This window comes from Saccostrea cucullata, unplaced genomic scaffold (assembly GCF_032062105.1).
Source record: "Saccostrea cucullata isolate Sc308-1 unplaced genomic scaffold, CSIRO_AGI_Scuc_v1 ctg774, whole genome shotgun sequence".
Classification (NCBI taxonomy): Eukaryota; Metazoa; Mollusca; class Bivalvia; order Ostreida; family Ostreidae; genus Saccostrea; species Saccostrea cuccullata.
In genome coordinates, this window is record NW_026929681.1 from 1 (window position 1) to 70,962 (window position 70,962).

The window sequence follows — 70,962 nt, forward strand, 5'->3', positions numbered from 1 at the left end:
ACTAAGTCTACAGTCTTGACCATATTTGCTACAAATTCCTAGATTGAGCATTGAGTGATCTTTTTCGTGCAAGCACCTACTGCGACACGAACCTCGGTATATAGGGACTCATTGGGAGGACTGGCATCCATGTCCCATATGGGTAATCGAGCCCGTGACGTAAGGATTCACTGCTAACTTTGCGACTCTAAAGCAGATGCTCTAACCACTGCTTCACGCTGAAGACTATATAAATCAGTTTAGTTATTGCAAAAATCCATTTTTATATTACTCGTAACTCCTTTTGTGCATGTAAAAAGGGCCCATCATTTTTTTTTTTTTTTTTTTTGTATTTTATGTTTAATGACGTTTCCGACAGACATTAAGTCGTCTTTTTTTAGAAAAAAGAATAGGGAATTTGATTCATAAAATATATATCGAGAAACATAAAAGAGTAATTAATATGAATCTCGTACTGTTTTAATCCAATTTAAAATAGAGCGTTTCAGAAACAAGGAATGGTTACCGCTTTATTTCAGAGAGAGAGAGAGAGAGAGAGAGATTTAGAATGAAATGCAGGAACGCAACACTCTTTAAAAACAACTGCTTTGATACAAGATACAATGTAAAATGAATTTGTCTTTACTCTCTGGTGCCAATCTAAGCATTCAAGATAAAGGCTTAAATCAATACTTTAAAAAATACTTTTTTTAGTCAGAGGTACAGGTTCACATATGTAATTATCTTATGTTTTTATATTATAAAAGACTGTTGTATTTATAATTTTGGAAAATATTGTATAGTATAAGATGTTTAAAGCCGATCATAATGTGATGGTAGGGCCAGTTCTCCCAGCTCCTGATATTCGTTCTTCTGACTTTCATCCTTCTCATTAGTGGTAATGTCCATGTTAAATGATGCGACCTTAATATCTTTATCTTCTTTATACTTCAGTTTCCTTAGTTTTTCTCTCATTTTCCATCTACATAAATGTAAAAAATATATTATTAAAACAAGTCACATTTTTTTCTACACGAAACTAGGAATATTAAAATGTGAGAGAAGATACAGAGAGGGAGAGATATTTGCTTGCCCTAAATATAAAACACAACTTACCTATAGATACATATATAAGACATTAAAATGGCGATTATTATCAAACAAACACAGAGAGCAGCAAGAACACCATAAAATCTTGACAGACAATCATTATCATCCGTTTTATCTGCAACTGCATGAAGAAAATCATATAAATATCGGATCTATTGATGTTGCAAAATATTTGTTTATTGCAATGCTGTTGTGATAACATTAAGTACTAAACAATTAAAAAGTATTTACCTTGCAAACACAAAGCACCCTGCCATCCGCCAATACATCCTTCATCACAATGTCCAGTCACGTGGTTACAATCGCGTGATGACTTACAGAAAATACTGCATGCCTTCTTGCAATTTTCTCCATAAAAGCCTGTCTTACACTCTGTCATTAAATGCTACAGGCTCATTATATCTTACAAATAAATTTGCTTAACCAAAAATTGTCATTTTGCTTCATTTAAAGTAACGTGTAAAAAGGATAAAGCTTTTAAGGTACTCCAATCTTAATAGCCTTGGATTCAATGAATATGCATACATAAAAGCTGAGTACAGGTGGAAAACCCTGTATATTTAGACATGATCCAATTTATAACTATGAGCATGTAAGAATGGAACGTGTCCTGATTGATGACCTTGACCTTTTGAAGACTTAAATAACTTTTTTTTATCCATAAAAATCAATTTAGAAAGATCTATTGGAAAAAAAAAAGTTTTCTATTTCTAATAATTTAATGCATCTTTCCACCACAGTATTTATTGATACACTTATTTTTAAATCGCTAGTCTCCAAAGAATTCATATTTATGCAAATTCTGTTAATTAACTACTGCTTAGTAAATGACAACTGTGAAACTTTCCCTTCGTAGATTTTTTTATACTGTAAAATGACTTGAATTAATATCAAAGTTTCATATACGTGACGAATATTTGAGGATATAAAATAAAGTCCTATTAGGGGTGGGAACTCTTAAAGTATCAAATTTCTGCGGTTATTCTTATGCCTTATTTTGAATTATTGAAGTTGAATTACTTTCGTTGCATAAAGTTCCCTGATATCCATTCAAACAATTTCCTGGGCAAGAGCCATTTACATGATGACAGTTTGAGTCCCGACAGAATCCGCAATTGTGAAAGCAGTTTTCGCCGTACTTATTGTCCTTACAAACTGAAAAAAAAAACAAACACTTTACTACTTTTTCTTCAATGGATTTCATTAGACATTCTTGTTTACAAATTTATTCAAACAGAAATTGAAGTTCATCGTAACAAATAGAGTCAAAAGAAAAAAATAGTAACATTAAGTTTCAAGCCATTTATTAAACTGTAACAATGAACCTTCTTACATCGAGGTCCTTTCCAGCCAGGTTGGCATCCTCCCTTACATTCTCCTGTTATTCTGTTACATTGATAAGGCACTCCACAGTTTTTATTACAATTCTGCTTACAGTTGATACCAAATTTCCCAGAAGAACAACCTAATATAAATTTCTACAATGCATGTCCTTAGTCGTCTTAAGAGTGTACGTTTGAGAATTATCATGGTTGATTTATATATAATATAATATGAACCAGAAATGCGAATCAATTACTGGTTACCCGTTTTACAAAGTTCTCCCTCATATCCAGCGACACAGCCTTCTAGACACGATCCATTGATGTAGTGACATGGTTTATAATCCAGACATTCCCCACAGGTCTGTCTGCAGTCTTGTCCATAGCTGCTACCATCACATTCTTTTAAAACCATATCAAAATAAATGATATACCATATTTTTAATATTATCTAGAAAAACCTTTGATGCAAATATTCAATAATATGCCATTGCTTTAACATATGGTCAAATCTCTATAATGGTTAAGATATACATGTACGTTTGAAACATTTCGCAAAACTGTGTTCCTTATAAGAAGAAGCTGCGTTTCATTATTGTATCTCTAGCAACGCAACATATCTCTTTAAGTACAACATCTGCTTGCAGACTGTTCCTCTCTATTCCAGAATCCTCTTTAGTTTATCCAGTAGAAGAAGTAAAGTTTCCCCCATTTATGGCTTAAAAAGACCAGGACAGTCACCGGCGTGGCTCAGTGGTTAGAGGTCTGCTCTAGAATCGCGAGGTAAGGAGTTGATCCCTGCGTCTAGGGCTCGAATCCCACTATGGAAGGTAGAGACCGGTCACTCGGATGAGACCGTATAAACTGAGGTCCCGTGTCGCAGTAGGTGCTGGCACGAAAAAGAGTAAAGGACAAAATTTGCAGCTCTCCACCGGCAAATAGTGGCGTCTCCATATGAGTGAAAAATTCTCGAGAAGAATCAATACAATTAAACCAGGACAAATTCCAAATGACATATGTTGTATAAACCAAATGACTGTAAAGAATTGAATAATGTGTTTTAGCTTTTTTTATGGATATAATGATTGTTGATATTGTTTTTTTTTCCTTAAATATTAAAATTAAGAAGATACAAGATATCAATTTATAAAGGTAGACGTATTTCACTGTCGATTTTAGTTTTTTTTTTCTGTCAATATCATTAATGCAACAGGCATGAAACGTTATAATTTCACACTTGAATGCTAAAAAGAGACATACATGCAACGAATGGTTGAGCGAGGAGAAAGAGAGAAAGCGAACAGTAACCATGAGTGAATGATCTGTGAACGATGGAAGCAATTTGGTGAATAAATGACGAACGCTGAACGAAGACCGAATTTAGCGAAAACCTGGGAGCAAATTGAATGGTGAACATACAGTCAACCCAAGATAGGAGTTTATTCGAAATATCTCTAAACTTTCTATTCAATGTTTGCATTCCATTTATTATATTTTCAGTTGTAAAATCACCAATGCATACCTTGGGATATTTTTCGTGCCGATATAAAAATTGTTACATGTTACCATTTAAAGAATAAAACTGTCGTAAGAAAATTATAAAAAATTAGTTTTTTTCTAATGTTCCTACAGTTTACCCGACTTTACAATAAAGCAGCATTTAAATAAATCATCTCTGCCAATGAAATATTCATTTACTTTCTGTACAATAGGTCCTTCCCATCCAGCCTTACACAGTGATGTACATTGTCCAGAGAATCTGTCACAAGAATTACAGTTGCTACACACTCTTGAACAATTCTTCCCATGCTGATTTTTGGGACAAACTATATAAAATAATAAAGATAAAAATTTTTAAAAAACATGAAGTTTAAGATGAAAATGTCTTGTTTTTACAGAAGGAAACGAAGGGCACATCTAGAGTTAAGACTTATGAAATTAAGATCGGATCGTGGATAACAAAATTCAAGTCATAAGATGTATTATATATTAAACGGTTTCTATTTAAAAAAAAAAAAATTCTGAATTAAATTTGTACGAGGCCACACCAATAAATTTTTTGTTCGTCCGACCCCCCTCTCGTATTTAAACAAAGCTATACATGTACAAATGATATTAATTTAAAATCCAGACACCATGGGAATTCTGTGCTGTTTCTATTATATTTCCACTCTATTTATTGTTCTTATAATCTACTCACTCTGCAAATCAGAAAACAAATATAATTCTCCGCTCAAAGTTTTTCAAGCCCCGCCTAAAAATTTTGCCTATAATCAAGTAATAATATTATTATTCAACCGCTTACCCACTCTTACTTTTTTCATCAAATATCCGACGAACAAGAAATTAAATTGGTGTGCTCTGAGGTTGAAAACAAGCAAACATTCTATTTGAAAATGTATTTTTTAATACTAAATTGAAAATAAAATGAATCACGGACTATAAGTACAACTTTTATAGATGAACATGCATGTATACCTATCGTATTTACTTTAAATACACTTCAAACATAATGAAAAATTGGAAGAAAAAAATACAACATATAATAAAAAAACTATATACTTTATTTCTAGATTAATTTCAAATGTAAAAAAACATCTAAGAAAAAAATATTTATAGTTTTACTTTTATAGAGACATAAATCGTATTCCATTTCCGTTATTATCTTTCAAAGGGGAGAGAGAGATATGAGAACACGTTATTTGCTTTCCACGAGAAATTGTCAATTGTTACAAGTTAGCATAGAGAAATGCCAAAAGGCTTGCTGCGAGACTGTGATGTCATTTTACACTAATGCTGATACACTGGAATAGACTGAAAAACACACCAAACCCGTTAAGATATCATGAACCTCTTTAGCTTTTATTAACTTATTTGACTGAAATGAAGTAAATTAGATTATCTAATAGACATTATTTTACACATGAAATTAGATTACAATTTGTTATTTTAATTCACTTAAATTAAACAGAATTCAAAATGCAATATTTCATGACTTATAATTTCACAAGATGTTCTCAAAACAAAGTTGTGTGGTTCATCATACTCATGTATGTGATCAAGTATTGTACGAATGAAATATACTTGAATCTCACAGATGGCCAAGAGAGAAATGATTAACTTCTCCATTGACCGTTTAAGACAGATGTCTGCTTAAATGTATTTAAGGAATTAAGCTTATTCCAACTTTTGTTATAAGATGTTACATAACTTGGGGCAGTTAACACTTTTTTATAAACCACTTTGTGCTTTAATGCGTAAATAAGCTTCATTACTCATGATTTCATTTCAATGTTAAAATGATGCAATTTTTTGCTAATTTTTTCCTTCAAAAATAGATTTTATATGTGGCATATTTTTAAAAGCTTACCTCAAGCGGATTAACAAGTTTTGGAAGTAATTAATTGTGGCGTGGGTAAGTTATGTTATACGAAATGGATAAAAACGTTTAACTATTTAAATGACGTGTTTCAACTGAAAAAAAATATTAACACATGGTGGAAAAAAAGCAGATGGATGGGTTTTGTTACTTGCTACGTCCTATTAATAGCGAAAGACCATGAAGCTAGAGAGTATAATTTTCTGAAAAAAATAATCTAAATTATCTCGCTCTGTTCTAAGACAGGGCTTTTTTGAATTTACCCATTTCACATCTGTCTCCATAAACACCGACGTCACATCCGTTTGCACAGCTTCCATTGACATGGTGACAAGTAACTCCGTCACTACAGTTACCGCATTTCAAAGAGCATGATTCTCCATAAAAAGAGGGACTGCAGGCTGATTTATGATTGTATTCAAATTGAAATTAAGGGGAGAAATAAAATAACAATATTTATCTCTTCTAAAATAAAAAAAAACATTAAATTGATATTATAAATATAATATGATCGTAACTAGAACGCCAGTGCATGATCTACATTTTTAAGTGTAATGTATTATGATAAAATCTAGATCAACAACAAAAACACATTATGAAAAGAAACATGCTTGTAAACATCATTTAAAAAGTATATGGCAGTATGATGAGACCAACGTACCACTGTACATACATGTATCTGTCGAATTTTTCTTTTCAATTCAAAGCATTAGTTTAAATATTATCAATAGAATTAAAAAGTTTTGAGCATGAAAATCACTAAAAGTCTGTAAAAAAATAATAATGATAATAAAAAAATCTTAGAACTAGCAGGAAATCATTTTTTATGGTGCTTTTAAGGTCCAAACATCTTAATTTTTTTTTCATTTATTAAGGCTTAGTTGAAATTTGTGTGTGATTTACCCTTTGTTTACTTACGTTTTGTGCATTGATTTCCTTGATACCCAGGTTTACAGCCCCAGCAATTTCCCGTTATCGTGTTACATGAAATATTTTGACAGTTCTTTGGACATGGAATGGAGCAATTTAATCCATAGTATTCTGTTTTCCTGCAACCTTCAGTATTCAAAACACAAACCATTTTCAAACGAATGCAGTTATCTATTCTATATTTGAGTCCTAGCTGTTATATAAACAAGGTTTGGTAGTGTAATCATGGAAATATTGCATACTTTGGAATACAATTTCAAGATATACAGTCACGAATATTTGCATAGACTTACTGGAAACACCGCTTATATTGCAGTCTTAACAAAGATTCTTTTTATTTTGTATAGATTAATTATCTCTTTTTTTAAATGTTAGTCAACATAAAAATCAATTTTAGTCAGTTGTACATGTGTTTGAATTTGTTTTTGTGTGTGCTATTTCGAAAGAGTACAGGTCTGTGAAATATTTTTTTTTTCTGTTTTATGCATAGATAAGTAATAAACTTTTCAGCATTATTTGTGTTCTTTTAAGAAAGATATAAATTTGAAAAGATTTTATGACATTATAAGTTATTTATCAGACAATAATGCGTATTCTGATTAAGATAAAGGCAAATTAAAAAAAAAAAATCAAGTGTGTTTTTTTCAGATACACAAACTCATAAAAATAAACCTGTAGAATTTAAAAGTCTAATTGCAAATTAAATAAACAAACAAAACATGTTTAATATAGAATTATAGAAACGTACCATACACTTCTACTTCACACAATTCATTGTGAGCAAAAGGAGAGTACTGATCAGAATAACTTGAAGGCTGTGGTCTGTGGTTATAGTATATGACATATTGTCCGTATACAGAACACGTTATGTTGGCGATAGCTGGTATGGTAGCATTGTTGTATATTGTGTCATGAAAACACAAGTGACCATCAAGTATTTTCGTTGTGTTTGAAACATAAACATAAAATCCCAAAAACCTTGCAGTGTAGCCATTCGTCGGACCTAAGAAGAGATTAAAAACTGCTTCTAGTACATTGAGGGCACATGTATATGTAGAAGGCGCATTTAGAAAAAAAATTAAGTTGCTCCATCATCTGATTTTTTACACATGAATTTCATAAGGTTGTATAGATCAGAGCAATTTCTTTAAAGAATTTTTGAATTCCTCGACTTTGATAATGGTGAGTGATATCATTTATATATTCCTTCAAGAGCCACTTTAGGTCTTTTTTGGCCCTGCGAATTTCTGAAAAAAAATCAAAACCTTTCTGTTTTGTTTGAAGATGCAGTTATGATCACTTGGAGTGTTGGTGACTACGTATTTATCAATTATGATGTAACATTCCCTCTAGTAAATTATGACGTATCAAATGCGTAATTTTCTTCATATCCTGTAAATTCCTTTGAAAATTGCCTATAGTTCAAGTTTTTTCCCCAATATTTCATACAGAGCACAACACCTGTGTTCCAATATCTGGATTCTCAGAAAAAAATATAATAGGAAATGAAAGCACCAAGTATCTACTTTATTTTCTTATATGAAAGGGAAAGATGATGATAGTTCATTAATTAATAAGTATAAGTCCAAGGCCATTTTAAGTATAAAGTGAACCCAGCACTTTCATTTATTTTGGCTTGCACATGAAATCATGTTCACTGTTTTTTCTGAGAAAACGTAGCATGGAAATCGGTTTCATTAAATTCCTATTTGTTATCAAGGATTTCTATTAATAAAAAAAGATCAATGCACTGTGAACTGATTTATTAATGTGAATATAAATATTTATCGCCTACGTGTGGATCACACTACCCTTGAGACAAACCTATTCTTTATCTACGGGTAGTGCTTTATCAATAGCACTTCCGGTTTCGCCACTATCCTACGCCGCTTCAAGATTCAAGTTTATCGAAACTTTGATTGTAAAAAAAAAGTTGCTTTATACATGTAAAATAAATGATGAAAAACAAGAATTTTGTTAACAGCAGGAAAAAGACTCCTGTACGTCAAATAAGTGTCAAGTTTAAGGATATACCAAAGGTTTCCAAAGGGTAAAGGTTAATTTGTTTGTTTTACTTTTATTATCAATAATCTGATATAATAAAAATATATATCATTTGAAAGTTTGTGAAACTTGCTATTAAATGAGTCAAGTGTTAATTTTCTTTTTTATCTTAAAAAAAAATATATTTTTATGTGAACATTGGTGCATTTATATTAATTAAATCAATTTTTTTTGTATTCTACCTAGCAAAGTAATTGTTTTGTCTCAAGGTAGATTAAAGAGTTTTATATATAAGAACGATATTTCAGATTTTGATTATTTGTCTAATTTAAAAGTTACAACGATTTGTCCTTGAATGTTAAAAAAATATAAGCTTTAGTCTAGATTTCCTTCGATAATTTTAGAACAAAGAAAGATTTCAGCAATCTGAGATACATTTTTGTGGACACACTTATCTGAGACACAATATAACCAGTTTAAAGGGTAATCAGTCTATAAATAAGGGAACTGAATCCATGGAAATAATACAAACTGTCTACTTTACAATTGAGGACAAAAACCTATCAAAGTCTGTCAAAGCTAGAAATAAACCACACCTTGGACATTCAACTTTGAATACCTGTCAATTAAATTATATTAACTATGCATTTAAAGAATCGGAGGTTCTGTATTTAAATGCTTTGATTAAGTAAAATAGGTTCCATTCTGAAAAAAAATAATCCCTGACAAATGGAAAGAGCTAAGCTCCGCCCCTTATTGTGCAGTAATCAATGACCTGTTAGATCTTCTTTCCTACTGATGAACTCTGTGTGGCTAATAAAGAATTCCCCAAGTGGTAGCAGCGATTTTATTAAGTCTTTGATGAGCGGGCAGTCACAGATCAAATCAAAGACTTCAACAACGGACGGATCTCACGTGATACATGTAGTGTTTATGTTTCATTATTGTGAGATAATTAGAAAACCATTTTATAATCAGCAAAAATGTCCAATGTATTTTAAAGCAGTAATTACCATCCCTTTCTCAGCAAAAAACCCTCAGAATTGACAAAAATCTTCGAAAAAGCCGTTGGTGTAATGCTAAACAAAGTATTTGTATTTGTTAATTTAGGCCTAAGGGTGGATGCTATCCCACTCACCGAACGTTTTTATTTTTACAAAAATGTAGGGGGGTAGCAGATACGTACCAATGAAAAATGGTTTGATAATTTCTAAAATGATTTCTTTCATTTTTTATTTTGTATGTATGTGTAATTAATCTTGAATCCGCATATACATTGTACGTTAGTCTATCACCTTTTCCATCTCCACATTTCAAAGATCATCATCAGGATAAGATTCATGATCCCTCGGTCCTTAAAACGTTCAATCAAAAGGGAGTTTGAAATAAACCACTGATTGTCACACATCTTCTTTAAGCCGCAGGTGCATAAATTTTGTCACATGATATTCTTCCTTTCGCCGTGTCAATTCAACGGTGTGATATCATCAATTTCTGTCTTATCAATTTTAAATAGATTCAAAATCAGTGATTTAGCTTATAGAAAAGATTATCTCAAAGTCCAAGAAAAGTAAACAAAAATTGTATGAGATAAATAGAATATCTTTAATTATGTGATTTGATATTGTCCTTATCCAACTTATCGAAATGGTCTATATATGCTAGGCAAGTCACGAGAATATACTCCCCACAAACCCACTGGATAGAGTAAATATCAAATCACACAATATAGATATCCTCTACTTTATACATAACAATCTGTCTGAAAACACCGTCTTTGTTCAAGTATAATATATGACATTGAAAAACATCAAATTACCCCAGGGTGCATTGTCTGTTCTGTAATATATTCGTATTTCATGAATGCTGTAAATGGATTTCAAGTTAACCCACCAAGTTGAATCATTAAACCCATTTTTTGAAATAACACACTGTCCTCCAAACGCTGAAAGGTCTCCTTTCAGACCGTCAACAGCATTACTGGAGTCGAATGTACCTGCCGGAGCCCCATGGTATTCAAACTCATTCGATTGGTAGGTGGGTTTATTTAGAGCTATGTTTTCTGAAATTTAAAAAAAAAACATTTAAATGGTGCAGGTTCAATACACCTGTAAAATAATAACTTCATACCATATATATTAAAAATGCGATCAAGCGAAATTATCTTAAAATCATTGAAAGAATTATGCACTTTTAATGCGTCATTTGAAATATTTTCGGCTACCATTTTCAAACTTAGAATATCAATATATTGCTCAATTTATCTAAGATTTTCATGTATTCATTTTTATAGCCATTCCTTGAATTTTTTTTAGTAATTCTTATTTCTATATTTAAAGTCAACGTTATTGAAAAGATCTGTATTAATTTTAAACTTTGGGAATTTCAACTGGATCACTTTTCACTTTCAATTGTATTCTAAATGACTTAATCGCATTAAATGAATAATGTTAACATTAGCACATGATTTTTTCTGTGTACAGATACTTCACTAGTACTTTAAATGGAGAAGAGTTGGGAAGTTTCATGGTGTACCAAAATTAATTCTAGTGTTTAGTGATCACAGCTTCATGCAGAGCAAATTCCTAACTTCATCTGTACCTCATCAATATTCACACATTAAAAAAATAACATCAGTTCAAAATCTGCAGGACATAAGAGTGTGGAAAACAAAGTGCCACAAACTTACAGACATACAAGCAGACCGATATACAGACGAGGAAGAAAACATCTTTCCCCTAAGGTTTCACGGAAAGAGGATTAATAACAACTGTTTCCTACCTTTAAGAAATATTCTTTTGACGTGTAGAAACAAATACTGTTGGTAGCTTATTTATTATCAAAATTCAAAAAAGCAGAATATAATGAAATTTATAAAAATTGATGAAAAAATAGCAGAAAATATTATAATTACGTAAGCTTACCAAATCCATGAATTATGTGCAGAGCTGCAAATACTGAACAAAAACATAGCATGGTGTTAGTGAACTGCTTAAAGCTCGCCATTTACATAGATTTTGTCTACGGTGAAAACACGGTGATAGGACAACCTGATTTGAACGCGGAAGTAAAGGTGCAAACGGAAAAATATTATCTCATTCTTTAGTTGCCTACTGATAAAGAGTGTTATTTAAATAACCAGTGTTTGCATTTTGACAAATATATTTGTAGAATAATCAATTGTATTTTTAAGGAGAGCTGATACCAGTAATTTTTTATCAAATGTCTTTCAATTGCAACTTTATGCTAATATAAGTATGTTAAAAAGAAATAACGCTTGCATTGCAATGTTTTATTTGAATATTATGGAAATTAAACTTTGGTAATTAAGGAAATTAAACTTTGGTTTAACCTTTGAGACAAAACACTTGTAACATGGCTTAATGCAACAAAAACGTTAATTTTTTTTTGGTTTTTAAATCACACATGACAGTATATGTGTTAACCTTTTTGTTTGTTTGTGAACAAAAAATAATCTTTTTGTTAGCACTTTTTCTTTATAATCGATTTCCCAAAGCTCTACAACGCTTTGTGTTGTCTATTTATCAAAAACATATACATGCTGATTTCATTCTTGCTATATTCATAAATTGTCAAGTTATCATGAAACATACAAACCATGCTAAATTGTTTTTTTTTTCAACTTAATATGATCTATTTTATATAAATATAACACTTCTCACATTGAAGCAAAATGTATATCAAGTTTATTGCTTTCATTGGCGAAGGCCTTCATAATCTGCTGGTTGTGACAATTCACCAAGCTCTTGATATTTGCTGCCGTCGCCTTCTTCTGTTTCTCCAGAAATAATGGACAAATCGAATACTCCTGCTTCAGTTTGAGTAACGTGTTTACTTCTCTTTTGCTCATATCCGTCCTTGATTCTCCTTATTTGCAGACATAGGCAAAAAAAAGATACACGTCATGATTTTTTATTCACTTGAAAAAAAAAAAACAATTGCCACAGTTATAATATAAAACGATGTATTTTCAAGTCGATTTGAATAAGAATATTTAATTATATCTATCATATCATAAATAAGTAAATATTTCATTTCAATGCTTCTATCTAATCGCAGTTTCCATTTTCATATTTTATAAGAAAAATGAAACAGTAAAATATAAAGACTTAGAACTAAATTATTTTTTTTTCGATGTGAAATTGGATTAAATGAAATTTATTTGTATATTTTCATTCTTTTTGTTCAAGTTGGTTATGAAAATATGTAGTATGGTATTTAGCAGACCTTTTCATACATGTCTAAACAACCAAAACAACGCTAATTGTAAGAGACACACACGAAATTGCAAGAATGCCATAAAATGGTGTTTGGAAATCATGCTTTCTTTGTGCAACTGTAAAAAATGAATCAACAGCTGTATGAGCATTTGTTTGTTCATATTCTTCATGCTTCATACCAATTGTTGTTTCCCAAGCGGTCTGTATTGTCTATTGGGCTGGTCTCAAGGCTGTCTTCCGAGCCCGCTTCCTCGTTGATATCGCCCTCTGGCTCAAATAAATATGGCTGGACATCCCTTTCGAAGTCCTCGAGTGTTGATGACCCAGCAGACAAATCCAGATCGATGCTATCGTCGCTTGAACGCAAGCTTATATTATTTCGTTAAATACTGAGCGCCATTCTGTTCATAGAGTGACGTCACTTCCGCTCTGCCTCGTTTTTGGCTATTTCTATTTTTGCTTGATTGGTTAGTCAGAACAGGTAAAAATAGCTATTTTACATGTACAAGCGGCGTAACTCCGTTAATCGGCCACCGATTTCGATGCAGTTTTTTGCAATCTATTTTTTTATCACGATGAGTATTATATATATTTCAATTAAGTGGCATTGCATATATCCTTTAACATTATTGCCTCAAAACTCTGATTCAAGCCATTGAGCACAAATGTTATCCAAATCCCTGACCGCCGTAAGGCGAGCCATGTTTTTCGCCGAAACAATTTAACCTTTTCATGAAAGTTTAACTAATCGGGATAGTTTACTTTGGGGATAAACAGGAAATTAACAAAAGTTAAAAATCCATAGCCGTTTCATTGCTTTAGTGTTACTTGCTAACATACAATATGGAATTTATAAACAGTACATGCTGAACATGCTCACTCGAATTTTAGGCTATCAGAACACTTTTTTATTTCATTTTAGCTTTCACACCTATTAATTAAAACATTCCAAAGAAAAGGCGCTATGATTTACTCGTGGCGTTTGGCGCAAAATTATGAATAGTGACTAGACTTTCATAATTCTAAGACAAAAGCACTGTTAAACAGGGGTATGTATATATAAGGAAATTTAGCGCGTTGGATTTTTATGCTGGCGACTTGGATTCAATCCCCCTTGTGTGCTTTTTTTGTTTACATTTTAAGCGCGATATTACGGGTTTTTTTCGGAATCGGACGGAAGACCTCTTGTTGCTGACAACGAGATCTCATCTAGTTATTATGTCGCCCCGAACGAAGTCGGGGACGACATATTGAAATTGTACATGTACGCATGTTTTTTTTATCCAGGCTGTTTCTCGGAAATGGCTGGGACAATCTTCCTGAAACTTTCCTCAAAGGACGATCACTGGTTGCAGTTGTGCAGTGAGGTCGTTCAGTTCCAATATGTCTTCCGTTGCCATGGAAACCTGTAAAAAGCGACAAATTTTGTCCGAGAGTGTTCTCTCTGGTGCTTTAAACGTTCGTCATGAAACTTTTCTTACTTCAATGATTAGTATCTGTAGTTGTGCGATTTGCATTTAAAATTTTCAAATAATCGATTATTGCCATGGAAACAAGGTGAAGTTAAAATTCTTTAATTTCGATTTTCTGAATAACTACGCAGGCAATCGTTTTGAAACTTTCAATGTTTATTCCTTTCAAAATGTCAAAGTGATTTCTACTTTTAAAATAATTGTAATGAGTCGCTCACAGTTGCCATAGAAACGAAACAGAAAAAAAGATTAAGATGTACACATGTGTTCTCCAAGGTCTAGGTCAAAGGGTCAAAGTTCGTCGTATCCAATAAAAGTTCTTTTCACAAGGATTACATATTTGAAATACAAAAGCCCTCGCACTCACCGTTCAAACGTTATGGCTAAGGTACTATGTTCAAGACGACCCCCCCCCCCTTTTGAAGCACACAGCCAGGTAGAATACACAGATATAACATTTACAAATACAAGTAACGTTTTAAAAGTTTCATTCATAAAATTCAGTTCCCGTCATGTGATATTTTGCCATCATTCATTCTCCGTCTGTTTTGTCTCTTGAATTTATAATTATTTATTTTATCTATATAAAAAAATAACGATTGTCAGCTGCATTTATTATCATTTCGCGTTTTCTTATATATCTATTACTAAGTCTTGTATATTATTCATTTCAATAGATAGTGCAAGTATAAATTAAAAAAAATGGTACGTCATTTCCATAGATTTTATTCATTCATAAATCCTTGGATCCGCTCCTGCAGGTTCGCGAAGCCTTGATCACCACTGTATACAAAACATTCATCTCGCCGAAAATGTTCATAATTCCGCTAAACTGAGAAAGGTTACACATGCTTTTTCATCTCATAACAAACATCAGCTCTCTGCAATGCAAAAATAATGTTCGAATGAATGGTGGCATGTCAGATTTTTTTTTCAGCAGAACCTCTAAAAATGAAATTGAAAGAAGGAAATTTCAGAGTTCTCACTGGCGTTGTAATACACAAAATAATTCGGCTGATCATCTTCATAAATTACATTTGCGAAGCTTTTATTATAGGAAAGATACTGCCAATTAACAAGTATGAGGCTCAGCTCAGTACATCTGCCAGATTTATTTTATGCAAGTCTGCAAATTTAGGAACCTGTATTTTTTTCTGCACTACTTTCTTCTCCTATCGATTCGAAAAATAATTAGTGGGATGTACCCAAGTAAGATCTTCTGTTTCCTATGGAAAGGACTGAAACAACTCGATGGTTGTTCAAACTTAGCTATTGGACTTCTGTTTTAGTGATTATAAAAATAAAAGTCTTGTCCAGTACGGGGCGACATATGCTATTGCTTGCAATAGCAGATTCTCTAGTTAAGGTCTTCCGACTTTCTTCGGAAGACCTTTTTGTTTTCCTTCTGTTTTTGAGGTCTTCCGTCTTCAGCGGAAGACCTTACTGTTATTCTTAGGTTTCTTTTCCACTATTTTTATTATTAGAGAGGTTAAGCATTTGACCGTGTACGTCTACTTGTACGTGTAAACCTAGAAGGGATTTTACACGTACGCGTAACTATGTCGTGTTCTGTTTAACAAATTGAACGTGTACCGGTACGTGTAAAACTTCATTTCAGCAAGACACTTTACAATCCATTTGTATCAAAAAAATCTATGATTTAAAATAAGAAAGATGCATTGGATGTGTGTAATAAATTCTCAACTTCATAACAAATACCGACTGAAAAATATATATTGCGTAGTTTGAGTTTAAGAAGCTACAAGTTTTCACCTACGTGTACTTGCGAATCTACACGTTGTGTACAACTTGTAGATTTACGCGGTAAGCAAAACTGATGACGTAAATCGCATTAAATTAGGGGATTTCCCTAGCTACACGTACACGTAGACGTACACGGTCATATGCTTAACCTCTCTATTATTAAGGTATTCCGTCTTCAGCGGAAGACCTTACTGTTATTCTTAGGTTTCTTTTCCACTATTTTTAAGGTCTTCCGTTTCCAACGGAAGAACTTATTGTTTTCGTTCGGGTTTTTTTCCCTATTATTATTATTAAGGTCTTCCGTCTTCAGCGGAAGACCTTCTTGTTATTCTAAGGTTTCTTTTTCACTTTTATTATTATTATTATTATTCTTTTTTTTTCTTACCGATTTTGTGCACGAGATTTCTCGGAAACGGCTCAATGGATTTCCATGAAACTTTCAGGACTTATGTAACATTACTTGAACCTTATGCATTTTTTTCCGATTTGATGACGTCACTTCAGGTTCGGAGATATTGTCGATTTTATGGTTTTTGAAGGGTCAGATTGTCCTCGAACGTTCTAAAAAATGGCTATAGATAGAAACGTGAAAATTTCAGGTATGATAGTCCAAAGTCTATAGATATGTAAAATTTATTTCATTTTTAAGCGCTAAGCGCCCATGCGCAAGCGATTTATAGGGTGTCTTCAAATTTTCACGATCTTTTATTCAACGCCCTCTACCGACCACATGTATCATGGCTGCACTCAATACCATAGTTCTTAGTAAACTAACACGAAGTTCAATATATGCTACATACCCAGTTGTTTTGAGAAGACAGCTCGTCTACCCTTAAGATGTTAAAATAAATTCTATTATACAATCATCACATAACTGATGTATGGAACAGCATGCAAAAATTGAATGTGTGTCACGAGATTTTACGATTAGATATAGAACATTCCTTCAGTTAGCATACCGGTATAAACAACATGTTGCGTGATGCAAAGTGTTGGATTACAGGATTTCAAACTTAGCATAAATATTTATAATGTATATTATTTAAGTGGCTGCTATTCTTTTTCAATTTTCGTATCTGTACTTAATATCATCTAGCACTAAGATCTAGGACGCACCCCTGACCCGCCCTCTATAAATAATGATAATTATGTAAACAAATGGGTTCTATAATGCCTTTGCAAGGGCTACTATTGTTGACTTAATTTATCTCCGTGGTGAAATATGGTTCCTTTTAAAGGTGATTATATATAAATCATATATTTTAATGTTGTATATTATGTTCTCAAAATGACGAACTATATTACTCGGAGTGATGCATAACATATCGCCGCTGAGCAGGTTATATAACTCTACTGAGTCGTCTAACAATACCCGACCCTCTGTCTGCTTCTTTAGTGTTGGAGTAGTCATAATAGGTGTTAATTGGTACAGTCATATGTACAGAAATCCTGCGGTAGGGGATAAGGACGGTTCTTATCTCTGAACAATATGGTCCGTATGAATAAGTATACTGGCAAACACTCGTTATGTCCATAATTCGCTTAAGGTCTATGTTATGTCACAAATGTACATGTAATCTCTGTAGTGGTAATTCGAAAAACTAAATGGTCATACATGTTTATATATTGATACAAGAACCGGAAAAAGATTTATGTGCACATATATTTAAATCTCATTAAGCTTAAAATATCAATGAGTATTAAACAATCAAATTGGAATTAAATCTTTCAGAAGCATAATTCCATAAAAAATTATTTATTAAACTAGCTTCTATATCTAATTTGTATCTACATTTTGTAGTTTCATTACATAATTTTTCACGCCCTCTTCTGCATAAGCCTTTATTTCATACAATGTAAATTTTATACAAACGAGGATTTTCATTCTCACACTTGCATTACAGGCGTGTTCCCATTTCGCCTTTACTGTGAAATCCAGGTAAAAAAAGTTAAAAAGTACTAAGGCGAAATGGGAATTTTAGTATTTGTAAATATTACTAGGTTGATCTAAAAATTTAAGTGATAAAAATTTTTAGATTGAATTTAACAGTTAATGGGAATTTATGAATACAGTGAATGAAATGATAAATGTAATACCCAAAAATACTTGATGCTTAATATATATTCAATCTTCATTACATTATTTCACCAGAGAGCTTACTAAGGCGAAATGTGAATGCTAAATTTTATAGCTAAGGCGAGTTGGGAACAAACCGCATTACACAGAGGGCAATCAATTGTAATAATTTCACAGCATCAGATTATCTTTTAGCAGTGCAAACTTGAACGCATTTATACAGAGTCTAAACTTTTTTTTGTAGTTTTTATCTGTAACAAAATATTTTCATTAAAACAAAAATCCATTTCACTGAACGATTGGGTGTTTAAAAACTGAAGCATTTTTTAAAAAGTATTTTCGCAAAAATGAGTTCAAGAAAAATACAAACGAATTTCAATGTGATATTTTTTTCCTAAATAGAAGAGTATGTAATTTTAACATTTTTATTTTAAAAGGAAATATTGTCAATTCTGCTTCAAATATAACGCGTGAAACAGAATGGCTAAGCTTTTTTTTTAATTTCGGTAAAAATAAATTATAATTCATGAGTGAGAGAGTCAGATATGAAGGATCACGGGTACTTGTGGACAGGAATCCCCCTTCATATTGAACACATGATGAATAAGTGTAATAAACATAATTTGTTTTTAAAAAAGTCCAACAAGCCCTGGGGTTGAATATATCGAGGGGGGGGATCAAAATTATAAAGTCTTGGGACTTTTGATACATGATGATAGTATCATGCTGCACGAGGTTCGATTGGTACCATAATTAATGTGAAATATTGAAAAAATATTGTTATCATATTATTTAAGTGTAGCATATTCAAAATAAAATTTAAAAGTTCAATTTTTATACACTATTTATATACCTATAAAGTCTTATAATGATTGTGTGTATATATTACAAGATCCTATGCTAGGAATTTTTATTTTGTAAAACCTTACGTATATAAATTATAACTTTATAAATATTAATGAAGAGGATTAAATATTAAAATATGCTAAAAACACTTCAAACAAAATATAATGCCATTTAAAAAATTGCTAATTCATAATCCTAATATATTTTATCATTTAAAATTGAACAATTAAAAAAATAATAACTCATTTCTCCCTGTACACTTTCAAACACAATAGACAGATCACCCCTGCAGCCGATTATAACAAATAAAGTCGCCGACAGTCAATTTTGAATTTTAGTACGAAAAGTATTCTTCATATTCCTGAGAGTAATATTATACAATGTTCAAAATTTCATTCAAAGGTTTTGTGTTCTCTACTTTACATTCAAGAGAAGGATATCAGCAACATTTTTTTTTGTATTCAAAAATTTACACCCCCAAAAGAAAACAACAACAAAGAAAAGCTAATGCAGAGTATTATACCTTATCTGAAATGAGGTAAAAAATCGGACTGTAATATTGATATAAATTCAATTTTATCGCAGAAACCTGAATCCAAAATGCAACACTTTGTTGTTTTTGTTTTCTTTTTTAGACTATAGTAAAGTAACAAAACTTGCACTCGGTTTTATTTAACGTAGTGTCAAGGCGATCAAGAGGCGGGTTTTGTTGAACCATGCTTAGCGCTTCCCAGTACTTTCAGTACTTTGATTATCTGAAGTGCCGCACGTCGGCGCTCGGTATGGCGCAAAAAAAGTCCTATCGCGAATTTCAAAAATTTTACCACCTTTTCTACGATATCTTTTTACCTGGAAATATTTTGTTAAAACATGTAGAACAAAAGACGTTTAGAATTCCAAGATCTTTCAAATCATATCTAAAAAAAGGGCTGGCCCCTAAAATTAAGGGACTAGAGGGGCAGAAAGTTTTTTCTTTATATCTCAAAACGTATTGAGAATTTGTAATACGTCAAAGAAGCAAATTGTTCAAAATGTCAAGCTCAATATAATGGAGCCATTAGAAAACGTCCGGTGTTGTCACTTCCGGCCAAACCGTAAGTAGTCGAAAAACGCGTATTTTTGCCGTTCTTAACCCGTTTTGGGTAACATATGTCTCTGTGAGCATGAAAATTAATTTTCCGTCCGTCGTTGTCACTTCCGGTCAAACCGGAAGTAGCAAAAAATGGCTTATGTTAGCATTAATCAACATAAATTGAGGTTATTTACATGTATACATTTTTGGGCGTTTTTATTCATTTTTGTAAAAATGAAAGATGCTTCCGGTTACTTCCGGTCAAACAGGACGGAAGACCTACTCGTTGCTTTGCAACGAGCTTTGCTCTAGTTATTATTTTTTTTCTTACCGATTTTTGTGCACGCCAGTTCTCGGAAACGGCTCGATCGATTTTCACGAAACTTTCAGATCTGATAGATATTGGTCTGAAACTTATTGGAAATGTTTTATAAGTACGTCGTCACTTCCGGTCGTGATATATGGACGATTTACTGATTTTAAGAGGGTCAGCTTGTCAGGGCAATCACTAAAGAACGAATGAAGATATTGACTTGAGATATTCAGTGAAGGTAGAGGAGGGATTGGTGAATTGCTTTTTTGAGTCTATATCTTTCCAGCGCATAAGGCGTTGAAGCTCGTCTGAGCTCGTTATAATTATTATTTTTCTGACCATCAAATTTTGTGCACGTGATTTCTCGAAGACTACTGGATGGATTTTTATGAAATTTGCAGAAACAATGTTTTGCTATCTGAAGTTATTATATCCTGGAGATTTTTTGGAAATTCCTTTCTGGTGCCAAGTTACGGACAATTTTCTGATTTTAAATTGACATTTTGTTCGCGGATAATCTAAAGAACGGTAAAAGATAACACTGTGAAACTTTAGGATACAGATCATGATAAGTACTATCCAAGACGCGATCTTTTGTACGTTGTCTCTACTTCCTGTCGTAACGGCATGCAAAAAAAAAAAGTCAAATTTTTTCACTTTTTTGTTTTTCAATATTTTCAAATCATATTTGTATGGTTGATAGAAACATTTCTCATTAGGCTAAATAAATAATTTGTTTGTAAATTGATGAATTCGAACTCGAAATATTAACATTCAAAAGTATGAAGCGAGATTTTAATGGCGGCGGTCTCTGTCAATTCCGACATTTCGCAATAGGGGTTAACAGAGGCAGCCGAGCATTTGCTTGAACGAAAGTAACATAACGAGCAATGAAATGTGTAGGGATACTTGGATTGTCACGTCGTAGGTTCGTTGCAATTCGGTGTCAAACTACATTTATTATCCAAGGTCTACTTACAAGTCTTTTTTAATTGGTTTTGGTTGTTTCTCAAAGTAGAAATAGAAAAGGATTAATGTGCAAATGAAGTACAATATCGATATCTTTTGTTTTGCATCACGGTAACACATAGCTTAAATCATACTTATAATAAATAGTTTTTCAAGAATGTAGTAAGTAAAAAACGTGACCACTGTTTTCTAATGCACACTTGTGTCATATTAAATCAATAGAAAGGACAACTGTTACAATAAGAAAATTTTTTATTTTTAAAGATAACAATTTTTCAAAGACCGTTTAAGTGACCCATATAACCATTTTATTTTCTCAATGCAAGTTATTGATCATAATGGAATCTTATTTCTTGACCCTCTTAGGGCGATGGAGGCTTTTTTTTCTGTGAAACATGCCACCTTTTTCATGAAGGTGTAAGAAATCGGAATATTCAAATTTCGTGATTGAAAATTGAAAAATTACCCATTCATAGCTGTATCACTGCTTTAGTGTTATTTGCCTATATACGATTGATTGATTGATTGTATACTGTTTAACGTCCTCTCCAGAATATTTCACTGATATGGAGACGGCACCATTGCCGGTGAAGGGCTGCAAATTTGGGCCTATGCTCGGCACTCAGGGCCATTGAGCAGGAAGGGATCTTTATCCTGGCACACCCGCTGTGACACGGGGCCTCGGTCTATACCGTCTTATCCGAAGACCATGAACATTCCAAGAGAATTTCGCTGAGATTTACTCGTTGCGTTTGGCGCGAAATTATGAAAAGTGACCCTTCTTTCATAATTCCAAGACAGATTAACTGCTGCAGAATTATATGTACATACAAGTGAAGTAAGAGTAGTTGTTCAAATAGCGTAATCGATAAGCGTAATTGGATTTTCAAGCTAGTGACCCGTTTCAATTACCAGTGTGTCCAAAATATGTTCAATCCATTTTCAGCTCGAGTTTATGGGTTATTTTTCGGAATCGGACGGAAGACCTACTCGTTGCTCGCAACGAGATCGTCTCTTAGTTATTATTATTGTTTTTTTTTTTCTTACCGATTTTGTGCACGCAAGTTCTCCAAAACGGCTCGCACGATTTTCAGGACTGATAGAGCATTAAAAAAATTTGTCCGGCGGCGTCACTTCCGGTCAAACCGGAAGTAGTCGAAAAACGCATTTTTTTGCCGTTCTTGACAAGTTTTTGGGTTACATATGTCTCTGGGAGCATAAAAAGTAATTTTTCGTGCGTTGTCGTCACTTCCGGTCAAACCGGAAGTTGCAAAAAATGGCTAATTTTGAAGATTTTGATGCAAAATTGAAATTATAAAGTCACTGGAGACTACTTAGCTCATTGCTATTTTTCGTTCCGTCACTTCCGGTCAAAACCGGACTGAAGACCTACTCGTTGCTTTGCAACGAGCTTTGCTCTACTTATTATTATTATTGTTGTTTTTTTTCTTACCGATTTTGTGCACGCGAATTCTCAAAAACGGCTCGCTCGATTTTCATGAAACATTCAGAACTGATAGAGCATGAAAAAAAAACTAGAACTGTTTTTTTTTGTTTTGATGACGTCACTTTCGGTTTTGAGATTTCCGCGTTTTAGTGATTTTCAGAGGGTCACTTTGTCCGGCAGTTTTCTGAAAAACCACTCAACACAGAAGCTTGAAATTTTCAGTGATGCTAGAGCAACCTTTGGAGAAGTGAATTTCGTATATCACAGCCACCGGAAGTACGAAGTGCCGACGCTCGCTATGGCCCTAAAATAGTCCTATCAAGAATTTCAAAATTTTTAACACTTTTTCTACGATAACTTTTTACCTAGAAATATTTTGTTAAATCATGTAGAACAAAAAAAGTATAGAATTCGGAGATCTTTCAAATGATACCTCGAAAAAAGGGCTGGCCCCTTAATTCAGGGGCCAAGAGGGCCCGAACATTTTTCCTTTATATCTCCAAAAGTATTTAGAATTTGTAATACGTCCAAGAAGCAAAGTTGTTCAAAATGACAAGCTTAATCTATTGGCGTCGTCAAAATACGTCCGGCGTCGTCACTACCGGTCAAACCGGAAGTAGTCGAAAAACATTTTTTTGCCGTTCTTGAAAGGTTTTTGGGTTACATATGTCTCTGGAAGCATGAAAAGTAATTTTTCTGTGCGTCGTCGTCACTTCCGGTCAAACTGGAAGTTGCAAAGATGGCTTATTTTGAAGGTTTTGATGCAAAATTTAAATTATAAAGTCACTGGAGACTACTTAGCTCATTGCTTTCTTTTGTTCCGTCACTTCCGGTCAAAACGGGACGGAAGACCTACTCGTTGCTTTGCAACGAGCTTTGCTCTAGTTTATTATTATTATTCCACTTTTCATAGTACAGGTCATATCTCAGCTATGCGTGGACGAATTTTAACGATTTTTTCAGGTATGATGCGATTTTTGGGGAAATTTGTATTTTTTAAATGGATTTTTGTCGCAAAAAATTTTCGAGAACGGCAAAAGATATGAAACTGAAACTTGCTGAGGTGATAGAACATCGATTGTAGATATGTTGATCGACCTTCATTTTTCGTCGTTTTGACTTCCGGTCGCAAAGAGAAGTGAATTCAAAAAGTTTTTCAATATTTTTCTTTTGAATTTACAGGGTTTATAGAGCGTCTTCAGAGATATCTATATATGTTTTCATTTTCTTCATGCATGCCTTTATTGCAAAGATATGAACGAACCAAAATTTGTCTTATTGTCGGGGGTTCGAATCCCGCTCGGGGCGTTCCCCAACTTTTTTCTTGTTTTTGTCTTTTTCAGATGCAAATTACTTTTCACTCTTTTATAACATGTTTGGAAGATTTTTCGATTTTTAAAAGCTGTTTTTGGAGATATTTGGTGAAATACCTGGAACAATCACGATCTGTGTTGAGAACCTACTGTAAATGAACGTAAACGAAAAAAAATACTTTATGAAATCTATTCCATGGGATGACACAGCAAAGATTGCAAAAGAGAAGTCGGTCGGAAGACCTGCTTGTTGTCCCAGCAACAAGAACACATCTAGTTAAGGACTTCCGTCTTCAGCGGAAGACCTTATTGTTATTCTTAGGTTTCTTTTTCACTTTTATTATTATTAAGGTCTTCCGTCTTCAGCGGAAGACCTTCTTGTTATTCTTAGGTTTCTTTTCCACTTTTATTATTCTTTTTTTTCTTACCGATTTTGTGCACGCGATTTCTCAAAAACGGCTCGATGGATTTCCATGAAACTTTCAGGACTTATGTTACATTACCTGAACCTTATGCATTTTTTCCCGATTTGATGACGTCACTTCCGGTTTGGAGATATTGCCGATTTTATGATTTTTGAAGGGTCAGTTTGTCCGCAGACTTTCTCAATAATTGCTCAAGATAGAAACATGAAACTTTCAGGTATGATAGACCATAGTCTATAGATATGCATAACGTATTTCATTTTAATCAGAAGGGCCGCACGTCGGCGCTCGCTATGGCCCAAAAGTAGACGTATCACGAATTTCAAAATTTGTAACACTTTTTCGAAGATATCTTTTTACCTAGAAATATTTTGTTAAGATATATAGAGCAAAAGAAGTGCAGTATTTTAAGATCTTTCAAATGATATCTCAAAAAAGGGCTGGCCCCTAAAATAAGGGGCCAAGAGGGGCCGAAACTTTTTTCTTTATATCTCAAAATTTATAAAGAATTTGTAATACGTCAAAGAAGCAAAGTTGTTTAAAAGATCAAGCTCAATCTATTGGCGTCGTCAAAATTCGTCCGGTGACGTCACTACCGGCCAAACCGGAAGTAGGCTGAAAATACGTATTTTTGCCGTTTATGACAAGTTTTGGGGTAACAAATGTCTCTGGGGGCATAAAAATTAATTTTCTGTCCGTCGTCGTCACTTCCGGTCAGACCAGAAGTAGCTAAAAATGGCTTATTCTTGCATTAATTAACATACTTTTAGAGGATTCAAGCTATTTTTGGGCGTTATTCCGCATTTTTGTTATAAATAAAATCTACTTCCGGTCAAATAGGACGACCTACTCGTTGCTTTGCAACAAGCTTTGCTCTAGTTATTATTCTTTTTTTTCTTACCGATATTGTGCACGCGATTTCTCGGAAACGGCCCGATGGATTTCCATGAAACTTTCAGGACTTATGTTACATTACTTGAACCTTATGCATTTTTTTTCGATTTGATGACGTCCCTTCCGGTTTGGAGAGAGTGTCGATTTTGCGATTTTTGAAGGGTCAGGTTGTCCGCGAACGTTCTCAGAAATGGCTATAGATAGAAACGTGAAATTTTCTTAAGTCTGTAGATATGGGAAAATGATTTCATTTTTTGGGAAGTGCCGCACGTCGGTGCTGGCTATGGCCAAAACATTGTTCTTTCGCAAATTTCAAAATTTTTGACACCTTTTCTACGATATCTTTTTACCTGGAAATAATTTGTTAAAACATATAGAACAAAAGAAGTGTAGAATTCCAAGATCTTTCAAATGATATCTCGAAAAAAGGGCTGGCCTCTAAAATTAAGGGCCTAGGGGGGTTGAACGTTTTTCTTTTATATCTCAAAAAGCAATGAGAATTTTTAATACATCAAAGAAGCAAAGTTGTTTATAATGTCAAGTTCAATTTACTGAAGGAGTCAAAATACGTCCGGCGTCGTCACTTTCGGCCAAACCGGAAGTAGTCATAAAACACGTTTTTTTGCCGTTCTCGACAAGTTTTTGCGTCACATATGTCTCTGGGAGCATAGAAAGTATTTTTCCGTCCGTCGTCGTCACTTCCGGTCAAACCGGAAGTAGCAAAAATTGCTTATTTTTATGGTTTTGATACAAAATTGAAATTATAAAGTCACTGGAGACTTCTTATCTCATTGCTTTCTTTTGTTCAGGCACTTCCGGTCAAAACCGGACGGAAGACCTACTCGTTGCTTTGCAACGAGCTCAGGTCTAGTTATTATTATTATTCCACTTTCCATAGCACAGGTCATATCTCCGCTGTGCGTGACTCAATTTGAACGATTTTTTAGGGATGATGCATCATGTTAATATCTCCAGGGTTTTCCTTTACTTTTTCGAAATTTACTTCTGTTCGCATTTTGGGGGGAAATTTGTATTTTTTAAAAGGAATTTCGTCGCAAAAAATTCTCGAGAACAGTAACAGATATAAAACTGAAACATTGAATGTAGATGTGTTGATCGACCTTCATTTTTCGTCGTTCTGACTTCCGGTCGCAAACGGAAGTGAATTATAATAGTCTAAATTTTCAACTTTTTTGTTTTTCACTATTTTTCTTTGGAAATCACAGGGTTTAAAGAGTATCTTTTAAGAACTCTAAATATGTTTTCAACATTCTCATGCGTGCATTTGTTGCACAGATATAATCGATCCAAACCTCGTCTCACTGTCGGGGGTTCAAATCCCGCTGGGGGCGTTGCAAAATTTTTTTCTTTGTTTCTGTCTTTTTTCAGTTGCATATGACTTTTCTTTCTTTTTTATAGTGTATGGAATATTTTGTCGATTTTTAAAAGCTATATTTTGAGATATTTTGTGGAATAACTGTAATAATCACGATCTATGTTGAGAGACTGCTGTCAATGAAAGAAAACGATAAAAAACACATTCTGAAATTTACTTCATGGTCTGACGGAGCAGAGATTTCTAACGAAAAGTCGGGCGGAAGACCTGCTTGTTGCCCTAGCAACAAGAACGCATCTAGTTATTATTATTTTTCTTCTTCCTGGGAAAATATTGTCCTCGAGTGATCTTGTAAACTGTACATCCGACTTAGTTGAAACCTTTTTAGGGTTAGTGGGCATGTTATGTAGAGTTGCCGAACGAAGATCATTTTGCGCGCACGTGCTTGCAAGAGCGAGCACTTGCAACACTTAAAATGACCAATAAAATGTATATTGCCGTAACTTTTCAATTTTTTTCATGAAATGTTTTGAAACTCATAATGTAAGGATATATTAGTAGTATAAACAAGATGACATGGTCTTTATAGCAAGATCTCACGCGCATGCATGTGCGCTTCGCTCGGATTGGGTGAAACTAAAGCCTCAATATCTATTTTGTTTTACGTCACAATCATTTGAAATTTTGAACTTAGTCACATATTATGAAGGTCTACAGCATGATTTATAAGAATGTTTATGAAAGCACGTACATGCACGTGTGCTGGCAAGAGCGAGCACGTGCAACATGTGAAATAACCAATATAATGAATGAAGCCTTAACTTATATATTTCTTGATGGAATGTTTTGAAACTCACAATGTATGGATATATTAGTAGTATCGTCAAGATGGCGGGGTCAAAATAGCAAGATCTGACGCGCATGCACTTGTGCTTCGCTCTGATTGGCTGAAACTAAATTCTCAATATCTTTCTTGTTTTACGTCATAATCCTTTGAAATTTTGAACAGTCATACATTATAAAGATCTACAGCATGAAATATTCTTTTTATAAGAAAAGAATACACAAAAATAGTTATACAGTAACATGTATTTTAAATACATGTAGGTCTGAAAATTATGAACAGTACTGCAAATATGCAGTTAATTAAATTAAATTGATGGTGTGATTTAAAATTTGAAAAGACCAACGGTTTGAAATAGTCCATTACTTTAGAAGGAAAATTCCTTCCTTTACCGTACCTAAACATATTTAAATACATGTTTGCCATTCAGTATAATTACTCCCCCCCCTCCCCGGTGCCTTTTCTCCCGAAATGAAATTCTCTGTGGGTATTCTCATTATATTTAATTCATATTCGATGTGTATTGTAACACACGAAAATCAGTCTTAAAATCAACATCAAACAGTCATTAAACAATAGTTTTTCAGAATACACTTGTGCAAACAGTATAGTATTTTAAATTGGCAGGGAAGATGTTTCAAATTCAATTTAAAACTTAATCCTTTCTAGTATATATTCCCTTTCTTTATTTTTTCTGCAGAAATACAAAAATCAAATCTAGAAATGATAGGGATAAATATTGAAACTTCTTTGAAATACTGACTCTTTGCCTTCGGCATGTGTGGTGAAACGTGATATCCACACCTCTACTGTGTCGAATTATTTTGATTGACATGACAAACACGCTAGTAGGATGTGGACTTCTTGTGAACCGCTTGAACTCGATGATGGAAAATAAAAGCCAAGGATAACTTTCAATGGATTTGTTAATCTAAAATAAAATTGATTACCTTAACTGCTTGGTATACGAGGGCCGTTCAAAAATTACGCGGACTTGCTGCACAGGAAAAATATTTGACGACATAATCGGGCAAAATGTTGCACATAATATAAAAGAATCTTTATTTATATGGTATACAAAATTTTATATCAAAATGTTGTAAATCGGTATCAATTTTGAGTGATTTTTCAGGACATATCATTTAGTCACGGAGCAGCAAAATCTTCGACGTCACAGATATTATAAAAAATATGTGATTGAGCTTTCATTTCCTCAACATTTTCCCAAGGGTACCTGTACAGTTTGAGTCATCTTATCTACTCAACATCGAAACACCATTTTTTGTCAAGCTTTAAATCTATTAAACAAATAAAGAATATTCTTTTATTGTTTTAAAACCAAAAACTGCAGGTATCTATGAGATATAGTGTGATATTGGTGACTCTCAATCACGTTCTTTACAGTCCAGATAAAGTTTTCGTCGATAATCTTCTTCCCGTCCTCCTGTATGGCCATTTTACAGAGGTCTAATGGTATAAAATTCCTATTTACTATTTGTGGACGAATGTCACGAATACCCTAGTTTACTACATGTTTTATTCTGCATATTTTGGATCTATTTTGGCGATATCTCGAGCATTACACATAATTTAACTAAAGTGTGGTGCGCCGTCAATTCACGAGACGTCATTTTCACAGTCATTTTCACGGGGATCGCATCAGAGGAAAATCACAATATTTCTATTAGTACTTCAAATATCACGCCAGAAATCCAAATACATAATAATAGAACAATTTAAAGAAACATTTGGGAAAATTGTCGAAAAATATTGCGAATTATAGAAAATAGAAATAGAAGAGTTAAATTTTGGATTCCGCATGCTTTTGCTTCAAATTTTTTGTCGTGCTCCGTACCTCTAAATCAGCGATATCAATATACCGATAATTTTAGTGTAATATTTTTAAAATACAGAAATTTTGCCCAAAATTTATTGGAATCTTTGAGATACATATTTCTTAGATATTTCTCATATTACTTAGAATCGTCTTGACACGGAAATACAAGTCTGGTTGTTGTTTAAACCGCGTGCAATGTAATTAATTCATTCTATAAGTAGTAGTTTATCCTCAGAAGTCCACATCATTTTATTTGTGAAAAAATAAGCGTATTTACTATATAAATAGATTAATTCTTAATTTATCTACACTCGTTCGATAATAAATACACAAGTTTTACGGCAATTAAAATCGGGTTATAAGAGATCGATTTAAAATATAGATACATTTACGTGTATGTACAGAAAAAAATGTTTTATTTACTCTAATATTTATTTATTGTTTATTTATATTAAAAGACCTGAAATTAAATTCATAGAATAATAGAATAATCTAAATTCAAGGAGAAGATCGGAGGTTTTCCGAATAAATTGTTCATCTTCCGTTCACCGTTCGTTCATCTTCCATTTGCCCTCGCGTTGGCACTCCGTTCGCGTTCTGCGTCACCAAGTTGCACTCAGCTTCGCATATCGTTCACTCTTTGTTTTCTCTGCGTTCGTTCAGCGTTCGTTCAGCGTTCAGGTGGGAAAGTAGAACGTTTCAGGGACTGTATAAAATGTTTTGAGTGGGATGTAAAAAGATAAAGCTAAACCTTCGTATCATCAACATTAATAATATTTACTATTAAACAACACTATTTTTCAATCTTAAATACATAAGACATCTCCAAATTTACTCGTAAAAAAAATTGCATAGAAAACGAAATAATTGAACAAAGAAAGTTTTAAGCAATATAAATATAATTTAAAAATAAGGGTATTAATAATTTCCTTAACATTAAATCGATTCTTCCACTAACAATAAATACGACTGTCAAAACTAGCGTAGAGACAAAAATACTCAGCTATCAGCTACATATAAGTTTTTTTACATCAATTATTGGGAAATTGTATTAATTCTAAGCAACGTTGCTTCTTGAATCTTGTGAAATGGATGTTGTTGTAACGAACATTGATAAGATTCTAGCGCTCCCACGAAGTCCCCACAGATTTGTTGACAGATTCCCAGTATTTGCCAGGATATATCTCTGGGGGGAAAAGGTACATAAATCATGTCATCATAGAGCAGCAGGGTCTGTAGATCCTGTAGAGATTGTTGTGACCTCACTGTGTCACCCAGTCTGTAGTAATTCAGTATAAACAACATGTGTAGCATCACTAGAGGTGGTATTAATAATATATTATTACCATTCTTGTTACTGGTCCTCTGCTCTAGAATAATTTCATCAATGTATATGTAATCAATGTATAACTTAATATCTGTTACTAAAGCATTCCTCATTTTATGACTTAGAGACACCCCCAATGTGTTAAGTGTAAACATATCTACATTTACATGATCACGGTATATAATGTATGGTTTTGTCATTCTGTTTTGTGCTTTCTGTAAGCAATTGAGTAATTGTTCATATCTAGATGTCCTGTAAAAATACATAGCAAGATAAAGTATGTCAGAGGTACAGCCGAATGTACATGATAGTCTTAACAATCCGGAAACGTTGATAGATTTGTAGTAAATCTTATTACGATTTTTATGTTGATATACATCACACAGTTTCAACATGGCAGTGTTTCGTAATATCTCTGATGTCATACATTGTACTGTAGCCTTCTGGATAGGCGCCAACCCTTTACTAATCTCTATTTCAAGGTTCTTCATGAGAGCTGCAAATTCTACAACACTTGAAAGGCTTTGGTTATATCCCCAGAATTCCTTAAATAAACTTATGTCAAGTTCAGTGTTAGTAATGATACTACTCTCGTCAGTGCAGACTCTCAATGCTCTGTATAAAATGGCCCGACTGAGAAACGGTCTTAACGTTTTACTCAATAATAGACCTGATATACCCTTGCAATACAATTCAAACAACTTATCAAACAACAATATTTGTATAGATCCAGTTACTTTAAATCGGAACATGTTGTTCTGGGGAATGAAAAAGTTTGAGCATTCTCCAATAAACACCCAATATAATAATAATTTGAAGCATCTCCAGAAACAATGCAATGAGTTTTCAGGTGTCCAAGTCAAGGACTTGTTAGTCTGGATTACCCAAAATACAGCCGTTTTTGTGAAATATGAACATAGAACGGGCGAACATTCATTTAAATTGACAACCTCTTTAAGAAATATTTTAAACAGACCATAACATAAAAACTGAGTGTGGTTCATTGAATATACAAGTTTTTGTTCCGCCATGGAAAATGACATTCTCCACTCTTGTATGCTGTCAGGTGTGCTGCCGATAGGAACAACATGGAATCCTGATCTTAATATATCTGATATTACTACCTCGGATGGCCAACCATGTTGACGACATCTTTGTACCCATGGTAAAGCTAATGCCGGCCAGTGATGGGATCGGAAACAGTATGCACTGTCCGTTTCTATATTACCCACAAGATATGTGCAACAAGGTCCATGAGAGAAAGAAGAAGAGCTGAAATTAAGGGCTCGTAAGCACTGTAAAAAATTCTCACGGAATAATGTACTAGATATATAAACATCGTTGTCGATCGCTACACAGGAGGATCTAATTTTTTTATTACTTGATGCGTTCATCATATTTAGTCTTACAAATCCTGGTGGTAAATCATCACACTCTATCAGGATCACAGTGTGTTGTTGGTTACGATAGAGACTGATCTGTGAGAGATCACATATCACCTTGTGGTCTAGAGGCCAGAACATACAATCAGCATCTGAACCAAGCAGTCTGAATCCCTCACGTCTACTCCCACTCATCATCTTAACTGCTCCCTGCATGGTGTTTATAGGTTTATCCATTACCTCCAAAGTGTCTGTCACTTCTCTCCTGATCCTCAGTTGTGTAGGACTCCCTACTTTACGACACAGTCCTACATACACAACCTCTGACAGGCGAGGTATATGATCCATTTCTATTTCTATTCTGAAATTATCAGATATAATCTCATAACATGTTCTTCATTTTACGTTTTGTAGATAATTTTATAAAAAAAAAATTCAAAATAAGGTTTCTTACCTATTCAGGGATTATCAGCAAATATTTTTATCACTTGAAATTCTCCGGGCCCAGGATCCTGGAACATCTAAAGCTTAATTTAATTTTTGTTGTCGTACTAAAATGGGACAATTATACTTTAAAAAAAAATGAGTTTGATAATTTATCCAAGCCGCTTATCAAGAGTAAAGAATAATTGACTATTGCATAATCCAGGAATAAGGAAAAGAAGTGCACCGCCACATCGTCGTCACGTGACTGCTATTAATAGCGAATGTTCATTACTAAAAAAGGTAACATGAGTGAATAACACTATACTACTTTACTTAATCATTTGAGGAAATGATATGGTTGAATAACATCAAACATGCTTAAACAAAATAATGCTAGAACCAAACTGTCCGATTGGTAAACAAAAACTATTAATTTTGATATAATATATCTCATGGGTCTTAAAAAGTGAAATTTATACTTTTTAAAGAAATTAAATTTCCGTTGCTCATTCATCTAAGCCGCTGATATAACGTAAAATATTATCAACTATCAATATTTATATACTATTGTATAAACCTAGGAATGAAAATAAGTGCCCCACCACATCGTCACCATGCAACTGCTATTAATACCAATATGTTCACCTTCATTAATAAAAAAAACAAGAGTGAATAACACATCCCGGTGCTTAATAAATCATTTGAGTAAAATGAATAGTTGAATAACACGTATTATGTCTAAAAATATACTGCTAGAACCCAAATGTTAGATTTATTTATTACAAAAAAAAATTCTAAACATTTGCATAAATCTTAACCATTTTTCTTAAAAATTTCATACATATATTACTATAGGGATTTTTTCAAACCATGTTTTGTAATGCAAGAATGGGGTATACATGTTCAAAGGATTGATCTGTAAACTTTATTAAGTCAATCGTGATAAAATATCTGATTTTGTTAACTTTAGAAATAATTCTTAATAATTTTAAAGAAAAACGGCATGCTATCAGTTTATCAAAATAATGGTTTATATGGTTATATGTAACTTTCTTTTTGAATGACATGGGGAGAAATATTTTTTCCTTTTTTTTTTCAGTGAAAAAATTCCCTTTGTTATTAAATACTTTAATTTTCATACGTTTTAATATAATAATGGTATACTTTAATGCTTAGATAAATAAATAAAAGATATGATGATGCATCTCCAAGGTTTATTTGGCTGTTGAATTTTGAGAGATATTACATATACTCTAAGACAGGTTGAATAAAATTAAATATGCAATGGTTGATTAATGAGTTATTCAAGGTATTAAAATTTTAAAAAATATATAGAACATCGACAGGAATTTGCGAAAGTCTGGGTCAATTTTAAGATTTAATAGAAAACGTTGTTTCTCTTGAAGATGTAATTTACTTGTTATTTCTTCCACATTTGCAATCAGTATTAAGTATACGTACTTCTTCCTCCCTCTCTCTCACTCTCTCTCATTCAGTACAAAACCACTTTATTAAAACTCATTCTTTGCAACGATCACCTCTTTCTTCCTTTTAACAAACGTCCGCGAGTGTTCGACACAACCTTTGTAATATCGATGTTTATAATTTTAGCTAAAATCCTTAACGGATAGGGGAAAAAATAACCATAAATAAAATGAGATATCTTCCTGCTTTGGAGACACAATATCCAAAAGGTAGGAAATAAGAGCAATAAAGTTACAGTTATAGAATGTTTTTGTAAATAAAAATCTGATTCAGAGAGGAAACATGAAACAGACACAGACTTGTTCGGAAATAAAAAATAAACTTTCTCATCTATGGATTATATTTTATAGTTCTGACAAAAACGGAAGAAAATCTCATAATAGAAACAAAATGCACACGCTATACGAGTATAAGCTTATTATTTATACATTTTTTTCCTACTTTGGGCAGATTTTTTTAAGCGAGTGATTCTTCTAAACTTCAAAGTTGTTAGGACATTTATATACTCCAGAAAAATATTTGTTCTTAGAAATAATTCATTGTCATATAATGCATTGTAAACATTATATGTCACTGTGTTCCACGGTTGTTCGTTTCAAGAAAACATAACGAAAGCAAAGAAAAATTACACATAATTTTGTTACTCATTTCATTTTATCTCTCGTATTCAGCGTCTTGTATTTGTAGCAAAGCAAACCATTTTATTACTAGTGCTTGTTGGACACTCTAATGGTTAAGATCATCTCATGATAAGTTTAAAAATAGTTTTCATTCAGGAAACATATTCTTAATTCATTATATAGTGTAATATCGTAGGTTGAAATATATGGGGATAATGAACAGTGTTCAAGTTAAAAAAACAGAAAATACTACAAAATTAAACAGTATAGTAATAATACAGCATTAGAATACAGACATTTAGACTTAAATTCTTCATTAATATTGAACTTTACGTGCCACATATCTTAGCAGTATAAATCTACAGGAAAAAGAACTGCAAATCGAAGTACAAGGTGATTTTTCTTAGTTTTTAAACAAAATTCGTTACATATATTAATTTAACCGTTTGTATAAAACCCATGGGGAATGAAAGTTTCTTGGATATAAGCGTATTTTTTTTTAAATAGTGTCTTCACTGAAACAAGCTTATCTGTATTGTTTTTTTTTCTTTTCTCAGCACAAAAAATTGACTACATGAGGAGAATTGTATTGACCGAGCCCATTTTCACTGAGAAAAAGAGCAATATTTTTTTTTTATATTATGGCAATGTCACATGATTCAAAGACTTGAAAGCCATGGATAAAATTTTGAATGCCAGTCAGCTGTTCCAGACAAAACATATTTTTATCTTTAAAAAAGTAAAATACCGGATGAAATTAAGTAGCAATTTCTTTCAAATTTGTTTAATGAAGAAAAAAATGGTATGAGAATACTGATTATACTGACTCTTTGTAACCAATAAATCGATTCTCTCTAGATTAGATCACCTCTGCATGAGTAAGGAAAAGAAAGTATTAATGTTTTAATGATCCCAGTCTATGTATTTCCGTTTAAAGTGTAATTATATTTAAAGAACTCTGCCTTGAACACTTCCGATGTACTTAACATCTATTAGGACTTCGTATCGAAAATAAATTATTTATTATGTTCCCCAAACGAAGTTGGGGAACATATTGTTTATACCCTGTTTCTTCTCATTATTATTATTTTTCTTCTTCCTGGGAAAATTTTGTCCTCGGGTGATCTTGTAAACTACTCATCCGACTTAGGTGAAATCTTTTTTGGGTCAGTAGGCATGTTATGTAGAGTTGCTGAACGAAGGTCATTTTGCACGCTTGTTTTCACATTCAAATATAACAATCAGTAATGACACATCCAGGTGTTACATAAATCATTTATAAAACATTAATAATAAAAATCTTTACATTTGCACAAATCTTAATCATTTTTAAAAAGTGTCATACATATATTACTAGAGGTATATCTTTAAACCAGAGTTGGTATTGCCAAAATGGAGTATACATCTTCAAAGGACCGTTTTGTAAACTTTAAGTAGTCAATCGTGATAATATATATGTGTTTTTGTTAACCCTGGGTATACTTCTTAAGAGCCAGTCCGCGAGAAAACCATGCAAAATTAAAAAAAATCGTCCAAATGGAAGGTTGCAACTTGGGAATTTTTAGTGGCTTAAAATTTTCTACATAAAGGTAGAAGTCAGAATATCCACATAAAAATGTCGAACCCTGCATCTATTTTTAGTAACAGCTTATTTGCATATTTGTCGAAAATCACACAAAATTTAATGAAAAATGTATACAAAATGATCAAGTCAAAAAGTTACCTTTTGTCATCAGTTTTATTTTCAAATTTTGTTTTATTGTCAAAGTCATTGTCCAATTAATACAATTAATGAGGAAAAACTTAAATCAAATAAATTTTTTATTTTTTACACATCTATTTATAGATCCTAAGTAAATGGGTATGATTCTTTAGCCATTTTTAGACGCTCGTTTCTATCAAGACCAAGGTTGAAATTAAATCAAATTAATTGTTACTTTAAGAATGATCTAAGGTCTACTCTGTATTAAAATATTGAGCTTGGGAAATAACATCTACATGCTGTAAATTAACTTTGAAATACCATATTTTGCCACAATTTCACATATTTTAAATAACAGTCTTTTACCATTTTTTTGGATTATTTCTATGATATTTAAAGAAAAAGAGGAGATTTTTATTCTAATATAATTTTTAGAAGAGGAATAACTGATTTGGACTCTTCATATAACTTTCTTTTGCTTATTTTACCCCATTGTTACCAATTTGCTGGAGTTAGATTGTTACCTCCCCTTCTTGGAACTCTTTTGTATTATTGGGTAAAAAGTGACAGGTATGTCAATATTAAAAGAAGAAAGTCATGTATGATCATTTTTTCTTCACCTAGGGAGTTGTTGTGGAGTATTATTGCACTATGAAAGAGGGAAAACTTATTTTCAGATACTTGAATGTAAAAAATAACAATTTACCTTGAATAAACAAATACATGTAACATGCCCATAGGAAGCAATTTCAGTGTGGATGAGGGAGGACAACCTACATTATCAACTAATATGTTGACGGTGCGACCGTTATGGCGAGCGCAGATGTTTATTTTGTTAGAATTTAAATCGGGCTCGTACGTCAAACTGCACGTGACATTTGATGCGTCTAGACCCTGACGTCATATGACGTTGTATGTAAGTTACATTTCCCCCAAAGAACCCTGAACAGAGATGAAAACAAATGAAGAACGTTTCGTTTGCTATTTATCTTCAATATTTATCCTTTAAATCAGGGCATGTATACTTTTAGTAGAACTTTTGCTACTATTCTCACGAGAACGTAGCTTTAACGTGGCTTAAACAAGTGATGCATTTTGGGTCCAAATTACGGCATCAAAAAATTCTATCGAATGAATGTGCAGAAGTCCGAATTTTCTCTTCGCACAGGCGTTGCTTTGAGAGCTCGCAGTGACGAGCGTCGCTTCTTCGCGACGCTCGCTGCGCTCGCTATAAAAAAAAATACCAAGTATTCTATAGAAAGTAATAAAAAATAAAAGTTCATCAGATGTTTTTTTTTTATTTTGGGCATATACATGTAGCAGATATATTTTCTATAGGGTTCTGTCCTCGGGGAATCTACATGTATTTCATGGTAATTAACAGATACAAAATCTTACCTAACAAGTACAATTGATTAGGAATTTAAATCAAATAATAACATATTTTTAATCAAAATATACAATTGATAATTTGTTTAAGGCACCTGGCCCCGTTCAAGTTCAAGATCATTTTATTCACTCAAACCATTTCAGGTACATGAGGACAATGAAGAATATTTACAACATATACATTCAGGTCAGAGGACAAGTATATGATATACATAATCAGAATATGAAAAGGAAAAGAAAAACACATATGAAACATGTAATAAGGAAATAAGTGAGGGATCGAAAAATTATGGAGGAATGACTAACTAAAATCTTATATTTTCAATATAAACGCACATAGTATTCTTAGTGTCTTAGCAACTTGTTTTGTCATCATTTGAGAAAATATAAGAATACAAACAGGTATTTGATTGCATACTCTCAACAAATTCAAAAATAATTTGTTATTTCAATCTACATGTAAATTGTTTAATTTTCATAAATTTGGTGTGTTTTTGAGTTAACTAAACACCGTAATTCCTAGGAATATTTTTAATTTTACATTACATACTTTAAACTACTGTGTTACGTAACATTCATATATTGATAAAGTCAGACTTCACATTAAAAATCATCAGCTCAAAAGGAGATGCCACCAATTTAGGTACCCCACTGATATAGGACCCTCCACGATAAATATTGGCAAAATTATTCGGGGAAGGGTACCCCCCCCCCCCGAAAGTATGAGTCCTTACTGCAGCCAAAACTTTGCTAGTATGCAGTACAAAGTGGTAGAAATTTAAAACTGGCTATAAACATGATAAAAGACTGTTTATAAGGAACTTATACTGCCTCGCCAGCGAGCTAGCTTTTCTGGTGATGCGGTAGAGTCTCCCTCCAGGCAAGCTGAGCAACGGCGAGCCTGTTTAATCCTTAGATGGGTGACCACTTCACGTTACAAAATTGGTGGCAGCGTAGTTACTGGTGTCCTGCTTCAGGAAGTCTTAGAGCTAGGACTTAGTGTCCATGCACAGACCAGAGACGTATGCACAGACTTGGTGTCTGTGGACGGCAGGGGTTGCCGTATCTGAAGTCAGGTTCCGATCTGCTTCAGAAAGCTCTAAGACTAGGACTTTATGTCCAGGTACGGACTTCGTGCCCGGGAACGGCATTGGTTGCCGTAGCTGAAGAGGCCCAAATACTCAGAGAGAACTCATGCTAAGCTCTGGGTCGAAGCTTCCCTGTGCGGGTGAAGTGTAGCGGGCAGTACATAGGGAACTTATACTGTCTCGCTAGTGAGCTAGCTTTTCTGGTGATGCGGTAGAGTCCCCCTCTATTTCAGGCAAGTTAAGCAACGGCGAGCCTGTTTAACCCTTGGATGGGTGACCGCTTCACGTTACAACTGGATTCATATTTATTCAAAGGGGGCTATCAAATTTTGCCAAAATTATTTTCAAAACATTATTAATAAAATTGTTTAAGGCTGTGTAAATTAATATTTGATACTTTTTCTGAATAACCATAATGGTGTTATTAATACATGTACCACTGCAGAAAGAGATAAATTTTTTCTTAATGTTTTTAATTATTTTAGATTAAATCACCTTAAATAAACAAATTTATAAACAATATATATTTCAGAAATTCAATCCCCCATTATTTAAATAAAGTTGATTTATCCATGTTCATAAAATCTCTTATTCACAAAAATTGCAGTCATAGCAGTGACGTAGAAACGATTTTGAAAGGGTGGGGTGGGGGGGGGGGTAAAATTAAACTTACCTGAAAAGAATTTGTCAAGCAAAAAAGATGACAATTTTTTGATTTGGGAGGTGGGATAAGAGTAAACCCCAGTATCTTTCATTTTCTTAACCTCCTTTATGGAGCTTTTTGTATAATATCCCCTGTCAGTATTTTTATAAGATTGTACCAATTTAAAATTGACAGAAAGCAAACAACTAGCTGCAGAACTGTAGCTCTCCGAAAAAAAATATATTAATAGACCGAGGTGCTACAGTGCCACCCATTGAAAAAACTGTATATTTATTGCGCACAAAAAAATGTGGTGTTTCTCGATTTATTTCTCCGTGTTCCAAAATTTTACCAACTGTGTGTTCCTAACATATAGCCCTCCTGGACCTGGAACTGAGAAATTATTTCGGTCTAACGCGCTTTGTACAGATGTAAACCACAGGTGCTTGAGGACAGGACCCCCCACCCCCCTTTGATATAGACCCCTAGGCTTTTTCGAATTTTTTCTCATAAAATATCTTTCATTGCCATATTTGTGATAAGATTTATATCAGCAAATCGAAAAATTACCTAAAACAAACGTTCTATTAAATCTACTCAACATTCTCTATATAAAAATTATATAGAGAGGATAGATATTTTCATAAAATGTAACTTAATTTAAACAAATTTTCTAAATTGATAGGATAGATTGTATCACATTGTATTGTATTGGGAGGGGGGGTCCTGTCCTTCAGCACCTGTGATGTAAACCATGCCGTTAATTAAAAAAGGAGTAGGACTTTATTGAATTATTGCAATTGAGGTAAGAATTTGGAAGAATTAATCTAGAGCCAAGCGCATTTTTTATGCGCAAAAAAAAATACAGGTGACACTGTAGCCCCCCGGTCTATCAATATATATTTTTTTCGGAGAGCTACAGTTCTCCAGCTAGCAAACACTGAAGACTCAAATTTTATATGTTCAAGTCTCAAAATTTATATGAATGATACCGAGTCCGTTTGAATTTAAATACTTGTAATTTCCCGTTTATTGATTGTAAAAAAAACTTACTTACAAAATGTAAGGAACAAATATATTCATATGATTGTTGAAAAATTGCAAGTAAGCCAATACAATTTATTATGTTTTTTTTTTCATTTTAAACAATTGGCAAAATGCTAATCCTTATATTAGGGGTAATTTCTGACAATTCAGTTTTATTTAATTTTTTATTTTAATATTTTTCAATCTTATTTATTATTTCAAAGAAAATTGTTACATGTTTCAACATCTAACAACAATTGTTATAATTTAAAGTACTATAGTTGACTTTGTAACCCATTGAGTATGAGCAATTTTTTCGAAAATTGGCAATTTCTAAATCCCCATATCTCAATTATTTATTATTTCCCAAGCTCAATATTTTGCAAAGATAATAATTAGAGTTATATTTGTACAATAAAATCAAAAAATTTAGTTTCAAAGATTGGTCTTGGAAGAATTTGGGCATTAAATTTGTAATATTTTTGGCAATTCTTGAAAGTTGGCATCATGCCAATTTTTAAGAGTTGTCTGCCCTTTGATATATTGCATATTTGATTCTGATAAATGTCAATTTTGAAAGAACATAGCCATCTGTTACTTAAAAATACCTTAATGGAAATGCAAATTTAATTTTGAGTAAAAAAAATCAAATGTGAATTTTCCCATTTTTCTTGAATTTTTTAAGTGCATTTGCACTTAAATGAGCAAAAAGGAGGTGGCGCTGCCTACGGCTGCCATGTTGAATGATGGGAATTTTTTTGGTCATTTTTAATAACATATTATAAAGTCTAACTACCCACCAAATTTCATTAAGATATGCCGACCTTCGATTTGGACAGTTCTGCATGGTTTTCTCGCGGACTGGCTCTTAATAACTTTAGAGAAAAAAGGCATGTTACCACTTTATCAAATTAATGGGTTTTTTTTTTTTGGTAATATGTTATTTTCCTTTTGAATGGCATGGGTAGAAACATTGTTCAACATCTTTTATTTTTTTAGTGAAAATCTGTAAAATTCTCTTTTCATACGTTTTGCTTTTCATACGTTTTGATATAAATTCTCTGTAATTATCAAAATTGTTTGACCACGCATAGAAAAATATTTTGATTTTTTTTTATAATTATTTTAAATAGCTATGTCATTAATTGTAAAATTTAATGTTGGTTTATGAAATGGACCCTTGATTGCCATAGAAACGGGGCGCAAAATTCTCAATTTCGTTAATTTTGAAAAACGTGTACTTATCAAGAAAAACTGTGTCCAGAAATAAAAAGGGATAACTTTATATGTTTTCATTATTTTAATTTGATACTACAGATTAAATTAATTATATTTGTAGTTTTAATTTAATCTCTCGATAGTAAATGACCATTTTACATCTTATAACATATCAGATATGTGATTGGTTTAGTGGCGTTTTTAGAGGCTTAAAACAAAAAAGGCACACTGATTACAAATTTAGTAATAATTAATTATGAAAGGCTGATATATGATTATATCAAAATATGTAAAATATTGGAGGGAGACTCAAAGATGTAAAATAAATTCAAAGGTAAAGATTACTTTTTTCTACATTTTGAAGCATTATTTGCTTCCTAATTACTTCCCTTGAAATACTCTCTAACGTTTGGAGGTACAATGTGTATTTAGTAAACAGAAATGAACATTCTCATCAAAGTTTTACAGTCTGGAAGAAGAAAAGAAGGCTAGACATCTTACACAATGAAGACAGAAGGTAAATTTATGTATATACGAAGCATTACAAAAATATCAAGATTAACAAATGCATATCTTCTTAATTTTATTTGCCTTACAATACACAGTTATTTTACTGGTAGTAGTCTGTGGTCCTTATCAAATCAAGCGAACTATACCTTTTGGCAGTTTGACTTTCTGACCAATGAATTAATTATTTTTATTAATAAAAATGAATTTGAAGCATATAATCATCACTTGCTGACCCCCCCCCCCGAAATATAAATGTCTATATAGAGATTTGTAGTGAAATCGTGTATAAATAAATGTATTCCCTATGACCTTTCACCCTGACCCCATATCCATCCACCTGTACTGGCCAGCACGCCTACCTCGTCAGTCCTGGTCCTGATTCCTAAGTGTGAACACTACTCTTTACCTGTTTCCGGTTATACCTGTTTGTTTACCATCGATCGGTTACCTGGACTCACCCCCTTTACTATTTATTCATTTACCTTGTTTGCTGTCGCCTGGTAAGGCACCAGCCTCATTTATACTGATGAGTTTTTGCAGAATATCTTTTCTAAACTCCTGAAAAAAATTCCATATGCAAGGGCAAAACCTAGTCAACAATGTTTACAAAATTTTCCTATTTGAATGGATGGATGTTCGCCGTGTTTCTAGTCATCAACATTAGTAATATTTGTGACATCACAATCGGACATATAAGAGAAAACTGTTGAAGGCCATTTTTTAATGTTTAGAAATATTATTTTAAAAAATCGTCCCGATAAAATAAGACATTGTGCAACTGAACTGGATTTTTTAAAAAGAATCGTTGACTCTTATATAAGGAATATAACTGATTAAAAAGAATTCAAAATCGCAGTAGTTTATCCGAGGACTGTATAAACGAGTAAAAGAGAAAGAAAACAGAGACAACCTTCCAAGAACATGCAAATGGCAATAGAATCGATTGCTTCTTTTTGTTTCAAAATAATCGAAGGCAGAATTCTGAAAACAACCCAACAACATTAACAACATGGTTTTTAAAAATATTTTGTTATTGACTGTAAGATGAAGATTAATTGAAAAAAAATATTGTCTTAACCAACTCGGTTCCACGACAATTGGCGTCGCCGGTAGGATAATCCTACTACATGTTTTGCAAATTTGAAAATTTTGTGTAGATAAATTAGTTGTATCGGCGTTAATTTAACATCACTATGACTGCATACTACAAATGCACGACATTTTTGCCTCTGTTAAATTATTCACGGTCATTTTGTGATATTTTAGCGGAAACGTCGTGCTCGTGCTCGGGCGCTCACATAGCGTTGTAGCAGGAGGTCCCAACAAATTTGGCCATGTTTATTTAACTTTCTGTCGTGAAATTTTGTAAATAAAGTTTGTGAATAAGTACACGTGCGTTTAAATTAAACGTTGTGTGCTAATTTTTTTCGCAAGTATACATATTTTCAATAAACGTTGTGTGCATCCGTGCATATTTTTGAGACTTCGAATTTTTGTACACCTGCGTTTTCAGAAAACGTTGTGTGCAAAACTTGTTGAACTGATATTTTTTTGCAATTTTTCAATACTTTCATACACGTGCGTTTCATTAAACGTTATGTGTGATATTTTTTTCATATTTTGCAAGCCTACGTTTTTGTCAAATCCATATTTTTCATTGTCACTCGTGTTTTCAGTATACACGTGAGTGATATCGTCTGCCTTACGTTTTTCATAGATTTGAAAGATATTTTGCATATTTTTATATATATTATCGCTTCAGGCGTTTTCATAAACGTTAATGCGATAATTTTGTTGTTTTGACCCATAGAATTTTTGTTTATGATTTATTCGACATTTTGTTTGCTCGTCACTCGTCTTGTCGGACGCCATTTTTCCCGCTTTTGGCGCCAAGCTGCCAGTGACGTTTTCGCGTAGTACGTAAGCTAACTTCCTTTTTCTCTCTAATTTCCTTAAAAATATTTTGGGGGAAAGTAGGGGGATATAGTGTTTTGTTAGTTTTATGTTCATGTAATTTAATAGAGCTAAGTTCACACAAACCGGTTTACCTGTTTTAGCTATAATATAATACATCAAAGCGCACGTGCTCGCTCTGAATAACAGTGAACTGATTTTGTAGAGTATTAGCTCTGTGCAACGACGTTGAATATCTTTGCAAAAATATAATCAATACATATAACGTCATTGATTGATAATATTCTTTGATTAATTATTTTATCAGGTATTTATTTTATTAACATCAGTGCTTACTGCTACCGCCGTCTGCCATCTGGCGTTTACATTAACGTTGTAAGAGTCAGTGCAGTAATTACGCAAGTTAATTTACTTATTGAGTAATTAATTAAGAGATAGATAAGAGAATTAGCATTTTGGACCAATACCGAATTATCAAATAAAAGCAAAGATAGGGGAAACACTATCAATTCATATAACTACCAGCGATATACAGATAGAGAGAAAAGGATAGAAAGGAAAGAGAAAAAATCTAACTAATTCGCCAGGAACTTTACTGTTGAGTTAAACCAGCTCAGATACAATTATTCATTGTGTTAAAGTTTAATTCATCAGTAAACGAATATAAAGATAGAAAACATTAAAGATAAAAGAAGATAGAGAGAAAAAGATAGAAAGAAATAATGGAATAGCGTATAACGTACAGCAATATACATACATTCTCCGACTGACTGTTTCAGTAGTATCAAACATCGTGATCATTTCCGTAACTTTGAACTACTGAAAACAACACGATGAATCCAGCAATGACACCTTGTGCAGCACCTCCTGGATACTATGGTGGACCATACCTGCCAACTCTTAATCCATACGGGTATCCAACTCCTTGTGTACCAGTCCCTGGGAGCTATCCAGTACCATTTCCTGGATATAGTGGACCATTCCTACAACCATTCATTGGACCACCACAGCCAAATCCAAGCATACTATATGCTTATGGCCCACATCCTGGAAGGTTTCAACCTGGATACATGGTACCACAACAGACATACCCCCAACCATGCATGTATGGAGGACCACCAATGCCACCACCACCGTTGGCACACACACACACACAGGATGGGGAAGCTGTGCAGTGTCCTTCTATGCCAGCCAATGGAATTCCAAACAACCAAGGCCAGGAACTATCACATGGTTCTTCACCATTGAAACCTGGAGACGCCAGCAGCTGTGAAACTGTCCTGCCTGTAGCAGTAAACAATCAACAGCAGCAGCAGCAGCCAACATTTACTGCAGCAGTGTGCCACCAGCAGCAGATGTCCACAGTTCCAAGAAAGAGTCAACCAAGTTTTCCACAAATACAGAGTGGTGATAAATCACCTGCTAGTACTCGGTGGAATACCATGGTGTCGATTGGTGATCTCAATATTCCTGGAACTTCAACAACACCTGACATAGAAGACAAAGATGTTCCTGATGGCAGTCCATCGGAGTTATGGCAACCGAGTAGTGAGTATTCAACTGCTAGTTGCCAAACAACTCCAGACACTAATGATACATCTCATTGCCAACAGCAAACCCTGGACTTGACTGCAGATACACAGCCTCATGGGAGTGATGCTTTGCCTGAGCATAGCAATGGCAAAGTTGTGAATGCTCAGACAATTGACAATTTACAGGAGCCCTCCTACCAATAGCTGGTTACAGAACCTGAGGAAACAGCAACCTCTTTACTACTGGATCCACAACAGAGGGAAATTAGTGAAGGGCTAAATGCTGATTCCATACTATTTGTACCAGCAACAGCTGTGTATGTTACTACCACTGAAAGTGACACCACAGATGGCCCAACCAGGTCTACTTGGAATGCGGGCAACAAGGACATCCCATTAATCAATTACAGAGAATCGCTTGTTTGTGCATTCTATTATGTGGACAATTGGCTGGGCATTCCATCTGGGCTGCCACTTGTGAACAAGTCCTGGGTTGTACCATGGCTCATCACATTGACATTATAGATCATTTCACTACTGAATTAAATATCTCCTTAGATTCCAAAAAAATCCCCTGTTGTCCCCCTGTCAGTCCCTGATATTTTCCTGTCTCTCCCTGTCCAGTCCCTGTCGTCCCCTGTCGTTGTCCCTGCCTTCCCTGTCTACTCCCTGTCGTCCCCTGACATTCTTTGATCTCCCTGTCCAGTCCCTGTCGTCCCCTGTCGTTGTCCCTGCGTTTCCTGTCTACTCCCCGTCGTCCCCTGACATTTATTTTGGCCAAGAAAAGGAGTTAAAAATATTTCTGTTGCCTTTAAGAGTGAAAAATGATATAGTCTTAAAAACTTTAAGTATTTTTTTTTTGTTTTGAAAAACAAAGTATAGACTTAGTAAAAAGCTGACAATTTTTGAATGCCTTAACTAAATCCCCTGCAATTTAGTTTCTAATACTTGTATCAATGTGATTATTTTTTAGTTTGGTAGCATTTCGGGGGAGTGGGGCAGAAAATAGCATCATTATAAAGAAGAAATGAATTACCAATTTATTTCATCTTGTGATGCTAGAGGGTTTATACAATGTACTTTATGAACCTTATATATATATATATATATATATATATATATATATATATATATATATATATATATATATATATATATATATATATATATATATATATATAAACTTTTTCATTTTTTATTTGATCTACTTTGAAACATCTTTGAGCGTAATAACTGTCTTTGTAAAAGAACTAGATTTAAACATTTGGAAATACATTATAAAATCCATGCATGGGATATTTTGTTTTACCAAAAATAAAAAAAATTCATTGAAAGTAATGACATATAAATGCAGTAATAAAATAAATGTCTATTTAATAAATGAAAATAATTAACTAAAATAAAAATATCTTTTATTCATTTATTTTCCTATGTGAATAAATCTACAACTCGACTGAGTTAAGAATGAATGAATAAATAGATAAATAATTAATGAGAATTATATAAATTAATTCATTTTTCTTTTTAATTAATCACTCATTTTTATCCCCCAAAATTTGATCTTTTAGTTTTATTTTATTTATTTTCTGAAATCTACTACAAAGTATTTAATTAGCATATTTAAACGACTTTTTATTACTTAAAGTCCATGAAGGATATGAAAATAATCGTCTCATTATGCACAATATTAATCCGTCAATTAGATTTCTGATATTTTGTTTTGATTTAAAAATCGGTTTTCAAAACCCTAACACGGTTCTGAAACAACATCAAAGCCATTGATGTTTACCAGAAATTAACTCGGGGTACACAGTCATGACACTTATTATCTTTTTCACTGACCGCTATACCTTGTTTATATTGTAGCAGGACGACCGTGTGTAGTTTGCAGCTGTTTGAAATAACATTTTCTCTTTGTATGAGACTTTAATTTTTTTTCAATCAAAACAAAATAAAAGTATCAAAGAAGCTATTGACGGGTAAAGATTGTGCATAATAAGACGATTACTTTGATATCCATCATGGAAGTAAAATAATTAAAAGCAGATTTCATATGCTTCAAAAATACTTTGACACACATTTTTCCGTCAATCGTTTTACATAAAATAAGCCAAAAAATCCCATTTTCGGGTATTTGATTATTTAATTTGTTTGTATTGTCAATTTTAAAAATCAAAAAGATTGCATTTATTATAAATAAATATATGCAGTTAATTAGTTTTTTTTTCTTTTTTGTTTACTAAGTATTTAAAATCAATTATTGTATTGATTTAAAAAAAAATAATTATTTTAAAATGCACCAATACCCCCTGCTGTCTCTCTTTCTCTTTTTTCTTTCTTTTCTTTTTTTTTCTTTTTTTCTATTATTTTTATTTTAACAAATGGTACAATGTCAAACCAGCACTTAACGAATAAAACAGATTGCAGCGAAATAAATTCATAGTAAATAAATAAAAAAAAATAAATATATAATAAAAAAAATATATTAATAAAATATTAATCAATTTATTTTTAATAAATTGAAAAAACAACAAATTAATGAATCATTTATATCTGCAAGAAATTGTGTTTCTTTAGTTTTATTTAATATAAACACTTCTATCCGTAGATGTTCTACAAAGTATTTTATTAGCGTATTAAAACAACTTTTTATTATTTTAAATACATGATAGATATTAAAATAATCGTCTCATTATGCGCATAATTAATCTGTCAATTTGATTTTTGATACTTTGTTTTCATTGAAAAAATCGGTTTTCAAAACCTGAACACGATACTGAAACAATATCAAAGCCATTGATGTTTACCAGTAATTAACTGGAGGTACACAGTCATGACACCTATTGTCTTTTTCACTGACCGCTATACCTTGTTTATGTTGTGTTCAGAGTGGCCGTGTAGAGTTTGCAACTGTTGGAAATAACATTTTCTCTTTGTATGAGAACTTATTTTTTTTTTTAATCAAAACAAAATAAAAGTATCAAAGAAGCTATTTACGGGTAAGGATTGTGCACAATGAGACAATTATTTTGATATCCATCATGGAAGTAAAATAAATAAAAGCAGATTTAATATGCTTAAAAATACTTTGACACATATTTTTCCGTCAATCCTTTTACATAAAATAAGCCAAAAAAAAATCCCATTTCGGGTATTTGATTATTTAATTTGTTTGTATAGTCAATTTAAAAAAAAAAAAAATTGTTTTTATAATAGATAAATACATGCAGTTAATAAGTTTATTTATTTTTTGTTTTTTGTATACTAACTATTTAAAATAAATTATTGTATTGATTTTTAAAAAAATTAATTATCTTAAAATGCACCAATACCCCCTGCTGTGTCTCTCGATTTTTTTTGTTCTTTTTTCTTTCTTTTTTTTTTTACAAATGGTAAAAAGTCAAATCAGTATTTAACAAATTAAACAGATTGCAGCGAAATAAATTCATATTAATTAATAAAATAAAATACATGAATAATGAAAAAAATATTAATAAAATATCTATCTATTTCTTTATTTTTGAAATTGAAAATACTACAAGTTAATGAATCATACAATCTGCAAGAAATTGTGTTTCGTTAGATTTACATTAAAATTATATAAACACTTGCATCCATAGATGTTCTAAAAAGTATTTTATTAGCGTATTAAAACGACTTTTTATTATTTTAAGTCCATGATTTATATCAAAATAATCGGCTTATTATGCACAATCTTAATCTGTCAATTTGATTTTTGATACTTTGTTTTGATTGAAAAATCGGTTTTCAAACCCTAACACGGTTCTGAAACAACATCAAAGCCATTGATGTTTACCAGTAATTAACTCGGGGTACACGGTCATGACACCTTTTATCTTTTTCACTGACCGCTATACCTTGTTTATGTTGTGACAGGACGACCATGTGTAGTTTGCAGCTGTTTGAAATAACATTTTCTCTTTGTATGAGAACTGATTTCTTCAATCAAAACAAAGTAAAAGTATCAAAGAAACTATTGACGGGTAAACATTGTGCATATTGAGACAATTATTTTGATAACCGTCATGGAAGTAAAATAATTAAAAATAGTTTAAATATGCTTCAAAAATACTTTGATACATATTTATTATAAAACAGTTTACATAGAATATGCAAAACAAATCTCATTTTCGGGTATATGATTTAGTTTGTTTGTATCGTCAATTTTAAAAATCAAGACATTGTTTTTAATGATTAAATACATGCAGTTAATAAGTTTATTTTTTTTATTTACTAACTATTCAAAATCAATTATTGTATTGATTTAAAAAAAACTAAAACATTCCAAAATGCGCTAGTACCCCTGCTGTCTTTTTTTTTTTTATTTTTACAAAAGGTAGAAAGTCACTCCATTATCAAATGAAAAAAAACATGAATAGAATAAAACTCTATAGAAATACAATTTCTTGCGGATATAAATGATTGACTAATTTATTGTATTTTCAATTTCAAATATAAATGAATAATTTTTTTAAGCGGTTAGCTTAGCTAACCGCTTTATGGCATGTGTCCAGTTTTTATCGACACCGGAAACTTCCATAAGGCGCTACCTATCGACAACGGAAACTTCAACAAAGCCTCTACCTAGTACCTATAATTTGTTTCTAACACATATAACATATGTTAAATAAAATCTAGACTATCAAAACAGCATAATCTCTCGGTTTTTAATTTTTTTTTTTCTGATTTTGTTTGTCAATGAAATAAATTTAACATTGTTGTATCAAAAAAAAAAAAATGTTTAGGAGCATTTGGTGTTGAGATTAAATTTCCGTGACATCAGCTGATGGCGATCGGGCCGAAATTCAAAGTCAGCATGAAGTTCAGCTGATAACATTATCAACGCGTTAGATTTAAACTTTAGGAAGAAATGTATAGCGAGAAATATCATATTTGAACCCAATACTACACGAAAACCTGTAGGCATATCCGATTTATGTGTTTAATTGAAGCCTAGTCAAACAGGTGGTCAAAATGACGTTGCACACGTTGTGTATTTATATATAGAGGGGGTAGAATGTTTCGATATTTGTCTAATTTAGAGACTTACCGATAAAAATTCAGGTGCCTGTGATTAATTATAAGGCACCCCTATTGAACAATAAATATTCGACCGAATTATGCTACTGGGCACAGGGAGGAGGGGTTAATTACTGGCTAAAGGGGTTGAAGGTTATTACCGACTGCAAAACATCGGAGAATCTGTCGATCGAGTTTTATTTTCCAAAATATTAAGGCATCCCTTTTATTAACTCAAGTAATACTAGTACACGAAGAAAGCCTTTATATAAAAATACTGAATACATCATTCTGTAAGTTGTACAGTTATGGATTACTTCTATAATTTTTCTTCTCCTTTTTTTCTTAATTGAAATTATTTAAAAGATGATAAATGCTTTGTTTCCAGGGATAAATTCTGTACTCAGTCTACTTATTACAAACGATTTTAAACGATCACATTTTTATTTAAAAAAAACATAATGGGAGCCTGAAAATATTAAAATTAATTTTAAAAAAATGGGAAAAAAAATTAATCGGCATTGGATCATTTTCTAGAAATCAGCCGATATAAAATATGCACGAAAAAAGATACATGAAAAATCTAAACAATTAGCACAAATTGAAAATTATATCTAATGAATGATTATTATGTTCCCAAAACGAAGTTGGGGAACATATTGTTTTTACTCTGTTTCTTATTAAGGTCTTCCGTCTCCAACGGAAGACCTTCTTGTTATTCTTCGGTTTCTTTTTCCCTATTATTAAGGTCTTCCGTCTTCAGCGGAAGACCTTCTTGCTATTCTTCGGTTTCTTTTTCACTTTTTTTTCTTACGTATTGATAAGGTCTTCCGTCTTCAGCGGAAGACCTTATTGTTTTTTCTTCGGTTTCTTTTTCACTTTTATTATTATTTTTTTTCTTACCGATTTTGTGCACGCGATTTCTCGAAAACGGCTCAACAAAATCTTATGAAACTTTCAGGACATATGGAACATCACTTGAGCCTTATGCGTTTTTTTTCCGTTTCGATGACCTCACTTCCGGTCTAGAGATATCGTCGATTTTCTGATTTTTTAGGGTCATTTTGTCCACAATTTTCCCGAAAAACGGCTCTAGATAGAAACTTCAAACTTTGAGGCTAGGTATAGCTTTGTCTGGAGAGGAGCATCAGGTATATCAAATTTACCGGAAGTGACGCTCGTCGGCGCTCGATATGGCCCGAAAATAGACCTATCACAAATTTCAAAATTTCTCACACCTTTTCTTCGATATCTTTTTACCTGAAAATATTTTGTGAAAATGATAGAACAAAAAAAGTGCAGAATTTAACGATCTTTCAAATGATATCTCGAAAAAAGGGTTGGCCCCTAAATTTAAGGGCCTAGAGGGGCCAACAGTTTTTTCTTTATATCTCAAAACGTATTGAGAATTTGTAATACGTCAAAGAAGCAAAGCTGTTCAAAATGAAAAGCTTAATCTATTGAAGCCGTCAGAAAACGTCCGGCGTCGTCACTTCCGGCCAAACCGGAAGTAGTCGAAAAACGCGTATTTTTGCCGTTCTTGACAAGTTTCTTGGTAACAAATGTCTCTAGAAGCAAAAAAAAAATTTTTTCGTCCGTTGTCGTCACTTCCGGTCAAACCGGAAGTAGCAAAAAATTGCTTTTTTTTTTTGCATTAATTAACATAGTGTTAAAGGATTCAAACCATTTTTAGGCGTTATTTCTTATTTTTGTTAAAAATTAATGCTACTTCCGGTCAAACAGGATGGAAGACCTACTTGTTGCTTTGCAACGAGCTTTGCTCTACTTATTCTTTTTTTTCTTACCAATTTTGTGCACGCAATTTCTCGGAAACGGCTCGATGGATTTCCATGAAACTTTCAGTACTCATGTAACATTACTTGAACTTGATTCATTTTTTCCGTTTTGATGACGTCACTTCCGGTCCAGAAATATAGGCGATTTTATGATTTTTGAAGGGTCAGGTTGTCTGCGAACGTTCTAAAAACTGGCTTAAGATAGTAACGTGAAATTTTCAGATATGATAGTCCTAAGTCTATAGATGTGCAAAATGAATTTCATTTTTATCGGAAGTGCCGTGCGTCGGCGCTCGCTATGGCCCAAAAATTGTCCTATCGCGAATTTCAAATTTTTTACAACCTTTTCTATGATATGTTTTTACTTTGAAATATTTTGTTATAACATATAGAACAAAAGAAGTGTAGAATTCCAAGATCTTTCGAATGATATCTCGAAAAAAGGGCTGGCCCCTAAAATTAAGGGACTGGAGGGGCCATAAGTTTTTCCTTTATATCTCAAAAAGTATTGAGAATTTGTAATACATCAAAGAAGCAAAGTTGTTCGAATGTCAAGCTTATTCTATGGGCGTCGTCAAAATACGTCCGACGACGTCACTTCCGGCCAAACCGGAAGTAGTTGGAAAACGCGTATTTTGGTCATCCTTGACAAGTTTTTGGGTATCTTATGTAACTAGGAACATAAAAATAAATTTTCTGTCCGTCGTTGTCACTTCCGGTCAAACCGGAAGTAGCAAAAATAGCTTATTTTTGCATTAAATAACATAGATTTTGAGGATTCAACCAATTTTGGGGCGTTATTTCTCATATTCCTTAAAAAATGAAAACTACTTCCCGTCAAACAGGACGGAAGACCTACAGTGCAGGGAAATAATTTTGTTACAGCATCAATGCTGATTTTGGTGCTTCCTATGCTTGCTGATTTTGATGCTTCCTTTGCTTGCTGATTTTGATGCTAGTTATCCTTATCCTGATCCTGGTTTGATCCTTATCCTGATGCTGGTTTGAAACTAGGTCAATGCTAGTAATGCTACCGGAAGTAGGATTATTCTGCCGGAAGTGGATAATTTAAAAACAGCATCGCTATTTTAAGCCATTAAAAATTATTTTTGGTGTAACTTTTATTTGTAATATGTATTTAATGACTTTCCTTTATCTGTTTTCACTTTTTACCGAAAAAAATTGGCGATTTTTAACGAATTTCGTTTTGTCGTATTGCAATCGTAAAGAAACAAAATGGCGACATAGTGGAAGTTGGAAGTAAATCTTCATCTTGCGAAGTTATCGTAACATAGTTATTTGATATTGATTGCAGCTAAAATGCGATGATTTATCCTTTTTGTGATGCGATTTCAGTAGGCGAAATAGCCCTAGTGTGTGCAACGTGTAAGCATGGAAACGTGATGGACAATGAACATGATGAAGTTTATGTCAAATCCAGATGAAAATTTATTGCGTGTCCTGTGAATATTTTAGCGAAAATATTATGCTTTAGCCTAAATGGAAAAGTCGTAATCCAAGGAACCTATAGATCATCAGTACAGTCACTACAACCACTCAGAGGGTATGTAAACAATGTTTTTTTTTTTTTTTTAATAAGATTATATAAAAATGGTAAAGATTATGTGAGAAACAGATTTAGTGTTACAAAAAATCAAAAACTCAAAATTCTGAGCGATTAAGGCATTTAAACATGGTAAACCCATGTGATTTTAAAGGTCAATTTTTTCAATTGAGTAAAAAATAAATGATTTTTTTAAAATTTAGAATCTGCAGATGCAGTATTCTGTAGTTAATCCACAAAGTATCAAGTCAAATTATACATAACTTATTGTTGCAACCACTGCCAAAATGTACAACCTTCTCCCATTCTGACCGTGGTCAAATGAGAAAGAATATTTTGTAGCTCGATCATTAATATATTGTAGCTCATTTAAATACTGACCATTTGCAAATAAAGCAAAGTAAGATATTTTACTTTGATCATGATACCCATGCAGTCGCAGTGTAAGAAACACTGTGAAATGAATGTAAATTGTTCATTTCAATTGGGATGGAAAAAAACCCATGTTCACTTGCAGTGTCATATGACGTCACAGTAAAGATTGAGGCATCAAGATAAAGATTAGGAAACGTTTTGATCAAGCAGCCACGAGCAGGAGAGCTTCACGCTTACAACAGTGTGGTAATGTACATATATAACCTGACCGATTGATAACCAAGTCCACTCAAATCATCAGTCAAATGTACTTCACTCAAACGTAGTACATGTATTTCAACTTTTGAACCAATCTAGAAGTCAACTCTTAAACAATAGTATGCATCAGGTTACGGATTTTATCGTTGCAGTCTTATAGTTAGGCTGTTCCCTATCAAGTACTGTACTGTGTCTAGTTTACGAGTAGAATCTAGATTGTAATTAAGGCTTTAAACAGATATATAATTTTTTCAGAAGGCAGATATGTACAGTATCTATCCTGATATTTGAGCTACAATACAATGTCAATATGTATCAAATATATGAATTGGTCATGTTGATCAGGAAGTCTTTTTTTGTATTGAACAAGATGTGTTTGTGAAACACTGTGCGGCCGGCGGTAACAAAGTTAAAAAAAATGTTTTAGCATATAGGTCACAGTCTAGGTCATAAGGTCATTGATCTCAATGACATTTGAAAGAACTTTATTAGTGGAATATGAATACCGAGTATGAAGTCTCCATCTCCTATGATTCAAAAGTTATGGTAAAAGTTCGAAAGAATATTTTAAGCATGTAGATCACAGTCAAGGTCACAAGGTCATTGAAGTTGGTGTCTTTTGGAAGAACTTTTTAAGTTGAGTACGCATGCCATATATCAAGTCTCTACCTCTCAGAGTTAAAAAGTTATGGTAAATGTTCAAATTGACAATAGACAGATGGAAAAACAGCTGAACAGATAAACAGACAGGGCATAAACAATATACGCCTCAGATCTATCGATCCGGGGGAATTTAAAATTTTAAGAACAAACCATTTCTTCACAATTATTTATGAATAATTTTCATTTGATTTAAAAGAATAAGCTGTATACATGGTATATCCGCTGTAAAACAAAATTATTTTATATACTATAATAAGTGGTGAGAATTATTACTGGTATGTATTTTTATGTAAAAATTTTGATTTTAAAATATGTTTATCGTATATAATTTAACTAACACAAAAAATAAGTATAAACAAAAAAAATGCCTTATTCTAAAGACTTTTTGCGATATTTAAATATTTTTACATACGTATTGATATATGTGTACTTAATCCTCACACAGAATCTTTATTATTGATAAATCATTTCAGCCTCAATGGCTCCTTTTAAATTTTACTGGAGTTAAAAGAGAGTGTTTGAAACTGTGATCATTACTTTGATATCAAATAGCCAAGTTATGTTCAATTTGTAAAGTTACTTATTGTCATTGTGCCCCTATTTCATAGCATAAGTTTTAGTAGTCAGTGACAATTTATTTTCTTTTACCTGTAAAAAAAAATTAATTGCTCTAAATGTGTAATATTAAATAATTTCCTCCTCAAGTTTGTATTTTGTGTATTTGTGTGATGTACACATTACTCACTGTATAAAGTAATAACAACTGTAGTTAAAACTGTATTACATGTATTAGCATTGCTTTTTAATGTTTGGCATTTTTGAAATTAACCTAATTAATTTTTCATATTTTTCAGGCCTATGGCAGAGTAAACAAAGCAGAAATTCCTCCAGGATTAAAGTATGCTGATCTTCTCTATGGACCTAAATCCAGCTGATGAAATTCTATCTGTTAAAATAGTGAAAATTCAAGCCAGGAACTTCTGTTAATCAGACAGTGGCATTAAAACCTTGTGATGATGTGCGCCAAATCCATTGATGGCATACATATATACATTTTAAAGTTATCTCCCACTTAGATCTAAAATGAAATGGACAGAATTTAAAGTTTAAAGTGGATTTCAAGTGATCTGTGTATTGTACATAATTAGATATGAGATGTATGTAAATATAGAAATGCATCCTGCTCTTTTGTACAATCTTACAACTGTTCATGATGATTGTCCATATATAAATTGATTTTATAGAATAAATGAAAACATATATTTTACAATATAGTGTGATGTTTGTTTTAAGTATAATGTACTAATTGAGAGATACGTGTTTATATGATATTCTGTCCAAGTTGTATTTTTAGTATATACATTTAAAAAAAAATACTGCCCCTGATATTTTATTTTTGAGGACACCAACATTCCATGTAAATAGGCAATATTTCTGTTTATACATGTAGCGTTCTTATTGAAGCTGAATGATGCATATATAATTCTTAATTGCATTTTCATGAATACTCTAAAAATAGATTTTTTAGATCACTTGAAAAAGAATATCAAACACTTATTGATGACTGGTAAAATTTTCACTGATGTGCCAAGATTAATGAATTGTAATGACAAAAATAGTAATACCGGTGTGTCCTGATTCATTTAATTCTTAATATTTTGAATTTAAATAAAAACATTTCTTTATTTGGATTTAATTCATTTAAAACTTTAATTGGAAAATTCCATATTTATAAATCTGCAATAAGAAACTGAATGTGGGGGTAACACATTGTTATGTAGGGTATTTTAGACTGAAGTAAATCATTTAAATACACAGAAAAATAAGCTTGTAGTATTTTAAATGCCTGGGAAACACACTTTTTGACATTTTAAAGTTATGTTCACTATCCTTAGGATTTTAAAACCAGTACAGGGAATGAAAATGACTCCACCATCAGCATGAATTCATTAGGCCGAAATAAAAAATACTCGTTTCCTTTCACCCGTCCTACCCTACATTTTACCTTCCGACCCTAAAAGTTTTTATTACATTTTCATTTTTTGGGTTACTATTTTACTAAAGTTGACCAACAATATTTACAGATCTAATACATCGTAAGTGTACAGGATACCTTTACTTTATAAATCTTTTTTAACTAACTTTCTTGTTATTACATACTGTATGTTCTGGTAGTTCTGAATTCATTGAGTTTTGAATATAAAATTTTTTCCCTACCTACCTACCCTAATTTTTTTGATCAGGGGACAGGAAACAAGAGTATATTTTCTTTTGGTCTTATAGCGTGTTCGTTATAACCATGTTTTACTGTGTAGATATTTCTTCCCTTACATCATGATACTAGACAGTGCAATAAATACATTTTCCTAATTGTTTAAGCCAGTAGTTTAAATCATCCAATATTTATATATGCTCTAGTGTACCATAGATTAAGAGTTTGCTGCTAGCCAGATAATTCTTTTCATCTTGATGATATACATGTGAAATTAAAACTGTTAAGGGACTTCAACCCTCAGCCAGGAAGGACAACTCTTTAATTTAATTCAAAAAGTCTTTAAATGAAGCTCGAAAATTAAATCTTTTCATGCAACAATTGTCATTATATGCCTATCAATGTGCTTCAAGGTTCTTTGAACTTCTCAGAAAGATCTTATTAAAAGTAGAAATTTTTAGATACCAATATTTATTAACATGATATGAAATTAGAAGTGATTTATGGAGCTTTGCAAAGAACCTTGAAGCACATTATAGGCATATAATGAAATTTGTTGCATGTAAATATTTAATTTTCAAGCTTCATCTGAAGACTTTTTGAATTAAATTATAAATTATAGAGTTGTCCTTCCTGGCTGAGGGTCGGAGTCCCTTAAGTACCGTACAAAACAAATTTCACAATTTTGAAAATGAAAACTTAACATGAAATTTACATTAACATTTTCTATCCGTTTTTCTGTTCTGTCTTAATTAACCGCCTTGGTAAAATGTTCATTTGGTAAAATGTTCATTTTCTGAAAATTTAACAAAATCCTAAATCATCTTTACCAAATTTTTCTTCTACCACTCCTTAGAAGCTAACAGTGCTGTATTAGGGCACAATATATTTGAGGTAGGAGACAAAATAAAGATTATTTTATGTTTGTTGTAGAACAACAAAGTACACATGTAAAATTTTAACTTCATGGAAACAATAAAAACAAAATTTCCAGTGTCTAAAAATTACAATTTATTTATAGTCAATGCCAAGTTAACCAATGAAATTATAATATAAATGAAATTAAAAAGTGTCCCATAACATCTTTTAGAATTTTATGAAATAGTGTAATCATGGAATTATTAGATTAATAGTTTTACAATTCATGTCCCATATTCACTCTTTTTCACTTGCATTATATTATGTCAATAAAGTCAAATAAATAAATTAAAAGAATCATGGTGTTCACATGAACAAATGAAGTTTTTTTTCTTTATTTCTTTCAACAAATTCACTTTCTAGAATTTTTTTATTGTAAGTTATAAATCCACCATTACATCATACTGTTCATGTCCTCTACTGTCCCTTCCCTCTACTTTTAGGAATGAAGAACACTTGTCTTTTTTAAAAAGCAGAATTTTGTTTGAATCATCAGTCTCTGACATCACTGCATGTAGATTGTCCGGTCCTTTGAATGAAACCATATAAACCGAGTTCCAGTGTCGCAGTTCATGTAGGTGTTGGTACGAAAAAGATCTCTCACTTTTCAAAGGCTTTAGTGCTGAGTACAGGTTAAAATATGCAGCCCTTCACCGGAACGTGTTGGCGTCTTCATATGAATGAATTAGATCTAGATTCTTATGTGCGGTGATGAAGCAACAAAACTGTGGACTGTTCATAGCACTCCATTTCTATAAAAGTACAAAGAAGACAAGATTTATTTATTGACGATTGATCACCTTAATATTATTTTTATTTTTTTTTTTATCTCCCACAATTTTAATTTGGGAAAAACACAAATAATTATTTATAGCATATATAATTATAAAGACTTCCTATTGATTAAAGTTTGTGTATTTAATTGAATTGAGATCTTATTTGCAAGGGTATAAATAGATTCAAGTACATTTAAATAATAAATTCTACATACAGGACATACTAGCTGCAGATCTGTAGCTCACCGAAAAAAAATATATTGATAGACCAGAGAGATACAGTGTCACCCATTGAAAAAACTGTATATTTATTGCGCACAAAAAAGTGCGCTTGGTTCTCAAATTATTTCTCCATGTTTTTTAAACTGTAATCTCAACATATTACTGACCACTGTTCCTATTTAAACATATTCTTACACTGTTTCCACGACCAAACATTCCTCATAATTGTTGTTAATAATCCTCCTGAACCTGATATTGTAGTCATCGAACATTTTGCTTATTTATACTGCCATTTTGGTTTCAAAGATAATTCTGTCCAATATGCTTCGTTAAGATGTCAACTACGAGAGTACTTGATTGAGGATAAAGGAATATTTTTAAATCTTTCTTTTTGCAATTGAGGTAAGAATTTGAAAGAATTAATCAAGAACCGAGCACACTTTTCATGCGCAATAAATATACAGTTTTTTTCAATGGGTGGCACGTACTGTAGCTCTCCAGTCTATCAGTATATTTTTTTTCAGAGAGCTACAGATCTGCAGCTTAGGACATACAAACTACTTTGTATACACAATTTTCCACTATGAAGATGCTATTCATCAAACAAGGAAAAGAATATGTAGTGGAAAGTTTTAAAATAAATGTATGCATATTTTCAACCACAGATCCTCTCTCCTATATATCATAATTATTTCAGCTATTTCAAAATGATTTTTTGTACATACACAAATTCATTTTTCTGCACAAGTTTTTATAAAGTTAAGAACTTTCGCATTAAAAAAATATTTACACCAGATTCATTAACATAAAATCAACTATTGCATTGGATGAATTATTACGTTTTGTTCATTACACCTCAGTCTATGATTAATTGCTTGCAGATAATCTCGTCAAAGGCACTGCGACTTTTATTTCTGACTTCCGTAAATTTAGAGGAAATTCGGATTGAAAAACTTCGTAGCATGTGTATGCCCATAAAACCCAACGGAATTTTGTAATAATTAGTCATACTCACAATATCATACTTTAATTGTATTGTTTAACTGATTTTTCATGTGCTTGCCTAACTACTTACCCCTTTATCACCGATCTCAATCAGCAATCCGTGGCGTGGCCTCACCAGTAGACTCCATAGCGTTTCCGTTTGGTGATCAGCTGATTCAGATTTGAAAATATCACGGGGTCATTGCTATTGAATTAATTTAATAATAATCTTAGGATTATATTGGCCAATTTGTCTGCAAAAAGTACATTCTTTGTATTTGTTTCCGACTGAAATAGGAATGGCTATTTTGCGGTTTCGTTTTGTGAAAATCAAATCTGTAGTTTTAGTAAACCAGGATAATCCTGATTTTACGTAGGTCAATGCTGGTTTTAAAATAGGTCAATGCTAGTTCTATCCTTTGCTTGCTGATGCTGATCCAAGTAATGCTGTTTTTTTTTAATGCTGATGCCGATGCTAGCTCTATCCTGATCCTACTTATGCTGATCCTGATGCTGGTTTATGTAACAAAATTAGTTCCCTGCACTGTACTCGTTGCTTTGCAACGAGGTTTGCTCTAGTTATTATTATTATTCTTTTTTTGACAAAATTTTGTGCAGGCGACTTCTCGAAAACTATTCAGCGGTTTTTCATGAAACTTTCACAAAATATGTGTCATTATATGAAGATGTTCCATCCGTAGAGAAATTTTCAAAAATTTGCTTCTAGTGCCAAGTTATGGACAATTTCCTGATTTTAAAATGCGATTTTGTAGCGCACTTTTATCGAAAATGGCTTAGGATATGAACTGGAGACTTATTGGAGATGATAGATCATGACTTTCTGGTTTGCAGAATCACCCTTTCGTGCGTCGTCAGTACTTCCGGTCGTTACGAGATGCAAATTAAAAAAAATCGTATTTTCTAACTTGTTTTTCAGTATTTTCCATTTATTTTTTGCATGTTAATAGAAACCTTTCTTATAATGCTTACTTTATAATTTGTTTGAATATTGATCAATCTAGACTCTAGATATAAGCATTCAAAAATCTGAAGCGGGTTCAAAATGCATATGGCGGCTGTCTCTGTCAACGACGACATTTCCCAATAGGGGTTTACGCAGTCAGCCGAGCGTTTGCTTCAACAAAAGTAACATAAGGATAAATGAAATGTAAAAGAATACTTGGATTGTCACGTCGTTGTAGTTCTGTGTCAAATAAACCTCTTCTATAATTGGTTTTGGCTGGTTCTAAAAGTAGAAAAAGAAAAGACTAAATGTGTAAATGAAATTCGATACCTAATATCTTTTGTGCACCACGGAAAAACATATCTTAAATCATACTTATAAATAATACTTTCTCAAAAAAGAAAATCAATCGTACCAATATCAATATCAAGTATAAATCTTAACCACTTTTTTTTCTATGCACACTTGTATCATATTGAACTAATAAATTAGACAAAATAGTGAAAAAGATTTTTTTAAAGGTCGCTTCATGGAGTTTATTTTAGCATTCTTGTCTCAAAGACCTGATTCAATTTATTGAGCATAAATAAAAAGTGATTCCTTGACCGTAGTAAATGTAAGGCGGGCCATGTTTTTCGGCAAAACGTTTCAATCTTTATTGATTAACTAATTGGGAAAGTTCACTTTTGGGATAAACAGGAAATTAAAAAAGTTAAATATTTATAACTGTTTCATTGCTTTAGTGTTAAATGCATATATACATTATGGAATTTCTAAAATGTGTTAAATATACTTTCTAAACTTCGAAACGCAGGCTATAAGAACGTTCTTTTTTTTAATTTCATTGAAGCTATTACACCTATTCAATAGAACCTTCCAAAAGAAAGGCGCAAAGATTAACTCCTGGCGTTTGGCGCTTAATTTTGAATAGTGACCCGCCTTTGATAATTTTAGGAAAGAAGCACTGTTTCGTGAATATATACATGTACAAGTGAATTAAGAGTAGAGGTCCAAGTTTCGTAATATTTAGAGCGTTGGAATTTCATGCTGGCGACTTGCGTTCAATCCCCCTTGTGTGCAAATGATTTTTTAGCTCCATTTTACGTTTTCTTTCCGGAATCGGACGGAAGACCTCTCGTTATTCGCAACGAATTCTTATCTAGTTATCATTCTTATTCTTATTACGTGAAATGAGAATAATACCGCCCTAGGTGGTACATGTAGGTAAAACAAGTATTTTGTCATTATTAGGATTGGTTGATTTTACAGGATATGTAGTTTATTAGTTGATGATTTTTTTTTCATTTTTAAGTTGTTAGACAAGGTAAAATTTCGGTCGCCATAGGTTTTGTAAAAATCCCGAAAACGCGTATATTATTGACATAGGCTGGGGGAAAATTTATTTGATTACTTCTCGTCCAATGGCATAAGAAATTAAAGAAAAATAGAACTGCAATGGACGTTGTTTAATGGGCCCGTTGAAGGCTCTGTTTTAATAAGCTTTAATGGATGTCGTCCGACTACGTACTGCTCTTGACATTGCTACTGAAATTGGAACATAATATTGAAAGATAGGGATAATTGCGAAATATGTCGAATGACAAATTAAGATAAATAGGTACCAGAAGATACCCAGGCTTTTCTTGAAAAAATGGAGAAAAGGGCATCATTTTGTAGAATAACGTATTTGAATCATGTTACGTCAAAGTCTCCCCCGGTTATGTATTTTCTATAACTAAAAAACTATCCATTTATAGAAAGTTCTTGTGACTAAAAGGTAAATAGAATGTGTTGAAAGGATCACTTCATTATAAATTGGGATCTGACCTACAGGACCAGGCTTGGTTTTTTTCTCTACAAAAAGCTTGTCGATTTCCGTTCTGATTAATGACATTAGGCTAAATACATATAATAATTTGTTTTTCCTAAAATTTTATTTCAGTTAGTAGAGGTATGAGGAACCCTTTCATTGATTTTCTGAGTTTGTAATCTCCATATGTACTAATTGATATTTGTCTTTACTTCTCATGGTTCATAAAGGTAGTGTCTACTGTCTTTGAAATTCTGTTCTTCATGTCTAGGTCATTTATCCGTGGATATAATAAAGCATGTCATTAATGTGTGCAAATTATATAGGCCTAAATGAAATAAAAAGGGGGTGCATTTACTGAAATATGCAGCCAAAACCAATGTGATTTAATTATAAGGAATATATACAATTGAAATTCATTGCAGCTCAGTGCTGCCAAGAATACCTGTATTGAGTAACACATAGTGAGTTATTCTTGTCCTCGAAGAAAGCGTGCTTGTACTGAGGTTCGTTCCGCCTGACCGACAACTGTACATTGGATTTTTACGATTTGATATCTCTTTAGTGTTTCTTATATATCAAGAATGGACATGCATAAAGGATAGATAGTTAAAGGGAAAATACACAAATCTATACAAAAAATCTAAATAGTTTTTAGAAAGGCGAAATTTTAAAAGTTTAAAAGGGTTGTCCCAGGTGGATTCGAACCCTCGACTTTAAAAAGAAAGTATCCAAAGTATCCCTTATTTCAACTGAGCTAGTCTGACTATAAGAATGATGGGCATAAATTTAAAGCAGGTGATGAAAATCAGGTTTCCTTATTTTTTGTAGGTATTTTGTGAATTTCGACCCCAGGGCAGGGGTGCCCCTAAAAATATCTTATCTTAATTTATTCCTTTCATCATAACCTATCAAAATATCGCAATTTTATTTAGGGGCAGGCCTGCCCTGAAGGACTTCAAGGCCAAAATTCATGCAAAAATCAATGCTTTTATGGACAAAATGGTGTTTCGGTCGACTTTGGAGGTTTATTGTTAAGTTGTAAATAATAAATTTGAGGTATCAAATACAAATTTGAAAAATTTAGACATATATACGGTAGAAAACAACAAATAAAGATTGATTTTAAAATGTCGTTTTTTTTTCGGGAAATTTTTCTCTCCTTTAGGTCAATTCTTTTGTTAAAGCGAATACATCCTTTCCCCAATATTGCTGCATAAATACTCTTTATTACAAATAAGCATGTTGTTTTCTGTCATCAAATCAGGATAAAATTTTAGAAAGAAATTATACGAATATTTGTATCAACCCTCGTATTTTTCGTATCGTGAAATATAAATTTTATATTTCATTTTTCGATTTGTCTCCAAAAAAATGATTGCATAGCTGCCTGATTGTCTGCCACGTGTAGTGCATTTATCTTGACCTCATGAATTTTTACTTCAACTATACTTGTCTCAGTAGATATATTGCAGTAGAAATATCATAATCGTATCAGTCAAATATCGAGTCTGGTTAGACATGTAGTAATTTACTCACCAAATATGCTTTTCTTGATAGATGTCACATGGTTATGTATAGTGTATTTTCCAAACATTTGAGTCAGATACATGTACATAGAATTTAAAAAAAAATAATAACTTTATGACATTTTTTTCCCCACAAGTATGTTTTAAATTCAGAACTTTTTTTTCAGATTCAATGTACACCTGTATTTCTTGTTTGTAAGAAAAGTATTTCTGAAATTTTGAATGCATATGATTTTTTTTCAAAAAAATATATCCACAAAAAAGTAAATATACAGTGTTTTTCATAAGCAATTCAATTCATTTTTTTTTTACGTTTTTTTTATAGATTGCAGTAGTGCAAAATATCAATCAGCTGAAAAGAGGCGACCATATAATATTACATCGCCCTTTTGGTATACATATTGCAATTGTAACAGACGTTGACAAGGAAACAGAGGAGTTTGTATTTATTGAAATTAGAAAAGATAAAAATCAAACTTCTGTTATTAGACCAAAAAGAAGCACACAGAAGTTGACAAGGTGGAGAAAATGTATGTATACAATTTTTCGCTACACTTACCATGGCGTTCAACGGAATAGTCCAGATTTAACGGTTGCCCTAATTGAAGCTTGCCTTGCGAAAGATGATACAGGTGTACCATAAATTACAATTTGTTTTCAAACAAATGTTACAATGTTGCTGTTTTCTGTGCTACCGGATATCCATATAAAGATAAACTTGCAGAATTGGGAGAAGGATTGACAATTGAAGAACGGGTAGAAAAAATCATACAAACATTTTTCATAGGTACGTGTGACTTAGGAACTTCCTCTAGGACAAGTTGAAATTGGTGCCGAATTTGCATTGTGTCCAATTGAAAAAAAAAATGCTCAAAATACAGAGCGTGTATATTGTCAGTAAATTGTTAATTAGAATATATCAATGCATAAATTTGAATTAACCACGAATTAAATAGCATTGTTCTTAATTGATTTTAATATTTCAGATTATGTGATGGCCGGTATAAACCTAAAACGGATCAGGATGATCCAGATTAAGAATAATGTAAAACAGCAGTTTTGTTGATAAACAAAAAAATATGTATTAGATCTGTTGAGGCAGATTTAAGAACTTAATACGTATTGAACAAAATACCGAACAATCATACAACCAAAATACTGTATACAGAGAAATTTACGCCCCCGTTTTATTTTCGCCCCTTTCGCCCTCTTCCTGATTGGGAGAATTTAAAACAGTGCAAATTCAAAATACACAGCATAATTTCTTAAACAAAACTATGTTGGCAAGTGCAAAAGGGCGAAATTAACACGGGGCAAAAATAACCCCGTATACAGTAAATCGCACCAATGCAGTTTATAAATATGTTAAGAATAATGCACTTAAACAGGTACAAAGGACATGTTACAAAGATTTTGCATTTAGGCATTGAGCAAATTACCTTACAGTTATTCATTTACCAGACCAACGTTTTTTTTTTTTTTTCAAGCCTTATTGTAGCGTTTGTACATTCTTCCTTCACAACAAAATTGAATTATTTCCTTATACATGTAACATGTGACGTTCAATTATAAGGGTCAGGTAATATAAAGGTGCGTTTCTATTTTCTGATAAAATGAAGAAAATCGTTGATTCGTAATTCTAAACAAAAGAGGTATAATGATGTAAAATATTTATAACCATTTCAACTTGGGAAAGGTAAATATTTGTTTTTCGGCTTGAAAGATTAAAGAAATGAAGCTTATTTCAACTTATGTTTTATGATATACATTTGTAACATAACTTGGGGCAGTTTACGCTTTGCGGTTTATAAGAAAGCGTAAACTGCCCTAAGTTTTGTTATATCGGATAACATAAGTTGAAATAAGCTCTATTCCTTATAATTTAATTTCAGGGTAGACAACTAAACAATATGATGTAGGCAAGTTATGTTATACAAAATGGATAAAACCGTTTAACAAATCAAATGACGAGTTCCAATTAAAATTGAATTATTAGATTATATATCTACCAAGAAAGTTGGACCATTACAAAGTGAGATTGGACAATTTCTTTCTGTGTCATTCATTAGTTTGAATTAGAGATTGATTTTTAAGGTATAATATTGAAGTAACTGATATCTTAATCTATACCTAGATAAGACTAGGATTATCTACCATTAACAACAATTGATCTTTGTATTGCCCTATTGCATAACGAAAATCATTTGAAAATACGTAATCAATGAATCTTTTTTTAGACTTAAAATTAATAATTGGTTTGGTGAAATTCAGGTTCTTTCAATCTTTACTAACTCAAAATGCATTTATTTGTGTAGCAGAATGCTGGATATCTTTCCCCGCAGAACTCAGAAATGTGTATAAGACATCCCTGTAGAACACCTAAAATGTATTTCTCATGTATCACTCGCATCTTGCAGTGTTAAGAGTCTACTTCAGAGTCGCTAAAAAAGGAGGTAAGGAGTGTTCCTTTACGTCTCGGGTTCGAATCCCACTTTGAGATGTGTAGACTGGTTCTTTGGATTCGAGAGTATTAACCAATGTCCCGTGTTGCAGTGGATGTTGGCACGAAAAAGACCCCTCCCTGCTCAATGGCCATAAGGGACAAATATAGGCATTTACAGCTCTTCAGCGCCAAGTGATGACGTTTAAATATGATGAATATCATACAACAAACAAACAAAAACATTTGTCATCTGACATTCAGAAAAGGTGAGAAATTGGTTCAGTGGAGAGAGGAGTAAACAATATTTCTTTTCAAATTCAAGTTATTTAATATATCTACTGTAGACATTTACAAAATAAAAATTCAATATTAAAAATATTCATTTGTCCTTGCCTTTTCCCGTTAATTCTTCCTTGCACACCTTAGCAGTGATATGTACTTGATTTATAAAATGAACTTTCTTATGTTACTTAATGTCTTCATATTATACATGTAGTTAGACCATGTGAACAGCATAAAAAAGCTGAAACTGGGCGATTATGTAACATTGCACCGCGTGGTATTACACACTATGTTATACGGTGGAGTTATAGCAATAAACCGAGAGAAAAATGAGTTCAAAGTTGTTCAAATGACCAAAAAGAGAGGAAAAAATCCAAAGATAGTACTGTAAAGAAAAACAGAAAAGATGACAAAGTTAAGAAAGTTTTCCCTTGAGGTCTGTCGCTACATTATAATGGCGTTTAACAAAATAATTCTGATTTAAGAATCCTCTCATTGTGGCTTCTCTTGCGATGAAGAATACCATATAGTACGCTTTGTTCTTATATAAATTTTAGTATGTTGTTGTTTTCGGTGCGATTGGATATCCATACACTGAAAAGGTTGCAGAATTTTGAGAAGACTTGAGGATTGCAGACCAAGTAGAAATGAGCCAACATTCACTGTTTGTGGGTATAACTGATGAGGTTCCTGAAGAAATTGAGGCAAGTGTTCTCAAATTTTGCATCGTGAGCATTTTAAATTGTTTTCCTTAAATTCTTTATTGGAGTGTATGTTTCCAAAAATATCAATATATTCATGCACATATTTTTTTTGATATATTTTTTGTTTAAATTTAAATCTTAAAATAAAGCATTGACACAATTAAAGATTGTGATTTTGCTTTGTTTTTTTTTTACTGCGTCATGAACAGAAATAATATTTCGTGATTGAAGATAAATTAATGTAAAGTTTCAAAGAGGATAAAAAATAGACAAAGAATAAAAACAAAAATGCTTCCTAAGTAAGAATATTAAGTCTCTATATATAAAGAATTATGCTTAAAATCATTCTATTGTGACGAATGTCATTTGAACATCATTTATTCAAATTGTTTTACTCCATCAAAATGAAACAACAAAATAATACTCTGTTTACGTTTAATTCTTGTAACATTCAACCATATACAAAACCCGTGAAGAAAAAAAGTTTTTAACATGTTTTGTTTGATATGATTAAATTTTTTTTTTCATAAAAGTTGAAAAAAAAAACGGCTTCCCAGTGAAATATCAAAGGGCTAACAGAAATTTACACTAAAAATATACAATTTATAAATGAAAAATAAGAGTATAACATTTATCATGAATAAAATTAGTATAAAGATAGCTATGGTATCTATTGTAATTTTATGAATTTTGATTGCATTGGACAATCATAGTGGAAAAAGATAAGATAATATTTATTTAAAGTCGGGTACATCAACAAAGAACATTAGCTCTGAAGAGCTATTTTCCGACTACATAATAATGTTACATAAAATACAACAATCATACATAATAAACAAGAACAGTTTTTAAAAATCACATCACACTACTGAAATATCACTATTCCTTCGTGGTGCTTTACAATGCCATAGTATTCACCACATTAAAACTAACAAACCGAAAATAACTTTGTTTACTAGTTTCTAAAAATAAAATTAGCGACAGGCACAGCAATTACATCAATTTCCGTACCAACTATTTATGTTGGCTTTAAACTGGTTAAAAGAAGTAATATTTCTAAAAGATTCTGGTAAAGAATTCCAAAGTTTTGCAGACTCACATCTAAAATACTTCAACCTATGTATTGTTGTTCTTGTTTTTGATAAAACTGCAGTTTTCGTGTATCTAAAAGAATAAGGTGTTTCTTTAATATGAATAAAATCATGCAGCTAAGACGGGCTTTGTTTGTTTAAAATCTTAAAACATTCTATGGCCATTGTTCTAATATGCCTGAGTTTGAGGCATGGTAATTTTAATTTGTCCAGAAGATAACTGTATGAATTTTTGTAATCATCATAAACAAACGGCAGTGCTCTTTCCAGTATTTTTTTTACATTTCTCTTGTTTTTCGTTCACCACAAAAATGCCAAACTAATGGACAGTAGTTGAAGTTTGACACGATAAATGTATGATAAATGGTTAGTTTTCCTAATTTGGTCAGGTGTACCCCTATTCTTTGAAGTACATTTAGTTATTGTGACGCTTTTTTTTTTTTTACAAATGTTTGAAATATGAGAGCTAAACTTAAGCTCAAAATCTATAGTAACACTGAGTAATTTTACTTCGTTTTCCGGATGAATCATATTACCATCAATTTCAGTTTTCTTCTCAAGACATATAATTTGAACTTTATCAGGATTTGCTTGCATTTGATTATCTCCAAACCACTTAACTTAGTTCGAACAATTTGATTCCAAAGTATTTTAGTGATGTAATATCATCACTTGAGTTTGAGAGAGTGTTGTCATCGGCATAGTTGTAGAGATCACAATTTGACACAAAATGAAAAATATTATTGATAAGAATATTAAAAATAACAGGACCACGTATTGAACCGTGTGGAACACCTTTGTACAATTCTAAGCAATCGCTACAGACCCCCCCCCCCCGTTTCACACACTGTTTTCGATTGCTTAAATTGCTTGAGATAATACTAGTAGCTGCATTTGTAAAACCGTATGCATTAAATGCTTTTCATAAATCCATCATTATTGCTGCTGTAGTGTAGTTATACTGAATATGCTTATATATAATTTTTCAGAAATTGAGACAGGAAATAGATATTCCTTGACTGTTTATATGGCCTTTTATGTGAACCCGTTATAAAAAAAGAAACATACAAGATAATCTATATGGAAACTTAACGCATCATTAAAGCATAGATACTTCAGTAAAACGTTTGTACACAAATAGAATACTTATTAAATTGTTGATGAATATCTTTAGAAATTTAGAATAAAGCAACGTTTAAAACAGAACGATTTTGGAAGTGTTTAAGTGCTTTACAGTTTTTCAACGCTAAATGCAATATCAAGCTAAATATATTAAACTGGGATTGTTAAATGTTGTTTTATTGTATTTTTCGTCGAGATCAAGATAAAATGTAATGACGTACTTTTTGCGTTACATTGTGCATTATTTAAAGTGTATAAACTTTGTAACATCAATTCTAAAACTGCTTTAGATTAACAAAACTTTACAAATTTCCACTTCGGCAGTGTCTAAATGTAGATTGTAGCAAAAAAAAAAATTCTATTCAAATGAAAT

The 70,962-nt window shown here is 32.4% G+C and overlaps 3 protein-coding genes and 1 long non-coding RNA gene across 4 annotated transcripts; 1 reads left to right on the forward strand and 3 right to left on the reverse strand.

Annotated features, from left to right (window-relative positions):
• Positions 1 to 7,454: 7,454 nt before the first annotated feature.
• On the reverse strand, positions 7,455 to 11,730 carry LOC134281774 (uncharacterized). The gene is made up of 3 exons (XM_062764201.1): positions 11,649 to 11,730; positions 10,544 to 10,786; positions 7,455 to 7,723 (listed from the first exon to the last, which is right to left on the reverse strand). The coding sequence occupies exons 1-3, from the start codon at positions 11,728 to 11,730 to the stop codon at positions 7,455 to 7,457; spliced, it is 594 nt and encodes a 197-aa protein (XP_062620185.1).
• Positions 11,731 to 30,609: 18,879 nt separating this feature from the next.
• On the reverse strand, positions 30,610 to 32,424 carry LOC134281775 (uncharacterized). The gene has a single exon (XM_062764202.1). The coding sequence runs from the start codon at positions 32,422 to 32,424 to the stop codon at positions 30,610 to 30,612; it is 1,815 nt and encodes a 604-aa protein (XP_062620186.1).
• A 12,713-nt stretch (positions 32,425 to 45,137) lies between these two features.
• Positions 45,138 to 46,040, forward strand: LOC134281776 (uncharacterized). The gene has a single exon (XM_062764204.1). The coding sequence runs from the start codon at positions 45,138 to 45,140 to the stop codon at positions 46,038 to 46,040; it is 903 nt and encodes a 300-aa protein (XP_062620188.1).
• A 12,702-nt stretch (positions 46,041 to 58,742) lies between these two features.
• On the reverse strand, positions 58,743 to 60,837 carry LOC134281791 (uncharacterized). Its single transcript, XR_009995169.1, has 2 exons — positions 60,736 to 60,837; positions 58,743 to 59,414 (listed from the first exon to the last, which is right to left on the reverse strand). It is a non-coding gene; the product is annotated as an uncharacterized LOC134281791 (long non-coding RNA).
• Between the last annotated feature and the right edge of the window lie 10,125 nt (positions 60,838 to 70,962).

Bases quoted from the DNA above. Each gene is read 5' to 3' on its own strand.
- LOC134281774 (XM_062764201.1), bottom strand. From the start codon at position 11,730: ATGGCGAGCTTTAAGCAGTTCACTAACACCATGCTATGTTTTTGTTCA. The intron at 10,787-11,648 runs GTAAGCTTACGT...TTTAAATTTCAG, and splicing joins GCACATAATTCATGGATTTG to AAAACATAGCTCTAAATAAA. The intron at 7,724-10,543 runs GTAATTTGATGT...ATCTCTTCTTAG, and splicing joins AACAGACAATGCACCCTGGG to GTCCGACGAATGGCTACACT.
- LOC134281775 (XM_062764202.1), bottom strand. From the start codon at position 32,424: ATGTTCTGGCCTCTAGACCACAAGGTGATATGTGATCTCTCACAGATC.
- LOC134281776 (XM_062764204.1), top strand. From the start codon at position 45,138: ATGAATCCAGCAATGACACCTTGTGCAGCACCTCCTGGATACTATGGT.